At 35.7% G+C, this 72,089-nt stretch overlaps 3 protein-coding genes and 1 long non-coding RNA gene across 12 annotated transcripts; all 4 read right to left on the reverse strand.

The window, feature by feature from the left end:
- Positions 1-11,994: 11,994 nt before the first annotated feature.
- Positions 11,995-18,438, reverse strand: LOC137718744 (uncharacterized). The gene is made up of 3 exons (XR_011065926.1): positions 18,280-18,438; positions 17,759-17,894; positions 11,995-12,476 (listed from the first exon to the last, which is right to left on the reverse strand). It is a non-coding gene; the product is annotated as an uncharacterized lncRNA (long non-coding RNA).
- An 11,223-nt stretch (positions 18,439-29,661) lies between these two features.
- Positions 29,662-34,503, reverse strand: LOC137717751 (low affinity sulfate transporter 3-like). Its single transcript, XM_068457215.1, has 12 exons — positions 34,008-34,503; positions 33,863-33,911; positions 33,560-33,767; positions 33,289-33,466; positions 33,044-33,109; positions 32,724-32,954; positions 32,392-32,518; positions 31,969-32,255; positions 30,914-31,107; positions 30,726-30,814; positions 30,328-30,404; positions 29,662-30,252 (listed from the first exon to the last, which is right to left on the reverse strand). Exons 1-12 carry the CDS (start codon positions 34,470-34,472, stop codon positions 30,100-30,102), a joined length of 2,124 nt encoding a protein of 707 aa, XP_068313316.1. The 5' UTR covers positions 34,473-34,503; the 3' UTR covers positions 29,662-30,099.
- A 7,939-nt stretch (positions 34,504-42,442) lies between these two features.
- LOC137718146 (uncharacterized) lies at positions 42,443-49,376 on the reverse strand. Of its 2 annotated transcripts, XR_011065846.1 has the most exons (10): positions 48,801-49,376; positions 48,558-48,696; positions 48,278-48,399; positions 47,956-48,159; positions 45,704-45,763; positions 44,580-44,718; positions 44,190-44,308; positions 43,862-44,086; positions 43,283-43,690; positions 42,443-42,640 (listed from the first exon to the last, which is right to left on the reverse strand). XR_011065846.1 is itself a non-coding variant. In XM_068457648.1 (9 exons), exons 1-9 carry the CDS (start codon positions 49,263-49,265, stop codon positions 43,496-43,498), a joined length of 1,668 nt encoding a protein of 555 aa, XP_068313749.1. In that variant the 5' UTR covers positions 49,266-49,376; the 3' UTR covers positions 43,073-43,495. The 2 variants fall into 2 exon arrangements, 1 of the variants encoding a protein (XP_068313749.1); XM_068457648.1 differs by lacking the exon at positions 42,443-42,640 and having other exon boundaries at positions 43,073-43,690.
- A 5,717-nt stretch (positions 49,377-55,093) lies between these two features.
- Positions 55,094-61,543, reverse strand: LOC137717954 (sulfate transporter 1.3-like). 8 transcript variants are annotated; one of them, XM_068457474.1, is made up of 16 exons: positions 61,380-61,543; positions 60,935-61,050; positions 59,370-59,512; positions 58,732-59,085; positions 58,592-58,640; positions 58,281-58,488; positions 57,997-58,171; positions 57,833-57,898; positions 57,633-57,746; positions 57,428-57,544; positions 57,208-57,334; positions 56,598-56,884; positions 56,321-56,511; positions 55,898-55,983; positions 55,721-55,797; positions 55,094-55,632 (listed from the first exon to the last, which is right to left on the reverse strand). In XM_068457474.1, the coding sequence occupies exons 4-16, from the start codon at positions 59,068-59,070 to the stop codon at positions 55,489-55,491; spliced, it is 1,980 nt and encodes a 659-aa protein (XP_068313575.1). In that variant the 5' UTR covers positions 59,071-59,085; positions 59,370-59,512; positions 60,935-61,050; positions 61,380-61,543; the 3' UTR covers positions 55,094-55,488. The 8 variants fall into 8 exon arrangements, with proteins under 8 accessions (XP_068313575.1, XP_068313571.1, XP_068313568.1 ...); XM_068457470.1 differs by lacking the exon at positions 59,370-59,512 and adding an exon at positions 61,178-61,211 and having other exon boundaries at positions 60,940-61,050; XM_068457467.1 differs by having other exon boundaries at positions 60,940-61,050; positions 61,178-61,543.
- Positions 61,544-72,089: the final 10,546 nt, after the last annotated feature.

Below are 72,089 nucleotides of genomic sequence, written 5' to 3' on the forward strand. Positions count from 1 at the left end.
CGGCAAATTCAAATTGCAGAGGCTATATGTAAGACTACGTGCACCACTTATAATGTAAACAACATTATGAAAGACTAGATTTCACAAAGTCATAGTCCTTTCTGTCTCCTTCAAGTGCAAAATCTAAATCAAGCACAAAAGAAAACTTATAAATTAAGATGCAGATACGCACTCTGATTCCTTAACTATAACACCACAGATTAATATTTCCGAACCTTTTGCTTTCGATGAGTTCAATATCCTTCCTTTCAATCACAAAAATGTCATTCTTCCGAGTCCTCAAGGATATATTGTCCTAACACAACCTTAGTGGATTAATCAACAGTTTTTCACTTACGACCAAATGAAAGACAACCCGGAAGACAAAAAAAAAAAAAAAAAAAAAAAATGAAGAAGTTGACAAATCCAACCAATATATGAACCAAATAATTAGGAAAATCAATAAATTTAAGTCGGACCAAATCCACATTAATACGAATTAGGATTGACATTTAAAAGCAACTTTAACATTCAACAAACAACAAATCAGTATCCACATAGCATGATTTGAAGATAGAAAATTTAATGAACAAAACCAAGACTGTCTTTGCATTTATAACCAAATCAAATGAACAATCAATCTCAACAACATTTACATACCAACTACTCTGGGGCAATAAGAAGGGAAGCTTGATAATTAAAATTTGCTTCGTCTACCTAGTACCTCCGTGGCTACTGCTCTGCTCCTTTGCGATGAACTACCGGTTCCTAAATTTTGGAACTTAGTTGGTTTCGGTAAAAAATTCATTCATACAAACGCAAAAGGTAATAGCGGATAACATTATTGCCATTTACAAAGCAGCAAAAAACAAGGCTAAATTATTTAGTGAAATATCATAATCACTCATTAACGTGTAGCATATAAGATAGGGAAATGCCATAACAGAAACTAACACAACCTCTGGACTCTGAACTATATACAGCCTTAGAAACAATTAAGAGACCGACTACAATTACGTTTAAGAGTATGTGGACCTCAAATACCTAAAAGACTTAATTCTTTTATAGCTTCATCCATTCTTTGAACCTAAAATTTTGTTCTCTCTCTGTAAGTTTACCTTAGGATCTATGACTTGAGAGTTCATCAATTGTTTCCCCTCGCATCGAGGGGTAATGTACCACACTAAATTTTGTAACATGTATATCTCAATGATAATTTACGACTTTTATGACGGATTACACAAGAATTTACAAGAACTGGGAAAGATATGACCCATTGTACTTCTACTGATTTTAGTGTTGTCGGAAAAACGATTTAGAGAGAAATTAATCAACATTAGTTTTGTTACTGATGATTTTTAATGAAATGAATTTCTTAGCTTTTCGTGTTTTACTCCATCCTTGTTCATGTGCTAATTTTGAACGATATTTCAGTTGGTACGAATAAGGTGCAACCCAAACATGTTTTAATTTACCATATGTTAAGACCGGTTAGAACCTTGGCTCGTGTACACAAAAACAGTTGCTATCACTCAAGTACCACAACACAAATCAATATCTTCAACATCCCTCTGCTCTGCACAAGGGCACAATATATAAACTATTGCATGCAAAGATAAAAAATAAAAGCAGAGCTTATGAGGAGTTTTATCAAACACATGGTGTGCTCAGTGTTCTTAAAATCGGCCTAGGCGGCCGCCTAGGTGCTGGGTGGTGGCCAGCCATGAGGATTAACACAAAATCGGGACAGGGATTAGGCGGCCACCGAGACGGCCTGGGCGGCCCTTGAGCGGCCCAGGCGGTTCAGGAATTTCAACTTTGTTATGTTTTCAAGAATGCAGATCACCTTTCTGGGTTTCTTTTGGTTTTCGATTTGGCAAAGAGGAAAGATGAAGACGATGACTTTCTTTCTCTTCATTTCACACCACGTGACCACTCTACATACTATTCTTATTTAATTTTTTTTTTCTTAGTTTCTCTCCAATCAAATTTGGACACCTAGCATCAAATTACTTGCTCTTTGTAAAAAGCCATAGGCTGTCGGTCCTAGCATTGATTTTTCTCATAAAAACTGATGAGGCTGAATGTCATTACCAATAAGTTTTGGTGTAGAGTCCCATCTTTATGCGTCCTAGTGTGCCCTTTCCACATCCACATATTTGACACCTTTATTTCTCTTTAAATTCAACATAAATTAATATGATCTCTAAAAAAATATTTTGTAAATTATTATGAACCACCCATATTGTCATCAGAATCTTCTCTTTATTATAAACCAGCCAACCCACTACGTGGGATTTTTACTTTTATTTTTAAAAAAATTAGATATAATCATTCAAAATGTCTTAAGTTATATGGCATATATGCTTAATATGTTTTTAAATTTTGGATTTGTTAGATAATATTTTTTTGTATTTTACCATTCTTTTATTATCTTATTCATGAATTTCATACAAGTATAATTTTTTTGTAAGTGTCAATATGCACTTATTTACAAGATATACAAAAAATTTACCTAAATCAATCTAGGCCGCCTAGACCCTGCTTAGCCGCCTAGGTGCTAGGCGCCAGCTAGCCGCTCAACTAACACCTAACATTTTTTAGAACCTTGAGTGTGCTATAAACACTAGCTCTCACAAGAACACAAATCTAAAGATTAGGAAAAAATGATAAAAATAATAGTTAATCTAATTTAGAATTTATATTAAGGGGTTCACAAAGTTAAAAAAAATAAAAATGATCATGGTAGTGATTAATTTGGCAGTGACTAACCAAATCAAATAAAATAATCAATCTCAACTACAATCTGTAACAACTGCTTTTAGAAATGCCAATGCAAACTAAAATCTGTCCAGCCACATATATAGTTTGGATTAATCAATACAACTTCACAAAAGAGATTAATATAGAAATTATTTTCTAGAAAACCCATAACCAATCCAACAAACTTACCTTACACAATTAGGTTTTAAGTGAAATTTGGGGAAAACAATCAATCTGGTTGATGAAGACTGTGGGCATCCCAAAGAGAGAGAGAGAAAGAGAGGGAGAGATAGAAAGAGAGTGAGTGTTCGTGATGAAGAATGTTTTAGGAATTTGCAGCATAAGTCTTCTGCCTTGAGGAGAAAGAGAGCGTTGATCTTTCATTATCTACGTACTGGGTAGTGGAGTGAAGGAGACGTGAGGGTTTAGCAAGTTTTGAGGAATTCGCGGGAACTTCCGCTCTTCTTTTTTTATAAATCATTCCTGTAGTTTTTTTTTTTTTTTTTTTTTTTTAAGCTTTTATTTATTTATTTATTTTATGCAAAGAAATTCATTAAAGTACTAAACCTCTAGTATAACCATTTCCAATACAATCAAAATTAAAGGCAGAAAGAGCAACATCAGGTAAGCAGGAATCCCAATAATGAGGATTTGAGATGGAGAGACCAAGGTGAGCTAAAGCATTCACATCACAGTTTGCCTCCCTGAAAATGTGCTTCCAGTCAACATGACTAAAAGACCGAGCCAGGATACGAATACCATTGATTATAGAGCTAACTCTCCAAGGAATCCCCTAGTGACCTTGCACAGCTTCAATGATAAGTTTAGAGTCCCCCTCCACCATCACTTTGGTGAAACCCTTGATCCTAGCACACTGGAGCCCTTTTCGCAAACCCATCGCTTTTGCTACCAAAATAGTGGCGCCATCAAGGTTAAGAGCACCCGCCCCAATCACTTGTGAATTACTGTTACGGAGCACAAAGGCAGCAGCAACACGGTTGTTCGAAACTAAACCATCAAAATTGAGTTTAATCACATCATGTCGGTCAGGAGGATGGCATTTAATAAAGAAAGAGATAGGTAAAACCTCATTGGAGTCACACTTCCCATTAGCCTCGAAAAAAGCTGAACCAACACTATCGGCGATAGAAACACAACACGCCGGGATCGAGGGCACACTTCTGAACACCAAGTTATTTCTTTATATCCAAATTTGCCAGCAGTTCAGAATTACCTTACTAAGATAAAAAAGGCCGTCTTTGTCATTAGAACTTAAGGATTCCATCCAATCAAAAAAATTATCATTAGTACTTATGATACCATTATTAAAACTACCAAAAGTTAAGCTCCAAACTTTACTAGCAAAAACACAATTACAAAAAAGATGACACTAATCTTCGGCTGTATTACATAACAGACATAACTTGTCAATGTTTTTAACAAAACGACTTAAGCGTTTTTTTGGTTTGCAATCTTTCTTGAATCAGAAGCCAAGCGAACATTTTAACCTTAGGAGGAATAGTTAGCTTCCACAATTTCTTTAACAAAGTAAGGCGATTACTAGAGTGATTTTTCCGATTTTGTAGCCAAGTAGCAGACTTAATGGAAAAGCTCCCATTATTGGTTAAGCCCCCAAATTAATTTGTCCCTCGACTCCTGTAAAGGGAGAGGAATGCAGCAAATTTTTCTAATGATGTCATCATCAACTACAGTAGCTAATTTAATGCTATCCCAACTATTATGAACTATAAATTGCTTACTTTAAGATTCCAATCAATATTATTCCCATCATTCACGGGAATTAAATGAAAAAGGGGGTAAGGAAAAACCCAATGATGGGTGCAGAAGAGTATGACTTCACCATTACCCACAATCCCTCTCACTCCCTCATGAATGATGTTTCTATTAGAAAGAATGCTTTTCCAAGCAAGTGAGTAGTTTTGTTTAATCTTCGAATTTAAAAAATCGGACTTATGTAAGTATTTACTTTTGACCATTTCAGCCCACCAATTTTCTTCGTTGGTTAAAACTTTTCAACCTGATTTGGCTAAGCAAGCATTGTTAAAATGATCAATTTGTTTGATTCCTAAACCACCCTGATTCTTTGGAGCACAAACCTTCTTCTAGGTCATTGGTTTGAGTTTAGTATTTCTCCCCCAAAAGAAATCTCTGCATTCTTTATCAATTTTAGTTGTTACCCTGCTGGGGCACTTAAAACAAGACATTACATGATTCGGCATCCCGGTGAGATTAGAACTAATAAGGGTTAGTCTCCCGGCCTTGGAAAGGTTCACCCGTTTAATTAATTCTATCTCATTAACCGTATCCTTCCAAAAAACTATATTATGGATCCTTTTTTTTTTCTTTTTTTTGTTTTAAAGCTGCGTCTTTGATTTACTATAATAACGTTTTTAATAAGAGTAAATTGTAGCAGTAATCCCTTAACTTTAACTCCTTTAATTAAAAATTCATTATCATTGGTCTATCAACTCATCAAAACGTGTAGCTATAGTCCTTCAACTAAAAATTCATTACCATTGACCCCTCAACTTTAACCCAATTGGAGCAATGATCCCTCAACTTTAACTCAATTGTAGCAATGGTCCCTTAACTTTAACTCAATTGTAGCAATGGTCATTTCAATATAACTCATTTTGACAAAATTTTGACGAAGTTGACGAAAAAGATCATAGCTACACGTTTTGATAAGTTGATGGACCTCAATTGTAGCACTGGTCCTTTCAGGACCAATGATAATGGATTTTTAGTTCAGGGATCATTGCTCCGATTTGATTAAAGTTAAGGGACTATTGCTACAATTTACTCTTTTAATAAAAGTATGTCGTTAAAAAACTTAAAAAAAATGTCATTAAAGCCCTATTTTGTACTAGTAATTCTACGGATATGGTGCTACATTTTATTGCTTCACATATAACAAATATAAAGTGGTACATCTTATAAAGAAAAAAAAAACTTTTATCTATTTTACCTCTTTCTTTTTTTTTTTTTCTTTTCTTTTTTTTTTTTTTGACATTGTAAGAACCAAAATGAAGAGTAGAGAAAAATATAGAAACGCAGGGTTACCATTTGTGACAAACCTCATTTATAACAGATGATGTGTTGCATATAATGGATGGTTGAAAAAGCAAGTTTGCATGGTTACCATTTGTGCCTCGTTCAAAGTATGAACACAGAAATCTTATCAAGTCACCAAATTTAATGGATATCGTATTAGATTTTGTGTACCATCTTTTTTTCTTCGATCCAGTTAATTTTTTTCCTTCTAGGTGCTACATATTATTGCTTCACAGATAACAAATAGCGTAAAGAGAACGAAAAAATAAAAAAATAAAAAAAAAAAAGAAAAAAGAAAAAACCAGTTCAAGCTCTTTACAATCCTTTTTCTTTTCTTTGGAAAATTTATAAAACTCTAGATCCGATATAACTCATTCTTATCTTTTACGAACAACCTTCACGTCTGGGCCAATGAACTGAAGTTGACTGGAGAAGGCATATTTTTATGTACAAGAACTTTGTTACAAATGTAAAAAAAAAGAACAATTAGAAGACAAATTTCACATGCATGCATATTTAAGGAAAAGTTACGGGGGCAATGGCGTGGCAAAAGACTCTGAGTGCTTGCAGTTACAAAATCTGGCCATTTTAATTGATTTCAAATTTAAAATAAAAGGAGGGTGTGAAGAAACTCGTGTGGTTCACTTTCGTCCTTTGGCCTTGAGCGGCACTTTTATTAAGTCCACTGAAACCAAGGTTACACTTGTACATGCATGCAAACACCCGGATTGGCCAATGTTTTTTACTCAATGTCTTGCTTTGTACCACCACACAAAGTTTCAAAGTTAACTTTGTGCTTTTTACTCATTTAGCTAGGGGAATTATGATAGAACTAAGTATACTTACTCATTTAGACTAAGTATGCATCGTGATAGAACAATGGCAAAAGTTTCAAGCTCCTCCAGGACCATTACACTAATAAACCCCCCAAACCACACCCATACACATAATGTGATGTAAAAGAGAATTTCCCTTATATGGTTATTAAATAACATTGTGGAAAATATGTGCTTATGCATCAATTAATTAATCCCATTGGAATTTATGTTATGTGAATTAACAAATGAGACTTTCCATACAAACCTCAAGTATAGTAATGAATTGTGGATGAGGTTGCAGAAATAAAATGTTAATCGACACGCGTAAGTATCGAAAGTACATGATCAATGTGACATACTGATGGGCCAAAGAAATATACGTTTATGGACATGCATAAGTATTGGAAGTGAATCAATCATTTGAACTGATAGTTACGTACACGTTTCAAAAAGAGCAGCACTGTTTCCACTCTATTTATATAGTACTCCATATTCCCGACAAATTTTACATGTAGTGTATATATAAGCAGTATAAAGCGCGCGAAATGCACCATTTTGAAAATAAAATTTTTTGCACAAATAGTCATATATCAAAACACTTTTATCTTATTTAATCCAAAAAAAAAGTGTTTTCTTTGTAACATTTTTAGTGTCATAAAGATAAGTCTCCCACTAATTACCAGATTAGAAAATGAAAATATGTCACACTTCATTTTATTTTCTGAGTTCGGAAAATGTTAAAAAAAAAAAATGACCAGCAAAAACCTCCTTTATTTTTGTGACACATATTGGTTTGTTTGGCTATAAATAAGCTACAGCTCTCACCCATCTGAGGATACAAACAACTAATGAATTTTATCTTGTGATTGTCTTCCCGTTTAACAACTAGCTAGAGCTATTCACTTTCCCTTTCACTCAATCAGTCACCATCCGCATCCTTCTCCCCTTTCTCCTATAGCTAGAAGGTTACTGCATGCCCTAGGCCAGAGAACGTACCACCAGTACATCTATTTTATTTTTGTGTAATTTCGTTTGAAATTTTCATGTCTAATTTCACATTTTTATATATACATCACAAAGTTGAAATGACCATATATTGATACAGATTGTTCATTTTATCATGCAGAAATCTTTGGAGTGTGAAGCTATATTCCGAGGTAATTCACAAAAATCTCATACAAAATTAAACAAAATAAGAACTACCAGTTGAAATTTGTATTACTATTTGGGTTGGTTTGATTTGGTTTCTTTGCACGATGGATTCAATCTATTTGATTTTTTGGATTCTCTTTTATGTAAAGTTTTTGTTATCCATTTCAAGGATTTCAGATAGCAGGTAGCTACACGTACGATGATGTTGTCCAAAAGTAAAGTTTATGAAAACGAGAGAGAGAGAGAGAGAGAGAGAGAGAGAGAGAGAGAGAGAGAGAGAGAGAGAGAGAGAGAGAGAGAGAGAGAGAGAGAGAGAGTTGTTTCTCTGCCCCCAAACAGTCACATAGCCGCTGATTTTTTTTTTTTTTTTTTCAAAATCTTGTCACTTTTTGCATTCTGAAAATCGGGAAAATCAAACATAATTTTTGGTCACTCTTTGAATTGACTATTTAATTTCTAGGTTTTTTACTCTTTGATGTGTATTTTGCATGAGTTGTGATTCAAATAGAAAATGATTTTTGAAAGATGTTATTAAATTATGAGACATATCGCGGATAATCGTTCTTATTTGATTTGGTTTCTTTTCTTGTCCAAAGTATTTTCTTTGGTAATATCGATTTAAATGGCTGGCCTTTGCCTCCATCTGAGCAATGTCAAAGTATCCCTTCTGTCAAAAAGTGTACCAGATCTATTTCATGGGCCCCTGTCTACAGTTTAAATACATTTTTCACTAAAAGAAAAGAATTTAAAAAAAAAATAAAACTTCTCCGCCAACCTATAATCTTTCTTTTCTTTTGTTCTATCCTTTTGTTTCGTTAGAAGGACTTGCTGGGTACTAATGCACCGTCATATGACATCACATGTTAATAATATACAAATATGTATTAACTTTTTTTTACATGATTTTGTGTTATGAGCATTGATTAGTATTTCTCCATATGTTCTTGTATTATTGATCTAGAAAGTTACTGTTACAGTGATGAATGCGTACCATACAAATTGTTCTATCATGAGTGGGATGAGCTCGGTCAAACAATATCCTTCTTCAAAAATACTCACCTCTTTGACAAGAAAAAAAATACTCACCTTTCATTAATTATTTTTGTATTTAGAGGAGTTATATTTTTATCATCTTATACATAGGGTGTATTTTTCTCACCACCTTCAAGTGGTAATAATGCTTACCATTCTACTTATTGTGAGATTATATTTTGAGATTTGTGTCTATCTACTACACAGATCTCGAAATTTAAACTCATTCAACGATAATAAATATAGTAGTGAGCATCACCATCACTTGAAGGTGGTGAGCAAAATATCCCTATATATTATAAATTGAGACGAATTGGTTTGGTTTTAAAAATTTTGTAATTTTAGTTGTTCGATGGGTTTTTTCTTTTTAATTTTTTCCTATAAAAAACAATATTTTTTTTAGTGAACATAATTAATGGCATAAATGCCATGTAATTTTGAACTGATTACTTGTCTTTACTATTAAATCCCATATATATTATACAAAAATGTATTTATTTCTCAAAGTATTCGGTTTTCGTTCTGTCGATTAATTTTATCAATACTTTTGTGTTGGTTTTTATATGGTAATATAGGAATAATATGGTTATTTATACATGTAGTATGGCTAAACACCACTTACTTCATATAACAAGAAATATATGCTTCTTTTTTACCCCAGAAAGAAAAAAGTTAATTTATGCTTTTCTAATGAAAGAAAATTTATGCTTGCTCATGTCAATTTACACCAGATTAATCAAATAACTTGCATGGAATAATCATCTTTTTAAGGCATAAAGATGATCAGTTAGGCTATGTTTGGGTAAAGGATTTATAATATTTTCTATCCAATTTTTGGAGACCATTCTTTATTAACTTAGTCTTAAACTCCAGGACTTGAAAATCCCCATCCAAACATAGCTTTAATCTATATAACATCACTTATGAAAGTTTTGCTTTGTCCAAGTGAGATTTGGATTCACGTACGGGAGTGTCTCACTTAGAAAAACAAAAATACAATGTTGAAAATCATTTTAATGAATAATTCTCTTTAGTGTAATTAACCAGATTTTGGCCTCTACGTACACACACATGCAATATTTGTAGTATCAATTCAACCAAAATTAAAAAAAAAAAAAAAAACAAAAAAAAAAATATAGTTTGTAGTATGATCTTATACTATAAAGCTGACTTCTTGTTTCAAACTGTGATCAGATGGAAGGTGGTCAGTCGTCTGGCATTGGAAGTGATCCATTCGAGCATGAATTCAGCTTGGAGAACAATACTGCGGTGAAACACTTATTTTCTTTTCATTTTTTGTTAAATTTCTAACACTTTCTGTTTCACTAGTTTAGTTAACCAGTTTACGAGATATGATATTTGGCACGAGTAAATAATCAATGTTACATAAACAAACAGTAAATATGATACAAATAGGTTCATATTTCTAATTATTTTACGACGTCATGTTTTGATGTAGCAGGAAGATGTTGTTGACTTGGGATCATCAACCGATAGCCCTCTGCCTGTGGATCCGACAAGGTCGACAGAGAGCCTTACAGAGGCAGAATTCAACTTTTTTAGCAACCCTTCCCACGAGCAACCTGCAAACTTGGCACCAAATGGGATTTCATTTTCTAATCTATTTGCTGAGGCAATGGGGAGTGACCCTCAAATAATGGTATATTTTGTTACTCATTTGAATTATGTCTTCAATTAAGTACGAACGAACCAAAATACTGTGTTTGGAATTCATTTTTACGTGGTGGATCTCACGTGATAGTGTAGATCTCACGTGAGTAGTGTTAAAGTTCAACGCATTGCGTTTAACAAATCTAAAAATTGTTCTAACGAAATAAAGTTTTACAACCTAAGTGGAGATAGCTCTAGTCTAGTAAAGGAACAAAATTATGATGATTGCATAATTATATAGACTTTGGTTATTAGAAAATGGTTTTGGATTTAATTGTCTTTTACAAACAGAAGGCATAGATATGACATACTCCAATCCCTAATTAACCAATTTGGGACATTGGGAATATAATGTTGTACTAACCATCGAGAATATTACAAGCTTAATTATGTGCATTAGTAGTATAAGCATTGTTAATCAAATTTGAATGGAAGCAATAACATTTATTTTCTTTCTTTTTCATTGATGTTTATTAGGCTCAACTTAATCTAGAAGACTCGCTCCCTCCGATTTCTGATGCTCCGAACTTGTTGTTGCCGCCATTGCCGGAAGTAACCTTCAGTCATCTACTTCCAAGAGCATGCCAACCCTATCCTCCATGCATGGTAAGACAGTAATTTGCCAGATAATATGATACGTTTCGTCAAACTAATCAATTTTAACCCATATTTGTGTGGATTCGCGTTTGAATGCGTGACTTGGACTAATAATCTAGCAACATAACATGTCGAACTCTGATAATTATAAAGCATCTCTCAACCTCATTTTCGAGTTTGTGTGACTGCAAATTGTAATAGTATAAATCTTCAGAAGAAGATATATTTTAGCATCACCCTAACTATGAAGAAGGTTGTGATGTTTTTAGGGTTATGCTAATTTGATGTTTGATGATGATTTTTTATTTTACTTTTTGATTTATTATTTTTTTGCATTTTTCACATAGGAGGAGCAAGAGTTCGGATCATCAGCTGGAAATAACTGGTACGGTCTGAATCCAGCAAATTTAACTCAAAACCTCGTGCCTGGAGCTGCTGGACTTTCAAGCTATCAGTCCTCTAACCCTCATTTTCCATATCCTCAAAACGAGAACGAAGGAACACCTTTCTTCTTCAACCCTCTCATATCAAGCAGTACACCACCGTATCGTCCGGTGCAGGTACGTGTATCCTACCTCAAACTTATTATTGCTTTTCCATTTAAAATGTTACTATCATGCTAATTCATCAAGTACCAACGGCATGGTGTGCGATTCATACGCATCAACGATTATCAGTCCGGATACAGGACGGAAATTGGGTTATTTCACATCCAAATTTCTGTCCTACATCAAGTCGTCTACAAACTATGATATGCCTTTGATAATTAGACCACTACTGACTATCTTTGGACATTTTGACGAACAGATGCCCGTCGGTGATGTTATTGTGGACCCATTTCACCAACAGGAGCAACTGCCTCTGTATGTCAATCACATTCTTTTGAAAAAAAATTCATTGCAATAAATTTCTAAGCATAATTTCTGATTGAATGAAAAATTGCTTGATTCTTAGGTCTCTTACTTTGGGGCCCAATCAATATGCCACAAGCACAGTGAGTTTTCTGTTTTGACCCTTCAAAGACTACCGTTAATAAGAAGTGATTTCCACTCGTTTTCTCTCCCGCACACCCCTCGTTTATTTCTGGTCATTGAAACGAACAAATCAAAGGAGAATCAATGAACATAAATAAACAGGGGTGTGCAGAAAGAGAAAATGGGTGTGCGGAAATCAATTCCCAAACTGTTTCAGTTTCATTTTACTTCACCAAGATTGATGACATTGATACTACTGCCGTATACTTGTTTTCCATGACCAGATGATGGCAGGCCACAGTGGTGGGAATCAGAGGACGTCCTACCTCAACCAGCAGCCAGCTGCTTTCTTCTATCCCCAGAGTGTCAATCCTGCAGCACAGCTCTCGATTCCACCCGGGTTTTGGTACATGACCTGACATAATCACAATCTTTGTTTAGTTGTCTTATAACATTGACGTATGTTTATTTTTGATGTGATGATTCAACTTAGGCCCCAACATAATCAAGTTATACAAGGTTATGGAGCTTTTAACCCACAAGGGAACAACTCCGTACCCTATGGAGCTGCACAAATAAGGTACACATAAATCAAATATTGCAAAGTGAACATGGAAACATGTTTGTTTATGGGAATTTTATTAACTTTTACACGTATGCATCTGATTTAGAGCCCAACCCCAAGACACCCTACAGTTGCTGAATCAGCCACAACAAATGAACCAAGTCCCTGAAAATCCTTTTCAAGTAGGGGAGGATTCCGGGTATCTGATCTTTCTTCTTTCCAAATTTATTTTTCAAATGCATCTTATCAGAAAAATAACAATCGATCATAGACACAAACCTTAATTGTATAATATTATGCATTTAGGATCTGGGTACTGGAATCATCTCTGGCAAGGTAATGCAACATTACCAATTTTTCTCCTATGAAAAGCATATCGTAATATAGTTCAATCTTAATTTTGAAATGCAGGGCCCCGCCTGGACAACAGGAACAAATTAACAAAGGGAAGGCGGCCCTTGCACGGAAGGCACAAAATTCTAATTCTAATCCTCTCATGCAGTCTAGGTTAGCAATCAAAAGTTTAATTCTTCTATGAATCTATATATGAAAGTGTAATAATGCAGTAAAATTTTGGGGGAAATTGGTAAACAGATTACTTGATGGGAGGGGTGTGCTTACGATTATCTATGTCTTTTTCAGGCCTCGTGGAGTGGCTAAGTCACGACCTTCTATCCCTATCCCTATAAGGCCGAGGCCGTCTGTGCTACCTAACATAGCTGATCCTCCGCATCACAGCTCTGCGCCTTCCAAAACTCAGATATCTTTTAGGTACCTGCATGATCCTTATTTGCTTATATTATTCATTCCTTCAGGGTAAGTACAAGGAATTTAGAAAAGAATGGAACATATTACTAATCTTAATATTTCATTTAAAGAACATAAAATTGTTTACGTAGCCCATTAGAAACAAACTTTTCACTGAAACTAAAAGGGTGATGCGATGTTCGATACACACGATAGCCACCCCACACCCACCCACCGCCCCTCCCCTCCCCCCCCCCCCCCCCCCCCCCCTTTCTCAACCTTCTCTTGGTGCTTTTACGTCCAAAACATTTTACCCTATGTTAATCACTTAAATTTATGAAGATACAGAATTGTTTCTTTTTAATCACAAGTATCTTCTAGGAAAAGTACTTTTAATGGTTCAGGTTCATGCTTTTATTGAATTTTTTTTTTTTTTTTTTTTTGGCAGGTTTCCTCCCATCCAACTTGAAGAGATAATGAATCAATCTAATGTTACAAGTGATAGCAGTTTTAAGAGGAGCAGTCAACTGCAAAACTCCCCAACTGAGCAAGTAAGAGGCTTCCTTACTCAACAATTCAAATAAGTTTCTGAATCTATCGTCAAATATCCTACATTATTTTCATTGGGAAACTTTATAAGGATCACACTGATTTTTGACTTCCCAACCAACATGAGTCTTCACCAAGCAATAAGATAGCAGTATATAATATAGGGTATATTATCAATTTCCCCCTTGAACTTGTGACCATTGGCCAATTTCCCCCCTGAACTTTAATTTTGGCCAATTTCCCCCCTCAACTCTCATAATTAGTCAATTCCCCCCCTGAACTTTAATTTGGCCAATTTCCCCCCTCAACTCTCAAAATTAGTCAATTTGCACCCTACTGTTAATTTTTTTTTTTTTTTTTTAATTTTCCATCTATTCTTTTCTTAATTTTCAATCTTTCTAATAGCTTCCAACAAAGTACTAAAATTAACATAAACTCACATGCATAATATAGGGTAAAATGTACAAAAACATAATACAGTTAGTATGTGACATGGGTTGATTATAAAGAAAAGTTATGAATCGGGTTTAAAGCATGTAGAAGAAGAAATAATAACAAAAAGAAATAATAATCCTAAACTCATGGATCAAACCTATTTCAATAAAATGGGTTATTCTTAATAAGGAGTCGAAAATTATGAATAGACTAGCCATTTTTTTACTAAAGCTCGATTCTCCGCAATTTACTTGAACTTAGCTTTCACTTTTACAAAGAAAATTGTATTCACATACAAAAATTTACACATCAATCCTTTTTGTTATCAATTTTGTATAGTCAAAAATCAAATAAAATTACTCCATATTGATTTATTATGACTAATAATACTATCTATGATAAATTGTAAAATTCTAAATTTTAATCTATTTGTAATAGGATAAAGATATAAGAACATGATTAACATACATCTTATTTAGTTTCTTACACACACTTGTTTAATTATGATCAAATTAAAAATTTAACAGTAGGGTGCAAATTGACTAATTATAAGAGTTGAGGGGGGAAATTGGCTAAATTAAAGTTGAGGGGGGAAATTGACTAATCTTGAGAGTTCAGGGGGGAAATTGGCCAAAATTAAAGTTGAGGGGGGAAATTGGCTAATGGTCACAAGTTCAGGGGGGAAATTGATAATATACCCTATAATATATTGTAAGAACTCTACCATTGTGTGTAAAGGGGTTCCCCAATCGACATAAACATTCTTCGATGCACTTAGAGAAAAATCCTATTAATATGTGGTTTCTTTTCTTGAGTATGTTTTCATAAATAAGGGTTCTGAAGAATAGAAAATGTTTTAGGGAGAGATACCAGAACAGGGGTTTTCTGAAAAACGACATGGCAAACGACCAGTAAAAGTGTCATCCTCGGCCAAACGCTCAAAGGTAGCAACTTTTCAGTACTGCATTGCATTAGGTTTTGCAACGGTTTAACCATGTGAAAGGGTTTCAGAATCAACATTGTATTATGATCACTGATGAAATCATCTTTCACTGAAATGCAGAGGACTTCAGCAGCTTCTAGTCGTAGGGAAGTCAACAGGAGTACTTTTGAACCGCAAGAAAAAGAATTAACTCTAGTCACCAGTTATTCAGTTCCTCCTAATCCAAGGTATTTGAAGTTTTATTGAATGGTCATCTTTCTGTTCTTGGTAAACTTTAAACTGATTATAGTTTTTATGATTTCAGGCAAATTAAAAATAGTCTTTATGATCCAGCATTTGAGGCAATGGGATTGCCTATTGACCCGCATCTTCGAATGTTGCTAGCACCCCAGCCGAATCCTCATGCAAAGAAATAGTTGGCTTGGTCACCTTTAAATTGTCCGGCAAGAGTTGGTCCTGCCGTGATTTATTGTTCAATAATAAAATGCCAGTTTTATTCTGACATTATAGTCCTTGACAATTGTTTAAGGTATTTCCTTGATGGATTTCTTAAAGGTTCCTAAGAATTTTATTTAAAATTTTTACCAAAAAATATTTCTATCTAGTTGTAGTTTTCATGCGTGCAGATGCTTTAAATCTATAAACAATCATAATTTATTTTTTTATGGCTGAGGAAAAAATTGCATAAGAACACATCATCCCCTTAGTTTCAAGGAAAAGGATGTGCAATAGGTCAAATGCCAATAAGTACTGAAAATTCGTAGAACATACGAAATACGAACACCAAAATGCTATTGTCTCTTAGCTTAATATTTGATTGATTGGATGGGTAGTGGCCAGGAAGAACATAATTGGTGGAGATAGAATGGACATGAAACCACAGATCTTTTTGAAAGGAAAGAATACTAGGTGTAAATCTGTTATACAAACAATCGTCCATATAAGCTTAAAGCATCAAGCTTGTCTAGGGAGGTTTGAATTACCATTTGTGGAAACAAAGAAAAAATAGATGGCCTGTAAGTGATGCAAAAATAGAAGAGCGGATATTTTCTTCTATACAGGAGGCAGTTAGGGATCTGTAGTCTGGTAGATTGTCAGGGACACTCATACTAGAGCTTCATACTTGCGTATTCCTGATTCTATATTCAGTTCAAACAGAGTTTGTTTCCGGTTTTCCCGGGTGCTTTGCTGCAGAGATGTAAAAATTTGGTTTGTGTACCATGTTTTGACTGGCTTTGAACCCCTTAGCCTACCGCTGTACTTCTGTACTAAGAGTCCTCGAACAAGATTTTAATTTCTGGTATGTCCAGTCCTTTTGAGAGTTAAAATCTAGGTGATGCAGGACAGTAGCGTTAAGCTGCTGTGCAACACGAAATTGGTACCAGGGCAGGTTCACCGCATCGCTCTGCACCATGGCTGGCCGGGGACGAGGTTGTGGCCATGGAAACCAAACCTATCAAGCAGAGATGGATGAGATGAGGCGTATGATTGAAGATCTGTCAAGAGTACTGCAAGCTCTTCAACGACAGGAACATGCAGAGGCCCGTATGGAGATTCCGGTATGCGGACTCAGACCCTTCAACATACTGGAAGGTAGCCAGAAGGATGAAGAAGAGAACGTGGAAGACGAAAACCCCTTTCATGATGCTGGACCCCATAATGGGTGTGATAGAGGCAGATTGGAAGATTGATTGGTTCGTGTTTTGGAAAACGGTCCAGGAATTAAGTTGGTGTTGTTTTTGGCAAGATGCATGCAGAAGATAGAAAAGTGTTGGATGTAGAGCTCAAATAGCAGAGTACCACACGTCAATGGTGGAAGAGAGTTGAAGAACTGCGTGCTCAACTAGGGAACCCCAAAATCAACATATGGGGGAAGACAGCCTGGTACACCAAGTGTCATAATACAAGTGGTTGAAATTTTTTTTTTCAAATATCCAAACAGTTGTATTATGACACTTGGTTTACCGAGTCATGTCCCCGGCACACTGAAAAATATCTAAGAAAAGAGGGTACTGCGCCATGGCAACAAGAGAGCTGTTTCTAAGCCCCTAGACACAGGTTGGCAAGGTGAGCCAGCTGCTGCTTGAGGTGTTAAAAGTGATCAAGGAGACATTCCAAGTACTCGAACAGATGGTAGGAACTCTGTGGGTGCTGAATTCAAATGCAAAAGGGAAAGGATTGGTCTACAAAGCTAAGTCAAGAATTCCAAGGCTGGAAACATGTCAAAAGATCAGTGTTATGCGATGGGGCCATAGATCTTACGCTTCTCCACAAAGAAGAGTGAACTTGGCATCCGTGATATTATTTCAACTAGGTTCTGATTACTCACTATACTTTCATTTCCAAAAGCCCGATAACAAAAATCCAAATGAGATAATAATACATTCTAAAATTTATCCACCAATTTAACACATTCAACAAAAAAGAAAACGGAATCTCTCTCTTGAAAAAAACTAACCTCAATAAATAGTGTTATCAAAAACCCAAGGTTCGTGCACAAAAAGCTCTCGGCCATTCATTTGCACTGTCCCTGCAGCAATGTCCTCTGCGCGTTTCCTCTCTGCTTCAGCTCTTTTAGCAGATGCATCATCAGCCTACCAAAAAAAAATTTAACATATTAGCCTACACAACAATCTCATTAGTTCCACCAAACAGAAACAATTCCGAACAACAAAAACAAGAAGTCGACTCATATTCGACATTGCAATTCCGAACAAAAATCATACACACAGAAAAACACAACTACCCAATTAAAAAAGAAATCAAATTTTCACAAACATTTGTATATCTAACCAACCTTTATTAAAGCTAAATTAACAATCCAATCTAATCTATATTATGTAATGTATACTATTGCAATATGATACCAGAAATAGAAAGAAAAAAAAAGGAAGAAAATAAAACCCTACCCAGTACTTCCTACAAATCTAAAGCGAGAAAGTCAAAAATTGAGAGAAAAAAAGAAGAGAGGAGAGGGACCTTCTGGCGCTTCCAGGAGAGGAACTGGGCCTTCGTCATCGACCGCGGAATCTCGACTTCCTTAATTTCTTCTTCTCCCATTGTTCTTGTTTTTATGTTTGATTCTCGTTTTCTCGGGGATTGCACTTTCTGTTCCAAACAGAGGTCCGAGTGACTCTCTCATCGGTTAATGTAGTTTATTATTGTTAGGGTGGTGCCGCATGATTACACTAACACACTTCGGATTTATTCTTTTTTACAAAATTTTCTCACGTTTGAAACATTATAGTAACTCTTTGAGGTTCTGATTCACTTTTATACAATACTTGTAGAGCTGACATCACCTTAGAGGTAAACGTGTCCTTGAGTGGTTACGTAAGTAAATTAGAACATCAGAAGGTGTTAGTGTAATGTTTTAAATAAACCTTAAGAGGTGTTATTATAATTATATTGATTTTTTTTTACCTTTCACACACTCTTTCATTTTCAGCCATCAAATTGAATGAATTAAAGTATTGGAAAAATAAAAATTAGCAAAGTTTGTGTGGAAGGATAAAAAGGGTATGTGAATAGCATCATGACGCCGGGAATTGTGTTGAGACATTGTCATTGGGAACAACATACTACCAATGATATGTCGTTTGGCTAACTGGCTAAGACACATTTAGGAATGCTTCTGCTTGAAGTACTTTTTTTTTTTTGTCAACATGAACTTCATTAATAAAAGAAATGTTATAAAGATGGAAGTTTAAGGTCATCTTCATTGTAAAAAGAGATAAGGTTAATGGGCCAAAATATGGCCTGATTTGAACAAAATCTATCCCCAACTAAAGGCTAGGCTAAAAATCAATGTAGCTCACTAGGCCAAAGTATGCTCAAAGAGTTATTGGACTGGCCAAGCTTCACCTGATACCCATCCGTTTGATGGGTTGGTGCTGCATGCTATTTGGATATTCTAACCCTAACCTATATACTCCTGGTCATCCTCCTCATACTTGACTCCAACAACATCATCATTTGAAATCTTGTCCCGCCTCCTCATCCTCATCGTCGATCCAACACAAGACCAACACAACACTCTCTTTGTCTCTTTGTCTGCAGCAAAGGCCAATATTTCTTGGTCAACTCTTATCATCCCTTTTCTTTGCATTTGCCATTGCGGTGTTGCCCAACTCTTAGTGCTCCTGACTATGACATCCTTCACTCTCTTCACCAAGTGCTACTACTTGTGCTATCTTCTCGTTCTCTCTCTTCATCTCCTCATATGTAATTTTAAGTCATGCAATGCATACATTCTAATAACAATTTACCTGTTGTATGTGAAACTCCTTGATTCTATCTCTGACATGACATGACTTGAAACTCGAATAGTTATTATTTATTATTATTAGTCATTTATTTGGTCTTAATGGATAAATATCATATATTGTGTGACTATGAGCCCTTTGATTTTTGTCAAACTCAGACATTAATATACATACTTATATTTTGATTGCTCAAATTTGAAATTGTTTTCTTCATTCTCCGGAAAAATGATCAGTGAAATCCACGAGTGGCAAAACTAGTTTCGAGCAATGGAATTCGCGGACAGCAAATTTCTCTAACGCATCAAATATCCTAATTATGTTACTGCACTACCTCAAATCTACCTCAATGCCCAAAATCTTATGGCAGGAAATAAAGTTGCCCTTTTGGCAGTCCCATGGATGGTAAGTCACTAACACACTATTGCCAATTTGCCACCACCTTAATGAAGATTTGGGAGGCTGCTCATTAGAAAAATAATACATTATTGAGAGAGCTATGTTTAGCCATTTTGGTTCGAGATGTTATATGAGAATGGTCTGATACTTTTAATTAAAAATTAATTTCCTGCAAAGATATAATTATGGAAAGAGTTGTCTTTGGTCTTTTTGGTTGGAAATGGCCGAAAAGCCCAACAAATTGGCATCATAAGAAATTGATGTATAATTTTTCAACAAAAGAATGTATACAATACAGTTTCTACATATCCAATTAAAGAGGCAATATAAAGATACTAAAAAAAAAAATTACAACATGCCCAAAGAGGACAAAAGCCTAATTAAAAATAAAATATGGCCAAGCAGACAACGATCAACAACATCACATAACACCACCATTAGCTACTCCAGGACCAAACGCCACCACCACAATGAAGCAAATCAGGAGCTGTAAGGACTCTATCATGATAAGAATAACTGACGTGGAATTAATTAGTTAAAGTCAAAACCACTAAGGATGCTAATCTTCTTGTTTGTAGGACACTAAGTATACATGCATTAGTTATGGTTTTACAACTAAAAAAACGTGGAGGGTTTTTAGGCTTCAACCATCCCATGATAGTTGGGATGCAGTTGGGTAATATGCCTATTTAAGAGGTGTCTCAGCTCACAGGAAGACTACGTCCAAAGAAGATCTAGAACTATCGTTAAGGTTTTGATATCAGGTTCCTCAGTCAGTAGAAGACTCTCTTGGTGTTGCTATCTTTGCTGCTTGATTGATGACATCCTCACGTATGATCGATCTCCTTCTTCATCCCACTCTTTAAATGTTATATTTAAGATATGTGGTTTGTGATCCTTGTTGAAGACTAACCATTTATAGGTCTAACATTTGGTATCAAAGCAAGGTTAGTCTACTTGGATTCAAACTTGGTCATCTTAACATTTATACCTATATCACTCTATCCTCAGTGTTTGCAAAATATCTTGAAGAGATTTAAGGAAGCATTGGAATTGCACCGATGGGCAATTGCTTGTCAAAACCACATCAAAATAGGTTTCTGATAAACATTGTTACATGAATTAGGTTGCATGAAATTGTAACTCATTGGTCATAACATTCATATATTTCCTTTCAAAGAAGGGAATATTTTAAGTTGTTTGTTTTGTGAATTAGAACATAGTTTTTGGTGGAATGTTTGATAAATTCGATTATTTTAATTATTATTGTCCTTGATCATATTTTGATCCTGGGCACTAGAATTCTTCAACTGATGTTTGAGGTTTTCTCTTTTGTTTTTCTGGGATGGATTGTTGTGTTCGTGTGGTTGATGGAGTTGGGTTTTGGATCTTTTGAATTCGAGTTTCAAATTCCATCGTGCATGCGGTTCAAGCATGTTGCCCAATTTGAAATTCTCATTCCCAAAGTCTTTCTCAATGGTGTCTTGGTTTTGTTGGAGCTTGGCTGAAGGAACAAACCATCACGTAATTTTAATAATTGGACAAATATTTATTAAATCTTCACCAAAGTGGGATTTTATGGAAATTTTGGTCTGAGAAAGGATACATGGAATTGTGATTCAATTTCTAAGCCTTTTGCTCCTATTGACGATGAAATGAAGCTAAAATAGCGGTGCCTACAAGAATATCTTATTGCAGTTGGTCTCGGCCATGGTGGCAGAGGTGACGATGTTTTCGATTATACGTGATGAAGACACGGCAAGTCGGTGTCGTTTGGCCAATGAGCTCGTATAGGCCATTGGAATTGGAAAACTTGCATCTTCAAGCTCAGGCTCATGAAGCCTTATCAAACTTAGAGATTGTCATTGTTGAATCTCCATTGGGGTTAAATCCTAAAGTGGATGGGGACCGACTAATTGCAACTATTCCTCCATTGACAAAAGAGCATGTTTAGGTGACTTACAACTATTTTTCCCGTCATTTTTTGTTGTTGTGCCTATGTGTTATTTTCTTTATTGGATGTTCTATATACTTTATTTGGTTGACCATGTGTGCTTGTTTAGATTGTTCATTGCATCTGGACCTACATGTTTTGGAAAGCGTTTAGGTGGTGTTGATTATAGCACAACATGTTATGAAAGTTTGGTACCATGTGAAAGTGAAGAACAAGAAGGTAGAAGTAGTATTTGCCGAAGTTGTGAGTATTGTGATTAATCTTGCCGTGTAAATATACATGAGTACAAAAAGTTCTAGTCTAAATAATATATGGATTATATTGTTCTCTCTTCACGGATACTAACTAACAGTTTATATTCAAATTTATAAAGAAGGATAAACACAAAAGTTGGCGTTCACTAGGATTGTGATTTAACACATGTATTTCCTCATTTGTTTTTCAAGGGAATGTTTATCTGGCGTTCCTTGCTCCTCCTTATCTACCTTGAACGGATGGGAATTTTCTTAAGTTTGGCCATTGGCCACAGGATGGATTGTCACTTTCCACATCCATATAAACATGCATAATTAAATGAGCTTGTTTTCATAGCCGCTTGAATTTTGAGGTAATTTTGAGCTAAAAATTGCTTAATTAGTTTTGACCAAAAAATATTTTATGATTGATAAGTTTTTGGGATTTACTTTACTGATGTTTCTAACTTCTTTGCCTAATGTTTCTTGCCTTTTTCAGATGGTTGCAATCATAACAATAAAGTCTTTTACGATAGTATTTTCTACACTAACCTTTACTTCTTCAGGAAAAACTTCTAAGCGAGATTTTGTAGTTCATTCTTTTGTACATATGTTTTTCAGTAAAGTGAAAAGACTTCAAGAACTGAATTATATAAATTATGATTTTAAAACATATAACATGTCAATATTCTTTTCCAAAGAGATGAATGTATGAATGGTTTAAGATTTTTAAGATATAACATTTTAACGACAATTAAGTTGACTGTTTTCTTGCCCAAAGGCTTGAAATCTTGGTTGTTTTCTGAATCTTTTACATTACTATTATACAAGAAGGCTAGATAATCTATTTTCAAATGATGGCTAAACATGTTTCTTGCCAAAAGGTGTAACATAAACATGCATGAATGATTTATGAAGATTGTTGTAAAATGCAGAAAAATAGATAGAAAGAGGAAGAGAGAGAGAGAGAGAGAGAGAGAGAGAGAGAGAGAGAGAGAGAGAGAGATTTGTAGCTGAAATGTTTTCTTGATTGATTACTCAATGGATTACAATGATCACCTATATAGATGTTGCTACTACAAGACCTGCAGAGCAAGTTACTCTAACCTCCTCCTTATACCAGCTAATTATATCTCTAACAAATCTTATAAAAATAAATAAAAAATAGATTCTAACTAACTACATATAACAACTTATTTAATTTCTTGACAAGTGGCATTGATTTGACCATTTATTACCTTCTCGCTTGGATCACAGTTTTGTATTTCATCATTTTTACATCCCTCCTCAATCTAATGCTCGAGGGAACTGAGCATGAGATTGCTACAATGGTGGAGATAAGCCCTTTGTAAGAATGTTCATTGATTGGTTTGTGGAGAGTGCAATGGCTGAAACATTATCACAATATATCATTGGTGATGAATATAAAGGAATATGAACATCATAGAAAAGTTGTCGAAATATATCACAATATATCAGCTTCTGTGAAAGATCGAGAAACTGTGTGTTGTTTCTTAGATGCCCAAGAAATAGGATTTGAACCAAGAAACACTACAAAGCCTAAAGTTGATCTCTTATCATTTGGATCACCTGCACAATCTGCATCACTATAAGATTGTCTTGGTTTGAAATGAATACCATAGGTAGATGTACCTTTGAGATATCGAATGATTCTTTTAACTGCAATCACATGATAAGCCATAGGATTGTGCATGAATTGAAAAGCTTAATTTATAGAAAAAGCTATGTCAGGTCTTGTAAAAGTGACTGAAGTGCCCCAACAACACTCTTATATTGTTCAGGACTATGATAAGGCTTTTCATCATCTTTGAGTTGCCTATGCTAAGGTAGACATGGTGTAGCACATGGTTTAGAATCTTACAAATCCACTTTATCAATCAACTCATTGATATATTTTGTCTGTGACACAAACAATCTTTCTGAGGTATAGCTAATATGCAATCCTAGAAAATAGTGCAATATACCCAAATCTTTCATTTCAAACTCTGTAGTGAGAGCTATGATAACTTGGTTGATCAATTGAGAACTACTACGTGTGAGAATTACATCATCAACATATAGAAGTTGTAGGACAGTTCATTTTGAAGACTGTTGCATAAACAAAGAAAGATCAGCTTGTGAAACTTGGAATGTTTTCTTGATTGATTACTCAATGGATTACAATGATCACCTAAATAGGTGTTGCTGTTACAAGACTTGCAGAGCAAGTTACTCTAACCTTCTCCTTATACCAACTCACTATATCTCTAACAAATCTTATAAAAAAAACAGATTCCAACTAACTACATATAACAGCCTATTTAATCTCTTGACAAGTGGCATTGATCTGACCATTGATTACCTTCTCACTTGGATCACAATTTTGTATTTCATCCTTCTTACATGATGGACGTGAAATATTTGTCTATAAAGGAAGAAGTGAAGGCAAGAGTAGTATTAAGCACACAAACACTGCATCAATGATTGCAGATCCTCTTACAAAGCTCTTGGCTGTTGGAGTGTTCAAGGATCATGTCATGAATATGGGAATCATTTACTCATTTGATTCCGATGCTATATGGGAGTAAGGGTTGTTCTTTCATTTCATTTTTGCTTTTATGTTTTGAATAAGCATGGACTAATATATTCACATATTTGTCATCATGGCAGTAATTGAAGTTTTATTTTCAGTTGTTGTACGTATATAAATATATGTATGCAATATATGTTGAAGATGTATTGGACTGATATTAGATTTGAATGTAAGGAGCTTGGTATCACAAGTGTTCCGTTGAAGCCAAACAAAAGCTTGCCAATAATGTATTGGTCTGATCAATAGGAGCTTTGAAAGTAAAGCTTTTGAATGTGTTTTAGCATTTTAGTACCATGCATAAATTGTTTTGGGAAATGTGATCTTAGGGTGTTATGACTTGATGTACAAATTTCCTACGGTTCAATTCTTTGAAATTATTTACAGGAGATATGTAAGGGATTAGTGTGATTGAATTGGCTAAGGTGATCATTAAGGAACTAATTTGATTATGAACATTGAAGGAGCATGATCAGTGATAATTCAAAGTGGGAGAATGTAAGTACTTTATTTGAATCATCCCTAAGCATGATAAGGATAATTGACGTGTAATTAATTAGTTAAAGTCACAACCACTAAGGATGCTAATCTCCTTGTTTGTAGGACACTAATATACGTGCATTAGTTGTGATTTTTCAACTAAATAAACGTGGAGGAGTTTTAGGCATCAACCATCCCTTGATAGCTGGGATGCAGTTGGGTAATTTGCCTATATAGGAGGTGTCCCTGCTCACAGGAAGACTACGTCAAAACAAGATTTAGAACTATCGCTAGGGTTTTGATATCATGTTCCTCAGTGAATAGAAGACTATTTTGGTGTTGCTATCTTTGCTGCTTGATTGATGGCTTCCACATGTATGATCGATCTCTTTCTTCATCCCAACTCTTTAAATGTTATATTTAAGATATATGGTTTGTGATCCTTGTTGAAGACTAACCATTTATAGGTCTACCAGGAGCACTGCTAATGCCATTACACCACAAAGGTCATTGTATAAGATTACATGACTACACCAATCCCAAATCATATTCAAATCTTAAACTTAACTGTATATAAATGATAAAGGAGATACCAACATGTAGACAAGCTCCAAATAACCCATTGACCAACTGAGTAAATTAAATCTTTTGTCATCTTCACCACCCAGAGACCAACAAAAACGAGATCTCGATGCCAGAGAAAACAAAACCATGTAAACAGTACCAAAGAAGGAAATGGTATATAGACCCAAACTCAAACCAAAGGAATAGTTTTGCACACCTTCCGTTGAATGGGCGATAAATTATTCTCATGATGGGTGGTGAAGATAAGTTTCAAATTATACTTTTCAACCGAAAGAAAAAAACATAAGAGCCAACCTGATGTTATGGTTGAGTGGGGATGGGAGGAGGTGGAGAATAAATGTGGCGGTGACAGGAAGAGGGGAAAGAATTAAAGTTAAGGTTAGGGATTTGAGATTCATTTGGGTAGATCCAAAAATTGTGGCTAGGAGAACAAGTCTAAGATAGCAATTGGGAAATAGATATAGTGGGAAGAGTCCCGTTGTTGAGACGTTTTCAGCTAAAAAACCATCGTCTATCATGGTTTTGCGTAGCCATAGTCAACTATCACTGATGCAGAGGGAGAACGAGGCAGACCATAAATGTTTGTAGGGATGTAATAATGGATAAACGGGAGAAAAAGAAGAAGGAAGAAGATGAGGACAAGAGACCAAGGGGATGCAAATGCCATTAAGGAAGGGAGTAGGGTAGACGAGGCAGTAGAGGTGAAAGAGGGGCGGGGAGAAAGGTAAAAAGATAAAAAAAAGAAAAAGAAGAGGGAGTCGGAGGGAAAATAGGGAAGCAATCACAAGGTGAGATAGGGGAGAGGAATGATGGAGAGGGTGGGAATGAAAGGGGAAAAAGGCTGGGAAAAAGGGATGAGGGTTGGAAAAGGGTGGAAGGAAGGCTGCCGTTGACCCCAAACCAAAGCAAGGGGTCGTCAGCCAGGAAGCTTTTAGGCCATCTCCAACCAAAAGAGGGCCAGATAGCTCTCTTTAGCCTTATAGCCCTCCAAGAAATTATATTTTAATGAGCATTGCCATGCCATATTTCATACCATCTCCAACCGAGGGGGCTAAAAGGTCATTGGCCAAACATAGCCCTGTGATAAAAAACCTTCTCCAACCTAGGTAGCCAAAGGGCCATAGGCCAAACATAATTTATTATTTCAATTTAAAGACTACAACAACTTAAATTTAAAAACTACAACTTAAATATTAAAGACTACAACAACTTAAATTTAAAAAACTACAACTTAAATTTAAGGACTATAATCATCATCATCATCTGCCATTGTAGGAGTATAATCGGATGTACACAACTCCCGTTGGGCCATAATTTCCCTTTTTTCCCTATCAAAATATGACTTACAAATTGGAGTGTAATCCGAAGTGTTCCTTTGCATGTTCCTATCATCCATCTCTTCTTGTATTTGTTTTGCCCATTCTTCGTGCCTACGGTTCTTTTCTTCTATGGCAAAGGCATTTTGCTCCACCATTAATTGCAATGAGGACGCCATTTCCTGTTGACAGGCGTAATCATCCTTTGCCTTGCTCTTTTCCATTAATTTTCAGGCCTTGTTTCGTCCCGTAGCCCTAGGTATGTAACCTTCACCCAAATACGGATTTTCTACCCTTGTTTCTTGAATGGTATGAGATCCATGTTCATCCCCAACTACATTTGAGGATGCATTTTCGAACACCGTAGTAGGACCATCTATTTCTTAAGGTGGATCTTCAAATAACACCTACCCTTTACAAATTTCCCAGCAACCGTGATGACTAAAGGTTTTCAAGTTGTCCTCCATATACAATTCTTCCGCTTGGTGTAACAAGAAAATATAATTACAAAAATTAAAGGAAATTAATTTATGAAATTAAATGTAATATAATTAAATATTTAAAATAACTTGTGAAAACATTTACTTCGTTGTAGAAATTGGCTCCGCTTTCATGTCAGCTTCTGACCTTTAACACTGCTTGATGCTATTTATTCAAACTTGGATGAGGATTTTTTTTTTTCCATCTTGAAGAACAACTCTCGTGGTTTTGGGAATTTGCTGAAATGGTGCATTCGAAGAACTCATAGTACTTTTTGGACGTACGAGTCCAAACACCTTCACTTATTTGAGAACTCCCCCTCACACTATCTTCTGAGACCCATCTATAAGCCTTGCAAAGAGTTTCTTCTTTTTGGGTCCAAGCCCTACCTTTCATTGTAGATGTGGCCACTTGAAAATTATTGAAAATTTTGAAGGAAAGATTATTGGAAGAGGTAAGAGAATAGAATGTGAAGAATTGAAATAAAATGAAATAAGATAGTATGGAATGGTGAAAATTATGTGAGAAATGATGTAGAAATGGCTTAGGTATTTATAGGAAAAAAAAAATTAGAATTTATTATTATTATTATTTTTTATTTTGTACCAAAAAAAAAAAAAATTCAAATCCAACGATAACCTGGTGCCAGTTAGCCGTTGCTAGCTGGCATCATGCTGATGCCAAGTAATCGTTAGAGTTCAAAATTTGGGCCAGCTTAGGGCTGGTTAACCGGCTTCTTTAGGCTAGCCGGTTGGCTTAATTTGGTGGTTTGGCCCAGTGGGGCCCACAAGCCCTTTGGCTTAGCCCTCGGTTGGAGGCGGTTTTCATGTCATTTCGAGCTATTTTTAGCCCTATAGCCTTTTGGCCAGATCGGTTGGAGATGACCTTAGATATAGAGTTTTTGAAAAAGAGGGAAAAGGCACGGGGCCCTAGGTTCAATTCGAGGATGCAAGGCTAGATGTCTTTCGTTCGCATGCTTGAAGCACTTGTGCTCAAGCAGAAGTGTTGTTGTGGATAAACAAATTTAATAAAAACGCTCAAAGATCATCTCCAACCCTTTGGTTAAAACCTAAAATTTTTAACCCAGAAAATTTAGGTTTTAATCCAAAAATAGTTTTTCTCCTCCAACCTTTCTGGGTTAAACTTTTAGCCCGAGATTATTAAACAATGAATTTAGGATAATTTTTTTTTTCTTAAAATGATTTAAAAATAAATAAATTATGTAGACTATCCTAATTTAATTCTATGAAGATTTTAACATAAAAATATTTAGATTCTGATAGATATTGAAAAATCACTAAACTGACACCATGAAACTCGTGGAACACCATGAAAGAATATGAAACACATAAAAGAAAGTTTTTTTATTACTTTAGCCATTAGATTTAAATTTGGACCATTAGATTTTTTTTTTTTTTTTTTTTTTTTTTACGGTTGGATTATATCATATTAGATCTTAGCCGTTGGATTATATCATATTTATAAACAAAAAAAAAAAAAAAACAAAATACACATATATGGTGAGCTAACCTACTAATCTAGGAGTGAATCCTGACCTAAATTTGCTCTAGAAATGAATTTTTGGGTTAAAAAATATATTTACACTAAGGGTTGGAGCAAGTTGGAATAAGTTAATAACCTAAAATTTGAGTTTTACTTCAAAGATTAAAGTAGGTCTAAGTGTCTTTTTTTTTTTTCATTCTGGGAATGGCTTCTTGAAGAAGCGTTTTGCACATGCTTCTTCATAAAGCTTAAAAGATATTTTTGAAATATATAAATACTTTTATTTTTTTTAAATGTTCTAAAAAACGTTTTAGTTATTAAATGCTCTTTTAATTATTTTAAAAGCACTCTCAAATTATGTTAAGCTAGCTAGATTTATAAGTTCATCTCTAACACAAGGTCTCAAAAGTCAATTGGTCCAGAAGTATAGATCATCCAAAAATTCCATAAGTCGATGCTACAATAGTCGGTTAACTTTGAGAATACTGAACGTCTTATACTGGCCAACATGGTTTACAAAACGGACCACGTGTGACAACACACAAAAATTAGGACCCTCTTTTATTTTTGCTTCGCTCAGCACGTTTTATGTCATCATTCATTTAAATATTAACACACACAACCGATTGTATAAAAGAATCTCTCCGGTAACAGGGCTGAAAGTTAGCAACGTGCATTGATTCCCGCCTTTGTTTCAGTAGAAGAATGTAAAGGTGAACATTGACATATGACTAAAGCCACCTCTATGCGTATGGCCAAGAAAGAAAAATCTCAAACATCTCTGTACATATTTCTCAAAGCATCTGCACTTTATTAGGGTGACATAGCTTAATACCTTAATATCATAGATCTCGAGAACGAATCAAATCAAATGATTCTTTTTCTCTGTTTTTTTTACTTGCTCCTATGGGCCAATGTAGAAAAGATTGAGAAAAATCAGTCGTTCACAACAACTAAAGAACGATTCCTCGAGAAGTTATGAGACGCACTCGAACCATCAACAGCTGCTCCCACCAGTCACTTTGCAAGTAAGGCAGGCCTCTACTGCTTCACCAACAGTGAGGAAAACACTCTCTCCTCCAATCTTGTCTACCAATTTGGACACCTTTAGCCTGTGAATCACTTGCCACCTTGGGTTGGCCATGGCTAACTGCAATCCAAACAAATAGAATTAACTATCTTTTAAATTAGACAAGTAGTTTTGACATGCAGATGAAACACACACTTGTATGCCATATGAACACAACTTCTTGTGTATTTCTTCTAGGGCAAGAATTCCGGAAGTGTCCACATTCATCACATCTAGCATAAGAGGAAATTTACATTAATTAGTAAGTGAATATATCAAGACATATACATAATTCTTCGTAAAAAAAAAAAAAAAAAAAAAGAAGTCAATCTTAAATGGGTCGAGTCAAACCGGGCTAACTTATTTTACATTTTTAATCAAGTATTGCTTAGATTTAATTTTGTGTCGTTTTCAAAAACAGTATAATAATAATAATTATTATTATTATGTGTCAGCTCTACAAATAGTAAAATTCATTTGTATGATTAGTTCTAGCAAGTGATACATCAAACTAGCCTTAATGTTTCAAATAACTTCAAACTGACAGTACTTACTGGACATATCAAGGATTACATGTTGAATTCTTCTTTTTTCTTTCGGATCTCCAGTCTCATCCTCTTCTTTTGTCACCCACTTCAATACCCTAGAATAAATATAGCCTTCATGCATTAGTTATTTCTATGTCCAAATTAATTATGTCAACTGAAGGAGAAGGACATAAACTTAAATAATACTCGTATACCTTTCTTTCACAGAATTAGCATTGGCAAAGCAAAGCAAAGAGGAGTTGATGCCAATTATCAAGATGCTTGGAGTTTCAATGGCCATGGGATACTGATTGATGTTACAAAAGATGTCTGTTGTTGGAAGTCTCCCCAGAACATCTATTCCAGGTCTAAGTGAATTTATCAATATCTTTGCAAAAGAGATGCTTACCTGCATAAATGCACTCCAAAACTCATCAGAATCAAACACATGATTTCTGACCATATACTCTTACTGCTTAGTTTTAGCTTGATACTTGCAATATATTCAAAATTTGACATTAACTTTGATAGATTCTAGCAGAATCAATCCATGAAAGTAAAACTCCATTGTATAGTGGCTTCAGTGTGTGTGTGTGTGTGTAACGCTTTCATGCATTATTGTTAATCTATGTAGAAACATACTTGTTTTTGTTATTGGCTTACAATCATTCAAATCTCAGTGGGTTTATGTATGGGCATTTGCAAGATGCTTGTGAGATATCATATTAAATTAAGCATGGGAACCTACGTACCTAGCCATCAACAGCAAGCTCCATTGTGCTATTTGATATAACAAAATGTTCGGTATAACAAAAAGTGGACAATCCAAAAGGATTGACCTGACTCTTCCACTTTGTGGCCTGCTTGTAGGACCAAATCACACTAAAGATAAGCATCCAGTCCCACTAGGCTGGTCGTATCTCACCACTAAAATATCCAATCTCTATCACGAGACGGAGCCTACCCCTTGATCAAATTTGACTCTCCATATGTAAAATTTAGTACATTCTATTCTTTTGTTTCATCGAGCGATATTCTAAGTAATTTAATCTAATTATATGGAAAAAAAAGTTTTAATCAGAGTGCAGAAGACGAAACATATTGCTTTAATTAACTTGACTACGTTCATGTTTGCTGTACATTCTATCCTAAAGGGTAAGAGATCTTCACTCTAATTTAAAACTTAGGTATGGAAATTAGTGCCATGTACGCACAACGGGTAAAATGCATATTTGAAGGATTCAAAGTGAAAAGAGTGAAAATTAGTTACCGCAGCAAGAAGACCAATTTCTACTGATTCAAACAAGACCCCCAAGAATGCACCAACGCAAGCAAGGAAGTCCAATTTGTCAACCTTCCAAATGTGGTAAGCTCCATTGATATCAATGAGCCCAGGAAGAGCTGATAGGATGATTGAAGCAAGGATTGCCATGGGAGTGAAATACAATAGCCTAGTAAGTAATTCCAGTGACAAAATTACAGTTAGGGCCATCACTATATTTGATACCACAGTTTGACACCCTGCACTAAAATTTACTGCAGTTCTTGAAAATGAACCTGCAGAGACCAAAATCCATCAATTACTTATTATTCGAGTGATATTATAATTAATTTAATCTAAACTTCGGAAAGAGGGATGCAAACTTGGTTTCAGAGGGGAAAGTACACTGTGCTAATTATAAACATAACTCACCAGTTGCAACATAGCATGAAGTTAATGATCCAGCAATGTTCATGCATCCTATGGCTAGCATTTCCTTGTTACCATCAAGATGGTACCCTTTGATGGCAGCAAAAGATCGACCGACGGCAATGGCCTCCTGGTAAGTCAATAAAACATTTAGTTATCATGAAAAATCTACAACCTTTTTATCGGACACAAAATAAAAAAGAGCGGGATGCAACACGAGGAGCTCGATCATCCTAGTACTACTTTCAGCCAAACGCGCTTAATTTCGGAATTTTTATGGGGTCTACAACTTGATCAAGATTAAATATGTAGTGAAAGCAATGCAGAGAACTCACAGCAAGAGCAATGATAGCAGAAATGAGTCCCGCTTTGGCTGCTTGTCCAACATGTGGGCCTCTGAGTTGTAGCTGATGAGCTGAGCTTGGATTTAGTCCCCCTTTGATATGTTTTACAACATTTACTCCATGCTTGTCAGCTTTTGTTAAATACACTATCAAAGTAGATAATATAACTGATATAAGTGGGGCAATAGCTGGTAGCCAAAAGAGCTTTTTGTTTCTTTTTCCCTGCAAATAAAAAAAATTAATGTCTATGAAGGCTAAATCTAAAATTGCCAAATAAAATCTGAGACTGCTAGAATTTAATAAGTACTTACAATAAACCTAGCAATTAGGAGGAATATCAAGAATGCACAACCAAGGACGATGTTCAGAGGGTGCCACTGCCATTGAAACACTATCTGTTAACTTTCGTGAATCGAAAAATGAACATAAAAAAAAAGTACCATAATTTTTTTAAGAAAACACAAAATTTACATAATTTTTTTTAAGAAACAAAATATACTGAATTATATACACTTAATTAGTATTTATCATTGCTGTAAGTGTCTAATTAACTTACTGGTTCATGAACAATTGAATCGAAAACAGACTCCAAGACGGAGATTATATCGGTGTTGGTGGTGAAGTGGCTGATCCCAAGAAGGCCCTTGAGTTGTTGGAGGCCAATGATGATGGCTGCACCAGCCATAAACCCTACAATTGCAGCATGCGAAAGAAAGTCCACAAGAAATCCCAACCTACAAGTAGTACAAGAAAGGACTGTGTTAGGATGAAAATCGAAATTACGTTTCGGAAGGTTGCAGTAAAAACAAGTTTGCTGATCAACTTGCCTGAAAATTCCAAATGCAGCTTGGAAGATTCCGGCAAAAAATGTCACGGTGAACACAAGATTTCGGTAAGCAATAGGATTGGCCACAGGATCTTCTATCTTCTGAATCAAGGAGGGTAGGAGCATGGAAACCACAGCTACTGGCCCAATTGCTAGCTCTCTTGAGCTCCCCATTAGAGAATAAATCAGAGGTGGAACAATGCTTGTATCTAAATGCAATAACCCAAATGAAAAAAACCGATAAGATAAAACCAAAAGAATGAACAAAAATTTGCTGACAAATAAAACAAAATGAACAACTTACACAGGCCATATTGCGGATCAAGTTTTGCAAGATTAGCATATCCAATACTCTGCCAAGTTCATAAAAAGTACAAAAATGTATAACAAAAAAAATTAGAAGGACATTTTAATGGGATTTTCTAAGTAAATTAAACCGAAAAACTTACCTGAGGAACACTAAGGCTGGCCAGTGTCAAACCTGCCATCACATCATTTTTAAACTTTGATGCCTTGTAATTCCTCCCCCAGCTAAGGATTGGAAACAGACCCCGAAATAACGAAAAGGCTCGGTTTGCTGGTGTTTTCTGCTTGGAGTATCTGTTTCCTTGAGGAAGAAGATTGGATTTTATGCCATGAATGAGCTGCTGCCATAAGCCTGGTGGGTCAGGAGAAGAGAGAAGCCACTGAGCTCTCTCGGCTCGACCGGAAGTGTCCTCGGCTTGGCGGTGCTGCTGCTGAAGCTCCACGGTACTGAAGATCTCAGTTGGCAGTGAAGCCATGGTGGTTAAAAATTTGAAGTGTTTGGGTGAACTCTCTTGAGTCGCATATATTTTAGGTACCTGCAATGGTGTTCTAGTTTTTGTACCAAACCATGACAGAGATGTTTGAATGAATGCACTCATTAAATACATTGATGATGTCAAAATAACTGCAGCTGCTTATTGCATGTTGAAACATTAACTCATCGCAATTGATGAGCTCATTCATAATGAATAATATGAGTGTTATAAGCACGACACATTAATTTAATTTTCATGTAACGTTTTAAGTTTTACGGGAATTCTCACTTTACTATCCTAAAGTATCGTAAAATTCGCATTTTGTTATCCTTAATTTTTTCGTCGTAGTTTGCCTAAATTTTGATTTTTCTAACACTTTAATACTTCGGTTAGGCTTTTCGTCAAGTTCTTCGTTAAGTGATGATATGGCATAAATTTGGCATACCATATTTGCCACGTGGACGAGAGATTCTCTTCTAAATCCAAGCCACCATGTCTAGTGCGAATTCTTGGCAAATATGGTGGCAAATAGGGTGGGTCAAAGTTATGCAACATCATTAGGGCTGGAAAAAAATCCCAAAAATCCCAAACCAAACCGAAAAAATCCCGATCCCAAACCAAAAAAATCCCAAACCAAAATTCCCGAAAATTTCGGTATGTCATCCCGAACCAAACCGAAATTTTCGGTATGGGATTCGGGATTACATCTCCATTTTTTCGGTATTCCCATACCGAATAGAAATAAATATTATATATATATATATATATTATTTTTTAATTATAAGAGAATTATTTTTTAATTAATGGTATTGGTAGCCACTAGTGTGATTAATCTTTGTCTCAACTAAATAACTAATGTTTGTTTGTTCAATTTGTTTGTTTCTATATTCCAGTTGTCTCAACTAATGTGATTAATCTTTGGATATTAGTTTCCTGCATACCTAGCCACTAGTGTGATTAATCTTTGGATATTAGTTTCCTGCATACCTAGGCAAATCAAGGAAACAAAGGAGCAAAGACCATTATGCATGCATGAACATATCAGTATACATATATTGTATATATATACACGGACAAGGTGGGTACAGGGCATGCAATTAGTTGAGCTCAAATTTTTTTCTTTTGTTTTCGAGTACACAATATAGTTGTTCTTTCAGACATAGGCGCCGCCAAAATTTTCATTTAATTACAACTATGTGGAGGAGGAATCAAAGTTGGAATGTGGGGTGAGATGGCATTAGCCCAAAAACTTTGTGCACAAATGGGTAGTGGGTAGATTGAAACTTACTTTTAGCCCAAAAACATAATATGTCAAATTTTAGCCCAAAAACATAATATGTCAAATTTTAGTCCAAAAGCCCAAAAACATTTCGGGATTCCCGATTTGTCCCGAAATCCCGAAATTATTTCGGGATTCCCGAAAATTGGGATTCCCGAAAATTTGGTTTGGGATTGGTATTGAATTTGGGATTCCCAAAAATTTCGGTTTGGGAATCGGGACAAGGGTTTCGGTATGGGATCCCATACCGAACCACCCCTAAACATCATCATTAAATGGAGAACTTGACGGAAAGCCTAAGAAAGTATTGAAGTGCCAGAAAAGTCAAAATTTAGGTATGAAACTGAAACGAAAAAAACTAAGGGTTGCAAGATGTAAATTTCATATTACCCTAATTTTTAATAGATGTCAATTGCGTTGGTTTATAGGTTCATGTTCAACTAACTGTGTCTTGAATTCATACTAATTCCGTCCTTTTAATCTAATTCAAAGTTGTAAAATTGCTTATAATAAAAATATAAAACAATAGATGCCCCGAAGGGACCACTTTCCCAACACATAATTTTTTATTCTTTTTGGATTTGATACTAAAAACCTTTTAGATTATCTCTAAAGGAGATGTCAAATTTTAAATATAAAATTTACTTTTTGACAGCTTATGTGGCATTTGACATCTTATAAAGTTTTTCTTTCCATTTGATATATCAAACTAAACTATTATTTTATTATATTAAATTATTATAATAAATGTTTTGAAACAAAAAAACAACAATAAAATTAATAAAATCCATTTAATAATCAATTAAATAAAGATTTGAAGTTGTTGTCAATTTTGACAGCAAGAATGACAGCTGTCAATTCATATCATGCCACATCAGATTTAGTTTTTCAGTTGGAAACTATTAATTCTGCCATCTTAGTTTCTTGGGTGATGATGGAATCATGGTAAAGTATGCCACCAGCTGGTAGGGTAGATAAGGCGACGAGAGAAATAGTTACCTTCCTCATTTGTTTTTCCTCACTTGCCTTCCCCACTCATTACATGCTGTGGAATCAACTTACGCTTACATTTTCCACTTTGAATTCTCATTTGTCTTTTTTTATTCTTATACCAATTGTCGGTTAACTTTGGCCTCCTATATGTTTTTATTAAGAAAAAATTTCTAGGAACAGACGTTATCATTTGAAAAAAGAACGGCAAAGACGATTTAAAAAAAATAAAATTGGAAGACAACTCCATCAAAAGCTTCAACACGTAATTTATTTATAAAAACAAAATCCATAACAAATTAGAAAGGCTTAAAAAGCAATGTTAGAGAAGAATAAAATTCCTTAAACATTAAATAAATAGATGTAAGTAGTAATTTGATACCACATGGCATGAATTGAGTGGAAGGGCAAGTAGAGAAAGACAAATAGAGAAGGTAGCTAGTGTTCCTCATGCAACGGTTCACCTCATATCTCAGTAAAATCGACTAAATTTTCCATTAAAATCATTGTACTTGCATTCATATTGGTTGTGATAAGGGTGGTTAGGATGACTAGAGTAAACGCTTTAGCAACTGCACATGGAAAGTTAACTAGAGGGAAAAGTAATACAGATCTGGAATTGGTTAAATGCTTCACTCACTTCACACTCAATACTTAAGTTTTAATCTCTCTTTCAGTACCTTAAATGAATTTAATGTGGTTTATCTTGTCGAAACTCCATCAAGATCACTGACTTAAGCATCAGATAATATATTTGTTCATGGCACAAAAAAGTGAACCATTGATGTGGCTTGATTGATCTAGTTTAGCTACACTAATAATATATATAAACTGCTAATTTCTTAGATGAGAACAACCAGTGTGGCTTTTTATTTAAGCAATTTAACAAATTCAATTGATACATATAACAAAAGCTGGGTGGATTTAAAAATTAAGACCAAAATGATGTAGCCCGTGAACTTATGTTTTCCTCAACCAAGCCAAACAAGACTTTGTCTGTTTATGTTCACATAGCAGGGCTATTACTACAGGTTTTGTCTACAAAAAGCTAGCAGCAAGCTTAAAAGCATGCACTATTTGTCTACCCGAAATATTCACTATCTTTTGGTGTTGTTGACTAATTAATTACAATAATGCAAGTACAATTTTCATCATATGTATGACGTTGATTTACTCAAGAAATCACATTTATTGATCACACATCTTTTGTGTGAGAGATTTGCCACGCAAGTTAGATTTCACCTTTGTGACATATATGATATGTTGCGAGGGCGAATCCCACATTACGTGTGTTTATAAGGGATGAGGTTACTCTTTATATTATCAATTAATTTTATAATGAACATCAACTTTTTATGTCGATAAATACAACATGAAACCAAAATAGTTTCTCGTTTTACTAATATTAAAAAAATTCACAAACAAGCTTTTCCCCATAAGACATGCCATCGATAATATGGTCTGTGGAGCACCTAGTAAGACTTGCCTGCTTGGACAGGGACTTGTTTGGACTTTAACAAGAATGAATGAAAGATGATAACCGATGAAATTGGGAATTGTCATGTGAATAAAGCAAGAGCACCATCATGGAATTGGGATATATATGAACTTAGCTTCTGCCCACTTTTGTGAGAAGAATAGGGAGATGTATGGAGGAGATTGGCCTGACTTTGTGCTATGGTCCCCTTTTGTGTCAATCATAGGTCAATAGAGTCCCCACAAGATAAAATTGTGGCGACGCACCACCGACTTTCCACCTTTGATTCTTGTTATTGTGCAGCTTTTTTGACCCCTCCTGCCCACATTCCTTTGAAGCCCTTCTCCTTGTCATTTGAAAGCTGCAAGCGTCTTTTTATCTTGCAATCAACTAAAGGGTTATGTATATAAGCTTTATGTAGAATGTGCTAGAATCCACTGGCCCTATGAAACCCACTTCTGTCTTCCCTGCGTATGTTGTTAGACAATGAATGTGAATCATACATATAAAACATAACTTTATTTAACTCATAGTTTTACAACATAACATGTCACGTTATCATCCATGCATGAAAATTTTCTTAAGAGTTATGCAATGATTGCATAATTTTGCTTATGCCATTTTTGAAAGTGGGGGTCTATGAAGTCCAAAGTTTTCAAGGATGCCTTGTGTTGCAATTGATTGTTGGTAACTAGTGGGAGTCAATTTTCTGAAGCAGTGTTTCGCTTGATTACTTCTGATAACTTTAAGCTCATGATCTTGGACGGCATTGAGGGAAGATTCACAAAAGTGATGTTGGTCCCATTTTCGGGTGCCTTACATGAAAAAGAAAACCACTATAGCTCCATTTTCTTTTTAAAGTTCAAATAGGAGATTGTATTTTGAGCAGTAAGGCCAGCCCAAGCCCAATGCGAGCAAGGCCTAATACCTGTGCCACACTTTGTTAAAGGGGAGTTTTAACGAAAAGACTACAGTACTGTTCATTTTAACGAAAAACCACATTTTTACACTAAAAAGTCAATCCTGGTACTATTCACTTTACCCTTTATTTTGTCTTTATCATTAAAACTCAAAGTTTTCAAGTCATTTTCATCAGTTTTCCTTTGTTAAAAAGGCTGATGTAGTAAACATTTTTATCACAAATAGTAGTCCTGAATCGTATGCTGTTTCAGATTTCAATGAGTGATCCAAAATCTCTTGTACTTCGCGCTTCCGTTGAATGATCTGGAACCGTATTCTATTTGGATTCTGTTGAGTGATCCGAAACCCAATCTTTGTTGGATTTGTTGAGTCGTCTGAAACCGCATCCCATCTTCGTTGATTCTTTGGTTCCTTGGATTCAATTTAAATTTAGAAAGCTTTGGAGATGATGGCTTCGGCCAACCTAGGTCGCTCTAGCCCTACTTTTTAGTGTATTTTATGAATCATAGATTGTGACCTCTATTGTTTAATTAGATAGGCCGATGGATGTCTATGTGATTCCTTTGGGATTCTTAGTGGTTTGTTTATGATTTCATAAAGTATGATTTTATGTTTGATGTTATAAATTGTGATCAATGGATATGTTTTTATGATTATCACATACATTGGACTATTGTCACTCACACGAGCTTTGCAGTTTATTTGGGTTGTTTATTTGCCTGGTGCACCATTCTCACGATGTACGGGCAATTGTGCAGGTTATAGGGCTTAGTTGACACGTGGAGCCCTTAAGGTAATAGATAGAGGTCAAAGAGCTTGGAGTGTTAGGTTACCCCTATATCTTTCATTGTAATTTTTTCAACTTTCTTTTAGGAGTCTACTAGCAGGTCTTGGCCCTAGTGAAGGTTTAGTTATTTCCTTGTACATATGTTATTAATATTTTTAATTTTAGTTTGTATTTCCTGGCATTCCCCTACATTCGATTGTCGCGAGTTGATCCTAGATGTATGTCAAGATCGAGGCGTGACAAGTTTCTTCCGGAAAATTAAAGGGGATATGTCAAGCTTTAAAAAGAGCCATTTTGGAACTGAATTCTTACTGATTTGGTCGGTCAAAAAAATGTTTTACTCTGCAAAACCTGAAACTTTGATTTAATTTTTTAATTTTTTAATTTTTCCAGATTTGTTGGAGAACCTAGTTTAGGTAGGATTTTAATATAGCTTAGTCTCCTAGTTAGGATTCAATTTTTTTTTTTTTTTTTTTTTGTTACGACATTGTGTTGTAGAACTTGGCTGGATCTTTTAGGCATCTTTCATCTTTCTACAAGGGTGCTTTCCTTAACTTTCATCGTAATAATATTTGTTTTTCGTTCATGAATATGCATAGCTAATTCTCTTTTGCTAGGACGAGGCCACAAGTCTTAACATGAATATGTTATTTCTTTTCAATTGCTTGTGATGTTATTCATGCATTGAGATGCGGAAAAAGCTATGGCAACAAGGAGGACAAATTTGAACAAGCCACTAAAGGTGACTCACAACAGCAAGAGAGCAGAAAAACAGCCACTTGCCGTGACATACCCCGACCTGGAATGTTCACCTGGACTCCAAATCGAGTTGTGGTAGCCAACACCATAAAGGTGACAAAACCATAAAGTGTAGTGTTGTGGAAGATGTGAACGAATTTAAACCTAAAAGTGCCTAAATCTAATAGTGCTCTTGTGAGCGAGAATGAACCCATTTCACACGTGATGTCAGAGTATAAGTAAAATACAGTAGAGGTAGGATGAGAATTATATCATCAAAGGTAAACACCTATATCAAAGCTTGCCAAGAATCCTCGTTGACACGAAAGCTTAGCTACTAAAACTGGAAGGGTGAAAAACAGGGGTGAGTGGGCCTAAAAATAAAATTTTGTAAAAACCTTTTCGAAAATATAATAACCCATCGCCGTAAAACAAGTATAGTTTCCAAAATATACATACTACTTATAGTATGAAAGTACTTACCATAGCATGCAATATCATAAGAATTCAGTACGTCACAATATAATTCATAAATAACCATCTAACGTTTGGCAATCACATAAACAAACATATTATATCGAGTGCTCATCGACATATGTTGACACATGAGTTCATGCAGAGGTATTCTGGCATGAACAGAACTGGGTGTAATAATGATTTACGCTATAGTACTACAATTACATGAAGACTAGCTCTAAGCGCATTACATACGAGTCTTAATTGCCTATAGCAATCTAGGACAGGACTGGCACCTACAATTGATCCAAAGTGAGCGTATAGTTCAATGTGAACATATGCTCTAGCCCGGGCAAGTACTAACACCGATGCAGCAATGATGAGCAGATAACGCAAATAAAATCATACAACGGTAAATCAATACTTTATGTCGTCATAATACTATTCACTATCGTAAATATAAATAAGGTATTCTCCATAGTCTGCTTACTTGTGTATCCCATACAATTAATCATAAGTTCCCAACAATACAACATTTCCTCACAACCATTAATTAATTATGGCAATCACGTAGAAAATTCATTAATAATGATATATATGGAAACTCAATAAGTATAAATACTATATAAAATAAAAGACCGCTCACAAATACTTGCAAAGTCATAGTCATTCGAATGAGGGAAGTCGGAGTCTTTGATAGTAATCACACCTAAACATAATATTGGGACTCATTAGTAAAACTCAATTAAAATGATTGAATTTGGAGAAACATACCATGGATTTAGAATCAGTGCGTCGAAATACGCTAAGAAAGGTCCCGAGCATATTTTTGTAAAAAGTCAACAGTCAAACCTAAAAAATCAACTAAGACACTACAGCGGTCAACTGCGTTAAAGCTTTGGAATTTTACTAAATGGATGTCAAAAACGGACTCGGGGCGTCAAAATTAGTTTAGGAGAGTTTTCGAGAAAATTTTAAAAAAGTCAACAAAGTCAAGTAACGATCGATAGTTAACTTTAACGGAATATTCCATTCTCAGACAAAATATTCTGTTATAGTTAACTAGAAGGTTCACGGAATATTCTCTTGAAATATTCCCTCCAATTCTTAAATGGATCTGGGTAGGGTTAATGGGTCATGGGTTTGGGCCAGTTCTCGATCTTGCTTGGGTTTTTTTTTTTTTTTTTTCTCAATTGCCGCTGCAACCGCGGATCGGAAACTGGGGATTTGGCCATGAAACTTCCACAGCTTCGATTAGCTTCAAAACTCAACCAAAATCAACGTATAATAGATCCAAAGTGCTAACACCGGTACAACAACGATGAGCAGATAACGCAAATAAAATCGTACAACGGTAAATCAATACTTTATGTCGTCATAATACTATTCACTATCGTAAATATAAATAAGGTATTCTCCATAGTCCGCTTACCTGTGTATCCCATACGATTAATCATAATTTCCCAACAATACGACATTTCCTCACAATCATTAATTAATTATGGCAATCACGTAGAAAATTCATTAATAATTATATATATGGAAACTCAATAAGTATAAATACTATATAAAAAAAAAGACCTGCTCACAGATACTTGCAAAGTCGTAGCCATTCGAACGAAGGAAGCCGGAGTGTCCGATAGTAATCGCATCTAAACATAATATTGGGACCCATTAGTAAAACTCAATTAAAACGATTAAAGTTGGAGAAATAGACCGTGGATTCGTAATCAGCACGTCGAAATACGCTAAGAAAGGTCCCAAGCATATTGTTGTAAACAGTCAACGGTCAAACTCAAAAATCAACTAAGACGCTCCGATGGTCAACTACGTTAAAGCTTTGGAATTTTACTAAATGGATGTCAAAAACGGACTCAGGGCGTCGAAATTAGCCTAGGAGGGTTTTTGAGAAAATTTTGAAAAAGTCAACAAAGTCAAGTAACGATCGACAGTTAACTTTAACGGAATATTCCATTCTCAGACAGAATATTCTGATAAAGTTAACTGAAAGGTTCACGGAATATTCTCTTGGAATATTCCTTCCAATTCTTAAATGGATCCGGGTAGGGTTAACGGGTCATGGGTTCTCAATTGCCGCTACAACCGCCGGCCAGAAACTGAGGATTTGGCCAGGAAACTTCCATGGCTCCGATTAGCTTCAAAACTCAACCAAAATCAACGTATAATATATGGTTTTAAAGCTGGAAGTACAAGGGAAAAAAAATATATCTACATGAGGTCCTGCCGTGACCGGAATTGACCGGAAAATGGCTCGAAAGGGGAAATGAACTGACCATCCGAGTAGGCGGTATTGGCTCTATGCGTGCACGACATGGGACGTGGATGGCGAATAAACTGGCCATCTGCACGGGCCAGATGGGTCGTAAGGACTAGGCGTGCAGACTGCTGCGTCGTAAGGACCTAGATAATAAGCTGTCTTTCTCATCTTGTGTAATCCAACATGCTACAGAACTTTGTATGGATCAAATAATAGCTCTAGGCATCTTCTATTTACCAATACAGAACTTGCCAAAAATGTTGGACAGAACCTCCTCGGAAATGTCTTCTCCGCTTATTTGCCCTAGGGCCATTGCCGCGTCCCTCAAATCAATTGTCCAGAAGTCGAAAGGCATTTCCTCTTCTATTGAAGATTTCAACCTCACAAACGCCTCCTTGGTCCGAACTAGCTGCTCACATTGTCTCTGACAAGTCGTCAAAATTTAATACAACAATGAGAATCAACCTTGAATCATAAGATCAATCTAAATTAGTCACTGCATTTTTTCCTTCAAATCTGAGTAAATGGAAAGATAGAACGTTGCAATTATGGTAATTAAAAACAGAACAGACGCGCAGATATACACGTAGCTGACCTGGTTTACAGTCCATCTGCGGTTCCCCACAGAAATTTTGTCAAGACCAACAATCTCTAATATTGCCGTCTCTAAACCCTGGATTCCTTGACCAGTGACAGCAGATGTCAAAACATGCTTACTGAACGAAGAGATATCCTTTCCAATCCCCTCCATGCAATCAGATGGAACACGGTCGATTTTGTTAATTACAAGGATCATGGGGGTAGAGGATCCAGTAGATTTCTGTAGGAGACAACGATTTCTTATATACTTTTGAGTAAAAAAACAGATTGATTGATAAACAGAGAAATGTACGTTTTATATGATTCAGCGCATGAGAGAAAACCTTATTAGATTGTATTCTATTTAGAAGTTCAGTGTCTTCTATAGTCCAGCCATCAACAGCACTTACTGCCATTATAATAACATCAGCACCCATAGCAACTGCTTCAGATCTCTCCACACCTGTGATAAGATAGTCGAGAAATGGATAAGCATTTCCAGCAGGAGTGCCATGATACGGCCACCATACATCACGCAATATGCACAACATTCCTCGCCAATAAATTAAACATAGGAGAGAATTATTTAACTAATGCTCAATGGACCATTGAAACTAAACGAAATCTTATGCTATTGAAAAGGAAACTTAGGCACTTGGTGAGGTTGGCTTGTAATTCTGGTTTGAAATCAGCGGATCTTTAAACATCAAGAGTGCAAAGACGGATAGCCTTACCAATTTTCTCCACAATGTCATTGGTTTCCCTAATGCCCGCTGTATCAAGAAGGGTTACAGGAATGCCATGAACTGTGATACTGGCTTCAACCACATCTCGAGTGGTCCCAGCAATTTCTGTAACTATTGCTCTCTCAGACTGCACGCTAAAATTAAAATGTGCTGCTCAATAACATCTCATACTTCCATTAATGGCTAAACAGAACAGAAGGAACGACACCAAAAGTGGAAGGACCACATTTATGAAAACAATGGTTTTTTTTTTTAAATGTCTATTGTTCCTCTTACAAATACAATTGTTTCTACTAAACTACTACGAATGAAGCCCACTTTATAAGTACACATGATTAGATTGGAATGGATAACTCCTTATTTTAAAGGTATATTCAAGGTGGAAATGAATGGTTTCTCATTTGGAGGTATTAGAAGAGGATTAACTATGAAGGAATTCCTACCGTTTTACGGAGGATTGAGTGAATAAATTTTCTTCATGAGCAATTCATCTTCTATCCTCTAGGTGGTCATAATTTTATAATTTCTCCCTTCAACCTACCTTTAATTTAGTAGGTTATCCATTCCAATCCAATCATGTGTACCAAATGAGCCCTTAAATGTAGTACTCATCTCAAAACTCACTGAAAGAAGTACAAAAAGAACGTAATAGTAATTAGCTTCCAGTCAGATTTATTCAATAAGAGACAATTTCATGGTTATGAAAGCTATTTTCATATAACCCCCCAACTTTGCTTATAGAAACAAAAGGTTTTCATGGTTATGAGATTCATTTTCATATAGGCATATGCCTATACAACTTATTTAAAATACCTTCCTTTATGAGTAAATGCAATTTTTCTGGGGATTATTACAGAAGATACAGTTCTACAAAGAGCTTCATATGTAATATTATACTAGTTGGTATGTCAAAGGCCATCTCAATCAAGACAGAGGGAAAATTCACTCCAAAATCACTTAAGCACAGTGGTTTTGCAAAAAACAACCGTTGACAAGCAAAAGGGGAAAAAATGTTATGAGGCGATCATTACTATTTTAGTGTAGGCCACGCCAGCAATTCATTAAGAAAACAAGCAATCATGCCCGAAAAAACTAAAATAGTCACCACATACTTTGCTCCAAGCATTGAGGAGACTTGACTTCCCAACATTTGGACGGCCCAGAATTGCTATCTGCAAGATTTAATATGAGCTCGAAAAATCAGACCGCAGGGAATGAGAACACAAAAGACAAATGTATATAATCTTTTGAAGATACAAAGGATATCACGGAAGCAAACCCATATCACAATAATAAACAGAAAAAGCAGTCCCATTTAGTGCAGTTGATTTCAAGTTTAAACGAGGAAAATAAACCTATATCTAACAGTGTAACCGCCCCCAAGTTTTGATCATTACTAGCCAAAATTTAGCCCCAAATTTCATAAATGTCACTTTTTATAAAAACTTTCAGGTATAGCAGAAACCAACTTAAATAGACCTAAATACCCTCAAAATTAAAACCAAATAAACCTCAGGGGTAAAACCCAACTAGATTGTACAATGAAGAATGTGATCGGTTCATCGTATCCATTCTTCTCCTTAGGCATAGGAATTGGGAAGATTCTTGTGCAGCATTTTTGCACACCCTGTTGTTTCATTTTGATTTGTTTGTGAGGTTATTCTGGTATAATTCAGAACTTGTTAAGAGGTGTTATAGATAAATTAGATTAATTAGACAGGGTTCGCGGATCTTTTTTTTCATTTTTCTTTTATCAAAAGTGGCAGAATTTCATTCGAAAGCCAAAGGCTAATTCAGTAAATTAGAGAGGAGACTCTCCTAAAAAACCACATCACCAATGACATCAGGAGACAGACGCCAATGTTGAGGACAGCTACTCTTGCCAGGCAATGAGCAACTTTGTTTGCTTGGAGGCGAACATGGGAAGAAGAAGCTCCAATGATCGAAAGCATGAGGGCCTTCGCATCTTCCACTATCGGTCCATTGGAGAGAGGTCAGGAGGAGTCTTGAACCGCCACGGTGATCTAGAGAGAATCTCTATCAATAATGATATTTTGATTGCCCCTCTCAACTGCCAAAATCAAACGTTGCCTGACAGCCAAAGCTTCCGCATGCACAGGGAGAAAACACAATTGAACAATTTACTAAGATCCCCAATGAAAGCACCTTCAGAATTTCTGATTATAACTCCAACACCACCCTAATAGATAGACTTATTTCAAGCTCCATTGACATTGATGTTTAGACAACAACTTTGGGGGGGGGGCCAATTTGGGAGAGGAGCATGGGGTGAGGACTCGCTGTGGGGAAAAGCCACCTTCAAGAACTCTTGCCACCAGCCAATTGCCTTAGAAGCGACCACATTCAGGGCTACACACTTGCCCTCCCACAAATTCTTGTTTCTTGCATTCCATATTGCTCAGAGCATTCTCATAAAACAATCAAAGTCATACTTCTTTAGGACACAGCTAACTTCAAGAGCCTGGTTTTGTATTCAGAAAGCAAAATCCCTGATAGGAGGAATTCCCAGATTGGGAGATAACTAGATGCACTTGGAAAAAGGGCACTCCATAACGAGAAGCCAACTGCATTCACCATTAGCTCCACACAGCACACACCTGTTGTCAAAGGGATACGCTTCTTTGCTAGAGACCATTATAGGAATTATATCAAGACATATCCTCCAAGCAGACACCTTAAGTTTTGGAGGGACACAAGCATTCCAAATTTTGTTCCATAAAAAATATGAATGATCCTCTTGAGAAAACTGTTTTTGTTCTAAATATCTGTCCTTTGGTCTACAACAATCAGATTAGAATTTTGATTCCAATGAGTTAGAAACCTCAACCAATATTATGTCTGAACAGACAATTGTACAAAGAATATTCTGCCGCGACAGACATGTATCAACGATAGTGATTGAATTTCAGACATGGGTGGCAAATTTGCAAGTCTGTACTCGGCTAGTTAACTGCAACTTCAACAACACCTGCACTGCTCCACAATGTTCACCACTCCCTTCGTGGAACAACGATGCAGAGAAGAACCATTCAAGTGCTTTGGCTTTTCTGAGTAATTGGGTTATGGCATTTGAGACTAGTCACCTAAGTTTTTGGCCATATTTGAAAGTTCTATAAAATGTGACATTTATGAAATCTGGGGTTAAATTTTGGCTATTAACAATAAAAACTCAGTATACAGTCTGTGTAAATTGAAGAGAAAACATCAACATCAGGGTTCAGTTAGATTAGCATAAGATATACATAAAGTAGCACGACCCGAGTTATCTTAAGCTATACACTAGATTATCATAAAATATCCATCAACAAGGAAGAAATGTAAGAAATCCAATTTTCATTTGTACCTGTAATCCAGATTGCAGAAGTTGGTCATAATTGGCTGTCTCCAGAGCACTCTCAACATCTTGCGACATGGAATTTATTCTATTCACAATTTCATTTGTATCAAGTGGTGGCATCTCATCATCGAAATCCAAACGAGCTTCAATTTCCGTAAGCAGCTCGATGCACTGAGCTCTTATAGATTTAACCATGGAAGCAAAGCCCCCCTGCCAATGTTAAATTGTTTTTTCCAGGTTGATTATCATTTCCCCCAACTAGGGCTTACATAATTACGGAATTTGTTTATGAAGCACATATATTACGCAGGCATACAAAGACACATGCCTGAATAGCAGCCAGTGCCGCATCCGCTGCAGCCACAGACTTGGCTGAAATGAGTTTGTCAACATTTTCAGCTTGCGTAAGGTCCAACCGGCCATTGAGAAAGGCGCGAAGAGTAAACTCGCCTGAATTGAGAAAACAAACACACACACAGAGACACATTTAGTGTTAGGAAAATGTGGTGCCTACCCTTTACTCCTTGCATAAGTTCAATTCGAAAAGCTCAAACATTTGAAACCGAAAATTCAAAAGGTTGGAACAGTTTTGAGCTAAGAATGTGGACCTGGTTCGGCGAGCCTTGCTCCAGCTTCAACACAAGCTCTGAGAACACGATTGAGGCACACTTGGGTTCCATGGCATTGGAGCTCCACCACATCTTCCCGCGTGTAAGACCTTGGCGCCAACATGGGTACAACCAAAACCTAAGCCCAAGCAAAACGACGCCGTACTCGTGTTATCATCATTCACATACTTCAAATTTCTATTGCATTTCACTGAATGCGGAAACTTCAAATTAGTAGAGTACCTCGTCGACGACATTGCCGTTGGGGTCCGAAACGACGCCGTACTCCACCACATGGCTGGTGGGTCGCCACGTGCTCTTCCTCTTCGTCTTCTTCTTGCTCGGACTGAAGACGCGGCCGACAATGGCCACGGCGGACGGCCCCGACAACCGTATGATCCCAACCGCAGCGGGTGGACCTCCAAGTGACGTCACGATTGCCGCAATTGTGCTCGTGCTCTCCTGATGCTGGGACCCACTCAGTGCTCGCTCGTCTCGGCTGAGAAGTAGCGTCTGGGTCTGCGACTGGGTCTTGTCCGGGGAAGAGTTGGTGAAAGTGGAGGAGTGGCAAGGGGGTAAATAGAGCGGGGAGCGAGGGTGGAGTTTGAGACTATTGGGAGTGAGGTGGGAGAGAAGGGGAAGTGAAGTGGAAGCTACGGCCAACAGTGGCGGTAAGTAGCGGAAGCGGAAAGCTGAGAGCAGAGCCATTGATGTGTTTGTTTTGGGTCACCCGGCGCTGACGGTGGGTCTTTGTCTTATCAATCTGATCTTTCTATGGAGGGTAGGGATGACAACGGTTAAGGCGGATGGTCATGATCATTCTCTGCGTAATTGTTTGCTCTTCAGTAATTGTCTAAACGATTATATCTATATTTATAATCGTTTATAAACTTATTTATTTGTAACCGTTTGTCTGTTTACTCGTTTTTAAACCCGTTTACTTGCTTACTTGATTCGAGCGAGCTCTACAATTGGATTAAGTTGGCCTACTAAAAAGAGTCCAGATGAGCCCATGGGTTTTCTTAATTTTATACTTTAACACAATTAGCATATGTGATTTACGTAGCTTATACCCAATGACGGTGGAACAAAAGGGTTTCTTTAATTTAATGCATCGTATGATCAGAAATCATTTTAAATTTTTTACTTAAAATTAAATATAAACAATACCTAACGAAAGCTGATTGTACGATATACGATGAACGAATGGTATGTGAGGATCCGGAGAGGATTCTCATCTGAACTAAAATTAAACATAAACAATATCTAACAAAAGTTGATTGTACGATATACGATGAACGAATGGTATGTGAGGATCCGGAGAGGATCCTCATCTGAACCAAAATTAAACATAAACAGTACCTAACGAAAGCTGATTGTACGATATACGATGAACGAATGGTATGTGAGGATCCGGAGCTCATTTGAACAAAAGGACCAACTAGAGGGCAACCCATATAGAGAGTCAAGTTCCAATAGGACTATCTTAGGAGAACGAGGTTTGAAATTCCCCTTTCTGCGTCAATATCTAATCGACATTACAAAAGTCGGTAATAGTTTGTTACAAAGAGACCTGCATCAGGGTAATTTAAAAAAAAGGAAGGCCACCCTACAAAGGCAAATGAGGATGTAAAAATAGCTCTGTCGGTCCTGAAGGATGGTAAGGCTCTAGCTAGCTTAATGGTTAAATCCCAAGATTAGAGGCACCGAAGGTGATAGTGATTCGAACTCACTCCCAAATGGCAAGGAACCATCTCAATGTGTTGCATACATTGCACGCTTGCCCTTTTGTTCTCTCTTCATTGTTTGAATGCCACCATCGGATAGCATTAAAGGAACGGTCTCAATGTCCTGCTGCAGCACCCTGACGCTGTTCATGCAAGAAGAAATAAGCCTGCAACAATTTTCAAATCTTCATTACGATCAAGTGCACTATATGTTAAGTGTTGCGACAATAACCACATGTTGCACCTTGAAGAGTATGGGTCCAAGTGTCCAAGTGTGATTCATTTACATTAATAGCTGACAGTTATTCGAGTGACTATTTTCCCAAGCATTTCTCATCTTACCTAAGTTAACTCGAGACATAAGAAAATCCTATGAATTGGTGGCATTTGCTTGCTGAACTAAGACAGATATCTTAGCCGAGAAATTTTTGAAAAAACATTCAACAATCGATTATGACATGTCTAAGAAAAGATAGATTCATTGTGACTTGTCTAAGAAAAGATAAATCGATTATGACTTGCATTTTTACTAAGAATTGATTTCAAAAATATTTTATCTAAAAGCGTTTTCAGTTGTTTAAAAGCATGCACTTGTCAAATGAGCTCAAATGCACGCGATGATCCTTGTTACCTGTCAAAGCTATTTATAGTGCTAATAAAAGTAATTTTTTTTAACATATAGTATTATTACATATAAATATTTAAAGACAGGCGTACATGTCTACCTTATCCTTTTTCAATTGATTTTATTAAAAAATAAAATTTGGATTTTTTTAGTCACAAAAGCAAAACAAATTGGAACCGTTAACTATTAATTAATGAATGATTATAGAATTTGAATCAAAATTGCTTTTCCTTAATGATATAAGAAAATACAAATTGATACCAAATCAGTATAGCTATCTTTCTCTTTTGACATAGCAACAAAATTTCAATCCCTATAAAAGAAGAAGTGATACAAAATTTCTTTCTTCCTTAGCATTTCACACTACGCTCTTCGATCCTCATAAGGGTAAACTTTTTTCTTTATAACTATAAAAATTTAAAGTACACAATGAGATATTTAGAGTGCTAATAACAAAACCTAAAAATCGATTTTTTTTTCAATTTTTGTAAATAATAATTTATATATTCAAGTGAAAATTTAAAGTTAGAGCTTTTGAAGCTTTTTTCTTGTTTGGTTGTTTAAGATTGAAGCTTTTGATTATTTAGTGAAGGTTATGTTTGTAGTTCCTTTTACTTGATATTTAATAACATTTGTAAACTTACAATAAGTGATCCTAAAGTTGTTTTTATTTAAGTTATTACTTTCTAGGATCAATACATTGTCCTACATTTTTGGAAAAAACCATCTTAATTAAGGAGGGGCCATTTTATAAATTTTGCACATGACTTCCGAAACTTAGAAATGGCTATGCGTATGTTAGAGTGCGTAGTGGAATTGGCACCTTATATGGGAGAAATTTTTTCATTGTGACGGACGGAAGATACATTACGTGTTTTTATACAAGTGGTGGGAAATTTTACTTTTTAAGTTATTAACTTTTTGCGTAAATTACATTTTCATACATCAGGTTTGAGGCCTATTTCAATTCCTTACAACATCTTCAAAATATTTCACTTTCATACCTTAAGTACTATTTTATTTCAAAATAATACCTCCGTTACATTTTCCATCCATTGATCCATTAAGTGCTAACGTAGCTGCCACATATATGCCACGTGGCAAAAAAATAAAAAATAAATTTAAAGATTTTTCTCAACACAAAAAAAAAAAAAAAAAAAAAAAATATTGAGACCATCCCATCTCCCCGCAACCACCCCCACATCCCTAAACCTACAACAACAAGAAGAAGTAGGAGGAGGAGAAGGAAAAAAAAAAAATGCCCAAACCGAGTTCGTCCCTCCACACCCAAAAACCCGCAACCTAGAAGAAGAAGAAGAAGAGTGCAACTGCAGCTCCCATTCTCCCACCTTAACCACCAACTAGTCCTTGTCATTTGAGCCAAAACCTAGGTCCTCTTTCGTCCACCCAAGAAACCCCCACCTTTCATCTCTATCTGAACACCACCCAAAACCACCAAAGACAAAGAAGGGGGAGTGAGATAGAGAGAAGAGAGTGAGAAATAGATTTCAATTTCAACTCTAACAGAGCGAAGGCGGCTGGTTCGCGGTTGCAGGTGCCCGGGGGGGGGATGCAGCTAGGTCGCGCGCCGGCGCCTTCTTCTTCTTCTTCTTCTTAAAAAAGAATTGCCATGTGGCACACATTTGGCAGCCACGTGGTATATATGTGGCAACCATGTCAGCACTTAATGGATCAATGGATGGAAAATGTAACAGATGTATTATTTTGAAATAAAATAGTACTTAAGGTATGAAAGTGAAATGTTTTGAAGATGTTGTAAGGAATTGAAATAGGCCCCAAACCTGAGGTATGAAAATGTAATTTACCCTAACTTTTTAATACACATATCTCATCATTTGTATAATAACACGTAATGTATCATCCCTTGTTCCAGTCCTGTTGAAAAATCTCTCCTTATACGCAAGGTTTATTTGTGCCTATATTATTAGAATCGTATTTTGTAAAGAAAGAGAGAAAAAAGATTAGTATCCTGTGCTGCCAGGACCCTATCACTTTATATCCCAGGCCCCTTTCACTTTATATCCCAAAGACTTTTGTCATAACCTGAGTATGCATACCCTTAATGCATGTAGCTTCCTTTGCATCTATGTTCATCACATACCAACGAAGTAAAACCAAATCCTCTTGTTTCCTTCTGCCTAAACATCTCTAAAAAGTAGTTGCTTTCCCTTCCTGCCAACCTGCATGTGCCATCATTCTGCATATCAAATGGTGTATGATACTGACAATGTAGCATATCACTTGTTTAATTTCAATGCTATATATGCAAGACATTTATAGCTCATGTGATCAAGACCACCTACCCCTATATTAGAGATCTTACGTTAAAACCTCGTCTCTCCGAGTAACCTAATTATATCTTAAATAAGGCTTGGTTAATGGAGTCAATGGCACAGTTAGGAACTTGAGAGGGATGTGAGAAATTTCCATGTGAGCATAGAGATCCTAAGGATCCAGATTCTTATAAAACCCAAATCTTATCCCTTATGTAAAATGACCAACTTTTTTTTTTTTAGTTGTGCATACTTTATTAGAATTATCACTACTTTTTGGTGCTGGGTTTCTGATGAGGATCCCACTCTCCGCTTAATTACCAGCTTACTCTTATCCCACCACTTAAAACTGGACCTATTCTTCCTCTCTCATTCCTCTCTCTCTCTCTCTCTCTCTCTCTCTCCCCAATCATATATAATAAGACCACACTAGTACTCTCTCTCTTATTCCATATCTTCTTGTTTTCTCTCATCAGAAAACTTATTCCTGCGATTTGGTTAATTGAGATGAGAGAACTGGTAACTAGTTAGCCAGCTTTCTACAGACATGAGAAGAAGACTTTATCCTTGCCCTGCAAGCAGATTTTGGACCAAAAAAGGCTCTGCAGGTATGCCAATTAATTTGTTTAGTTTAATAAATTTGCAATCATTTTATAGACTTCAAATTTAGTGTGAATTTGATATGTAGGGTGCGATCAACCCACTTCAACTAGATTATGTACAATACACAGAGGGACTTTAGGATTCAGTAAAAGGATGAAGCAATTAAGCACAGAATAATCAGAAATTAGATTTTTTTTTTCTTTTTTTTTCAAGCTTTTCAAGACATTCTTTTTGGCTTGTTTTATTAACACTGTGAATACACGCAAATACTTAATCCACTCCACATTTACTTTTCTATTAAAATTATTTTAAGACACCCACATACTTTCTCATAATACTTTCACACTCCACGCTCTCAACATACAGCCCAAATTTTCTACATATGCTCCATACTTTTCACATCTTACGTGCAAATACAAATTATATATAGACTTTTTAGAGAAAATAGTCTCTGAGATTTGCATAACTCCTCACTTTGGTCCCTAAGACTTGAAATTAACAGAAGTGATCCCTAAGATCAACAATCATTTTAGTCATTCCATGAAAAATCTCCATTAAATAAGAATAAATGAAAAAAATATCCTCCATTTTTTGTCAAATTATTTTGGTATATTGTTTGTTAAATTGAGGGTATTTTTATCATTTTGATCCTTATTTAACATGTTTTTTTTTGTAAAAGAACGAAAATGATAGATAGTGGACAAACTCAGGGACCACTTCTATTGATCTCAAATCTTAGGGACTAAAATGAAGAGTTATGCAAATTTCAGAGATCATTTTGACAAAAAAGCGATATATATATATATATATATATATATTTATGTCCACATTAATTTGGGCCTATTCCTTTTTTTTATGTCCACATTCTTAGACTATCTTTACAAAAGTCACTAAAATTAGAGATCGTTTATCCCTTTAATCATTATTGTGAATATTTCATGATTTATCGAAAACACTGTGTTCATCTATTTTGCAAAACTATATTATGATATTTATATTGCTCTATTTCATATAGGGTGCGCCTTCCTCTAGCTTGGTTAGAAAAGCTCCTTAAAAGGTTAGTTTTTTAGACTTCTTCCTGTAAAACTAAAACAAGAGAGAGAATTTTCCAATTAGAAGCCCACCTAAACAACTACACCATGATCCAATGGTCCACACGGTACATTTTGGGTTCGACTTCTTGATAGGTAAGTAGAAACCCAAACATATAGATCCAAAAGCATACAAATCTATATCTAGAACGAAAACCAGGCGTAGAGGCACCAGATAGTAAGAGAACAAAATGCATTTATCAACTGGAAAGAATTAAAACTCTTCAAATCGTAACAGGAATACAAGGCAAGTAATTTGTAATCCAAAACTACAGAGAGCAAGATGGCCGAGTTTACAATCTGAGAGAGAGAGAGAGAGAGAGAGAGAGAGAGAGAGAGAGAGAATTTAGATTACCTTCTATAAACTTTTTTCCTGTAATTTTAACACCTTTTTACCATTTGCACCTGTTTTTACGTATCTTTTTAACTTTTTACTTGCATTGGACCCAGGCACTTCATCTTTCACCACTTTCACATTCACTTCCCCACCATACGCTTTTCAACTGAATAACCTGTTAAGCCTCTCTCTCCATTTCAATACTTTCTTTGTGCACCCGTTTCTCTCTCAAACAATAAACACTCCATTTACACTTAAGGTTCTTCAACCAATTTCGGGGAACAGGATGAAACGGCCTCAGCCACTGTGAGGAAGATTCTGTCTTCGCCGATCAAAGTTGAAACGTGGGATGCGTGAATCTTATCAATCACTAGCGGTCCGGGGTTTGCGAGAACAAGCTGCACATTAAGGTTGGAGGTAAGACAAGTTCATGTCACATATAATGTCAGTTCATGTCACATACAATGTCAGTTGTGTGTAATTTACCTGAATGTCTCTCTTTTGGAGACTCCTGTGCAACTCTTCCAAGGCATGAATTCCACTGGTGTCGATGTCAGTCACAGCTGCAACAAACACAAGACACCATGAGAAATGAATTTAGATAACCGAGAGTAATGAATCAGCCTATCGGCATTTGGTTTAAAAGATCAGAAAACTGCTTACGTGACATTTCAACGATCAAAAACTGAATGCTTGGTAGGTAGGCTTCTTTCAACTGTTCTTCTTCATCCACCAACCATCTCAATATCCTGCAAGGAAGTTGAACTTGAGTACCGCGAAAGACACAAATAGTATGCCTAAGCAGATTGTAAAACATCAATGTCAGCCCATTTCTAGGTTCCTTTCATGATGAGGCCATATAGAGTACTAGAACTAACATATGACTTATATACCCTATGCTGCACATTTCAAGTAACGAAACCTTTAATAAGTCGAAAGAAACAGCTTAGTTTGGCAATGTAAGGCAAGCAGAAGTTTTCTGTTTATAGATTTTTCAGTCCTCAGTCACCCATTTTTTTTATTGCATCTTTAAGAATTACCACGAAAATCTAAGCGAACCAAGCATAAACTAGAGAGCATATGTACCTCTCCTTAATGTAATTGGAGTTGGAGAAGTAAATTGCAGAGTCAACTCTCACAATCATAACCCCTGGAACCTTAGTTGCTTCTGGATATTGTTGGAAGTTTCTGTATACATTTGTCCCAGGAATCTTCCCGAGTATGGCAGTCCGCGGTCTGGTAACTTGTAAGAGGATTTTAGCAAAGGATATTGAGACCTGGACAGAAACAATTGTTAACTTAGATAGCTGATCTCTATATTATAGTTTTCGAATACAAGGCAGTTAACAATAGATTTATTTACCGCGATTAAGAGGCCGATCTCAACAGATACAAAGATAACACCAAAGAAGGCTCCCAAGCAAGCAACAAAGTCAAATTTGTCAATCTTCCATATAAGGATTGCTGCTTGGAAGTCGATTAGGTTGATCACAGCAGATATAATGATGGCAGCAAGAATGGCATTCGGGGTGTACTTAAAAAGAGGTGTGATGAATTGCAAGGTTAGGAAAACAACGATGGACATCACAATATTAGAGACTGCAGTTTGGCATCCGGCAAAGTAATTCACTGCTGAGCGAGAGAAGGAACCTGCAAGTATAAGAGCATTCAATCAGTTCCATGTCCTTAGTCACATGTCCTCTAGATGCAAGGTTCAAGGTTTTTAAGCATGCTCATTGCTTAACCTTAGGAGTATCAACAAACTACGTTCGCTAGATTTGTATTATTTTGACAAATTTCTATGCACTTTATCTACAATCCATCTTCAACGGTTTTACTTGTCAAACTTTTGCGGTGAAAACATGGTCCATGCCTGCTAGAAGCCTAGAACACTCGGCCCTTATCATGCACAAATAAACATTCGTAACTATTAGTGTGTATGTAATTCATAATTTATTTGGTATCCTTCTCACCTGTCGCAACATAGCAGGAAGTCATTGAGCCGACAATATTCATGGTTCCTAGAGCCACCATTTCTTTGTTTCCGTCTATCTGGTAGTCCTTCATGGAAGCAAAAGTTCTTCCAATTGCTATAGCTTCCTGATAATTCACACGAATAAGAAACAGGGTTTAAGATACAAGAAATGATATCAAATTTTTTTCTTGGCAGGAAATGGGCTCGGAGATGCTCACCGTCAATGCTACCATTCCAGCTACAACGCCAATCTTGAAACCCTTTGCAAGATAGTGACCAGTGAAAAATATTTCATCTACAGATGGAGGATTGATTCCTTTTTCAATATGTCTCACCTACATGCATAGAGAAACCGTAAGTACTCTTTCTTGTAACTGAAATCAACGTTCTTCTGAAGTACCATTTATAATACAGGGGTCTTACAATTGCAACCCCATCCTTTTCTGCATGAGTTATGTACACGAAAAAAGTGGACAGGATAACAGATATCAGTGGGGCGATTGCTGGAACCCAGAAGAGATTCTTCTTCTTCTTTCCCTGCTCCCCAGAACATGTGAAAATCAGACAAGAACTAACAGGCAGATTGTATTAGGCGAATTGAAGTAAAGTTTGGGGATTCTTACAATATATTTGGCAAGCAAGAGAAACGATAAGAATGATACTCCGATGACTATTGTCTGCCAGTTCCACTGCAAAATTTTGTAATACAGGGATCAGTAACTTGATGTTGCAGTCAGTGAAAGAAAAATTTTTGATGTTTCCGATTTTAACCCTAAATGGAGCCTACCCCATGATGAGCTGAGCGAAATACTGATTGCATTACAGAGACAATGTCAGACTTCTTGGTGAAATTGTTTATTCCAAGAAAACCTTTAAGCTGTTGGAGAGCAATTGTGATGGCAGCTCCACCCATAAAGCCAACAATGGCAGCATGAGATAGGAAATCAATCAAGAATCCCAGCCTGGTAACAAAAATAGAACAAGTACAGTATTACGACTGAGAGGCCTTTAGAGACAGATAGAATGAGAGTTTAAGGTAAAAAAATGTAAGATGTAATCAAGCTAAAGTACCTCAAAATCCCAAGGGTGGCTTGGGTGATGCCTGCAAAGAAGGTAGCTGTGAAGGCGAGGCGCCGGTAATCATCTGGGTTTTTAACATGGTCAATCTCATCCTGAAGAAGTGTACCCAGCAGGAGCGACACCACAGCCACAGGTCCGATGGCTATATCTCTTGAGCTGCCCATGATCGCATAGATCAATGGTGGAACAAAGCTCGAATCTGTAAAGGTTTTGAAAAGCAAAAGAGAAGTCTCACAACAACATCCAAGGAAAGCAGGTACAATAAAGGAAGGTCTGTTCTTGAGTAGCATAGAAATACTTACACAATCCATACTGGGGAGCCAAGTTTGCAAGTTTTGCATATCCAATGTCCTGATTTTCCAGTTGAGAAAATCATCAGATCTATGGAACCGGAAAATGACATAAATTAGCTAAGTTGCAAAAGATTAAGTTGCCAATTTACCTGAGGAATGCAAAGACTAGCAATAGTCAGTCCGGCAATTAGATCCCCCCGAAACTTCAATAGATTATAGTCTCTCCCCCATTCAAATACGGGGAAAATGGCCTGCACGCCGAGGATGAACTTTCGCGACTTAGGTTGATGCTTGAAGGGCCGTAGAGGATCATCTGAAAAGAATGTTTCTTTCAAAGTGTTTGAGAATTCCTTGAAAAAGTTCTGCTTTGGGGGAACTCCGACTTTGTGAATGTATGGCGCGCCCTGTGAATGATTGTGCGAAGATGACAAGCTTCGGGAGTCCATGTCTTTGGCTTCGAGGTCCTCATTTGAATGAACTGAAGCCATGGATAATCAGTTCACCTGTAATGCAAGAAACAGAAAAAGAAATGATGAACGGGCAGAACAGAGTAGTGACTCTTATATTACGAACAAAGTGATAGCGAAAGGGTGCAAAGGGCTGCAATATACAAGTAGAATCAGTTTCTAGTGGCATGCAGAAGTGTTTTTTTGCCAACTAGTCCAATGGAATATTGTTTTGATGTCAGTTCATGCAAATATCTTAAAGAATCGAAGACTCAAAAGAAGTCACAAGAGATGTAACTTTTCAGGCAAAAGTGATAGTTACAGAAGAGACTGAATCTAACCTAATGATAGAAGGATGCCGGAGAAGGCTCTTCGCAGACAGTTGTTTTTTAATGTAGACAGGGCTTACGAGACTGCTGAAGGAAGCTGAAATGCTCTTCCTTATATAAGCACTTAAAAAGTAATCGTGGGCAGACTTTTCAAGCTGCCCAGAAAAAGAATTAAGGAGTGAATGCGGATCACTTTCACATCAAATACATAATTAGTAATAAGTAAACAAAGTTTAACAAAAAACTCAACCCCAACCCGCCACAAATTGATTATTAAATTGTTGGAGATTGATGTAAGCAAACAGATCATCATCCCTTCCATAATTGTACAGCGTAGAATTATAAAATGTATTAGAAAATGATGTTAGACTTTTTTTTTTCTCTAACAAACGATATTATCTACACTAAGGGGAGGGGGTGGGCTTAGCCTCACAATGAGCTAGCAATAATGTGCTTCAAATTTGCCTTTGGCGAGAATTGAACCTAAGACCTCTCACTTAGAAGTGAAGAGGAATATCACTAGACCATAGTACTCGACCGTAGTACAAATGATGTTTAACTTGAGCACAGATGGGCAGCAACTAGAAAAACCAGAAGCATAAATCCACTTTAATTATTTAATTTAGGCCTTATTTTTCAACCCTAAGTCCCTCACAAACAGCAAATGCAAGTCCTGAAGTAGATCTTCAAGTTTTAACCAGTGACTTCTGTGAAAACAAGAAAAAATGGAATCAAATTCTTTATGGTCCATTTGAAGCAAACCCTAGTTCTCTAACTTACTTTTCAACTACTATTTGAGAATTCTCTGACCACAATGGATTTGATTTGAGTCATTGACTGACCTAAAACAAATGAACAAGACCGAAAGAAGGGATAGAGGGAGGGCAAAAAAGGGTCTACTTCATTGAAACTAGAGGCAAACTTGTCGATCAATGTAAGCGAGATAAGAAGTGTTAGAGACGCCTAAATAGGTAATGCTTTTTGTGCTGTATTCTTCTTCTTCACAGTGTTGATCGATTGGTGCTGATATGAAACGAACAACAGAAGCAGAAGCATCGAAGAGGCTTTTAACTTTTAAAAACTAGTGTCACAAGAGAAAATGTGCTTTTGTTCCAAACAAAAAAAGGGGATTAAAAGTTGTAACCCTACTTTATTTCTAATTCTGCAGAAAAGTTCAAGAATCAATTATGCCACTTTAGAATTCCATAAAATTCCACTTGACCGATTCGATTGAACTGCAATTATCCTTAAACTATTTGGTTTTAATAATAACATCACCCCAATCAAACAATCCCACTCCTTAATCAAAATCTTACGGGAAATACAAGCGGATGGAACTGGTTACAAACTTTTAACAAAAAATGAACCCGAGTGATACTAACATGTCAACAAAAGGGCATTAAACCAGGGTTATAAACGGATCACCGTCAAATTTACATATAACCAGTTCTATTTGTGAGTATTTCCCAATCAGATACATGGTTCCACCTCCATTGGTCTAAGAAAAAGCATGCATAACAAATCGGTGAAGAATAAAAATCACAACCAATGGATGATATGTATGAAAGAAAGACTACCTCACCTCCTACATATGCTTCTCATGCAAGCCACTGAAAGTGGGAGGAAGAATTTACACCAAAACCAAAAGTTCTTCCCTTCTGGAAATAATAAAATCCACTCAAGCGCCAAACTCCTGTTGCAAAAGGGCAAAAAGAACCAAAAGAATAATAAAATAATGCAGAAAAAAAGGGGGAAAAAGGAATAAAAAAAACCAGATTAAATATGCACGAATAGGCAAGACCCAGCAAAAGAGTTTGCACCTTATCTTTCCCACACTCAATGGTCGTCATGTTTCTGGGAAAAAGAAAATATCCAATTTATAAAATAAAAAAAAATAAAAAAGAGGGGCAACCCTTGAAGAAGCAGAGATGAAAAGGGCTAAATTTTTGTCTAGGTTCAATGAATCCCAAAAAACCAATGAGTCCCCCAAATATGAAACTAAAAACCCAATAAAATAGAGACCTGTTTGGTTGCTGAGAAAATTAAGTAACCATCACCCCGTGTCAGTAAAGTACCAAACTTGAACAGGCAGGCTGAAGGTCAGCGAGAATCTTCGACAATTTATAGAAAAATTTAGAAATCACATTCACAAAAATATCGACGCCCAACTCACATTCACTTAATTCTTTGATAGCATTATTATTAAAATTTTAGAAAGATTTTAGAAAAATTTAGTCATTCATCTTTTCGGATTCTTCTTCTTTTTTTTTCTTGTGATGTGATGGTTTTGTTGAATTTTCGATATCACGTAAATTGTCAAAGATTCAATGTTACGGTAGGTCACATATAAATAATGTACGGTTGGCAAAAGAGTTTACAACTTTTCACTTGGTATTACGTTTTAGTAATATTTTTTTCACTTGTAAGTAAGAGCAAGATTTTAAAAAAACGCTAGTTGGACGACATGTTGGAAATAGAAGTTCAAATAATCACAAGTATGTATTAATTTATAAAATATCTTTTAAAGATCATATAAATTTATTTTGAATTTAAAGAGAAATGAAATTATCAAATATGTGGGTATGAAAAGAAAAATGGAATATTGAGACGCATAAAGATGGGCAACATCAGCTTGACAATTTATGTTTTTTTAATGAGAAAAAAATCAATAGCACTCGATGTTATTGACTGACAGCCTTTGTTTTTTTAGAAAAGTCAAGCAACTTATGCTAGCTGTCCAAACTTGAGTGGACAGAAATTAAAAAAAAAAAAAAAAAGTTTAATTAAATAGTTTGAGAGTGATCAGGTGGATGTGGAAGGAAGAGAGATAAACGAATTTTCTCTCATCTTCTTCCTCTTTGCAAGAACACAGACCAGAAGCTCAAGAAGTTCAGAAAAACCAGAACACAACTGATTTGCATTCATCCTTTCTCAAATTCGAAAAAAAAAAATTGAAATTCTCAGACCACCTAGGCCACCCAGTTGCCTGCCTAAGCCACCAAAGGGCCACTCAGACCGCCTCGACGCCCATCTAATCCATGTCCTAATTTTGCTCCCAATTTGTCATTGTAATCTCAAAAATAAAAAATAAAAAAAATTATGTTGAAGGATTTTGAATCTTATACCCGACCGATTTTTGCCATAATTCTATACATCCTCACTCGTGGAAGAAAAATTTAAATATAACTTAAACTTGCACTAAAACATGTGGCTACAATCTAAATCGACAATGACTCGTATTCTAAAAATAATAAAATACACGTTGTCTTGTGTACGCAGTTGATATACTGTTTAAATTGGATGGTTGGTTTTTGTTCACACCGCCGTAACGCCGTTTACATATGGTCTTGTTACAGAAATGCCCCGCTTCCCCAACGACTCCACGTGCAAAAAAGCGGGAGAAAGAAGGAACATGCTTGGCTATCTATGGACGTTGGCTTTTTCTATTCAAATTCAATTCCCTGCATTTGTTTCTCTTGTTAAAGAGAGGGGGTGGGGGCCCACGGAAAATGAACAGGGACGTGTATTGGGTCAGGTTCGAGATGTCGCATATTGAACGTGGATTTTGCCAGTAGTTGACGATGAACAGTCTGGATTTGGGTTAATCATGATTAAACGACTAAACTAGTGCACGAAACAGCCGCTTATGTCTCAAAGGTTGATGGTAACTATAAATGAGATTGTATAAGTTATGTACTTTTTTTCAATATTCTTACAAAAGATGTAATCTTATCACTGTAGTCACACAATATTAGAAAGAAGAATAATTGTATTTAACATTTGAGATTAATTGATTTTGTGTTAGAATAGATCGCTGAAGGTTGTGTAACTCATGTTCGATGTCAAGTAAAAGGGGTTCCCATATATATATATATATATATATATATATATATATATATATATGTGTGTGTGTATGTATGTATGTATGTATATGTATGTATGTATGTATATGTATGTATATATATGTATATATGTATCTTGTTTTGGAATAGCTATCGCTTGAAGAGTTTGCAGTTGCATGTATAATTATATCGATTACAATGAGAGTGTGATACTACATGCTGAAGATTGTGTTATTTATGATCGTTGTCAAGTTAATGGTGTGACTCATAGTCTTTACTTATAAATTTGGTGGCGAAGCAACTTTCGTTGGAAGAGCTTGCATGTATGATTTCTAATGTACTATATCGATCCATATAAGGACGTGATATTACATTTGTTTTGTTTTTATCTAATTACACTACATTAGTACCTATAGCATTTTCAGATGGCAACATCCTTCTTTCCCTTTTTGGTACGATTTCAGTTGTTAATTCTGATTAATTTGAGTTTTCTTATTAGACGACATCTTTATGGACTTTATCGGAGGTTCATTATCTGCCAAAGTGCATTGATATTTGAAGTATTTTGACTGAAGTAATCGTCTAAAATAATTCCGTGGTTAGAGAAAATGAAAGACAAACATAAAGAAATCATCTAAAATAATTTATGAAGAATATAAATTCAATTTTGTGAATTATTAGTAAAAATAGACCAATTGTGTGAGCTATTATTTAATATACCTAGATTGTAATTGTCTTACTTATAACTTATACCACATTTTTTTTTTGTTGTTATTATAGATAAATTGTTTTCATTTTTCCATATTATGGATTTTTTTGCTTGTAATTTAACTTTTTCAGGATTAGTTGTATTCGATTTATTTTTTAAATATGTTTCTTTTGTAGTTTTTATAGGCATTTTACAAGCAACTGGACTAAATCTGAAAATAGCATTTGTTTTCGGACCTGAATCTATTTGCACCTATATTTTTTCATTCCACCACCAACAGAAAAAAAAGACTAATTACATTTCATGCGGTTCAGGCTGGAGTAATTATTAAAATGGACCATGAAATTTCAATTTTCTCTTTTTACATCATAAGATAATGAAATTATAATAATTTATGCATTTAGTTAGATTGATTGTGTGCCATTTCATTGAATTGAAGACACAGTAAGTGTATAACCTTTAAATAGACTAACATATAAACCACATTTACGCTAATTAAATTGACCAAAAAAAAAACATCAATTTAATATTTTCCAAATAGGCGGTTAATATACTATCTCCTTGGTCCATGCCTCATGAAAGTTCAAATGGGAGAGTTCAGAAAATTCAACGTCTACAAAGGGGTCGCATATGAAATATGTGGTACCTATTTAAGTACAAAGTGGTCGCTATAACAATTACTTAGTCAGATATGGATAAGTTAGAATTTCCAGATTATGAATGTATCTCATCAAAAGATAATATAAACAAATTTCTCTTAGAGTTCATTTGAATGTGTTTTTAAAATAACTGAAAGCATTTTTGGTTAAATTATTTTTTGAACCAATCCTTAGTTAAAATGCAAGTAAATTATGGAAACACACTTAAAGTGCTTTATAGAGGAAGCGCATAACTGATGCTTCTTACAGAAAACACTTCAAGTGCTTTTAGAACCGAAAAACATTTTCTATAAAAACCCTTCAATCATTCTAAAAACACATTCAAACGAGGCCGTAATTATCACAGCCGCTTGACATTATCATGAATGCAACTTAATTTTCATTTTTATTAGACAAAAACGCATTTTTTTTTAAACTGTATTTCGAAATCAAACTTTTATCTCTTCGCTTTGTATTTCAAAGTAGTACTTTAAAATTGATAAAGAACCAGATTAGACGTCTCCTTAACTTGTTAGGCCAACTTATTTGTCAATGTTCTTTACTATACGAAGACGCATCAATCTGCCAAATACTCGGTCCAGAGAGGGTTCAATTTCATGAAGCATGACTTTGTGCGAGTAAAGTCCACTACTTACGCATCACTTCACCACTTGTATGCGTATTTCAGCTTGCTCTTACCGATTTGTCCTCTATCAATATTTCTATGATTCTTTCCAATTCGTCCGTTCAGAATGTTTGATTGCGAAGTACTTGTATATATGTACTTCTTCCAAATCGAAGAACAAGATATCAGGTCAGTAATTATATTCCACAAATGAATTATCTATCAATTAGACGTACTTTTCACAAAATTTTAGAAAATATGTATGGATAGTTTTAGACTGGTTAACTTCCACGCAGATTGAGGATATAAACTATGTTAATATGACGATATTAACACTTAATCTAGCTTCAATTATCCTCTCTTCCACTATTGCATGTAAAGAAGAAAAGAACGATATTGAGACTTAATCTAGGTCCGATTTCAATTATTGCTATATGTTTATGCATCGAGTCTCATAGTGGGAAAAGAGCAAAGGCAAGCAACCTGTGGAGTCTTGTTTAGGGTACATAGATTTCAATGTTTGACTCTCACACTGAGAACCTAGGCTAGCTATGTGTGACATTTTACATTTTTTTTTTCTTAGGCTAGCTCTGTCGTCTATTGTTTAGAGTACTTCAAACATCTCAAAATATCTTAATATATAGGGACTCATCGGATACTTAAAAGAAATTTTCTAATATAAGAACTATAGATAGGGACACGAAGAGTGGTCCTCCTATTGATTATGAGTGGGAAAGAAACCCACCAACGTGGCAAAGGAATGCTGCACAGCATTTGGATTTTTCCTGTAGTTTTCCCTTTTTTCTTTTTTTTTTTTTTTTTTTTTTTTTTTTGTGTGGAGAAACGTTGGCCAACAGTAGAGGTAACCTTTTGGTTTGTATTAATGGCAATACTCTAACAAAATGAATAATGTTTTCTAATATTTTAGTCCTTGCATTTATAGAATATCCCATTACAGACAATATTATTTTAGGAGCTAGAATTCTTTTAAAGTCTCTAATTGAGTCTTTAAAGTTGGTGATAGGAGTCCCTAAATGGAGGTGCTCTTAGTCATAGCTCAAGTTTCATTTCGTATCAAGACGGAGACAAATCGTTACGAGGAAATGTGACTAAATTAGGTTAGAAACCATTTTGATCTTTTAATTATTTTGCTCTACAAGTACTAAACTCCATATTGGTTTTGTACTTTGTAGCTAATTAATTTGATAAGAGTAATTTGTATCAAAATAATTTAATAAAAGTAATGAATACATACTAGGTTAAATAAATTGCTGGGTGAGGCTTCCAACTTTCAAAAGCTTGTCCAGAATAACAAGTACCTTAGGACTTGTTTAGTATTCATCTTGGATCCAATTCTTTTGTTTTTAAACTGATTACTCAGTAATTTTAGTTACATATTCATCATTTTAAAAAAGAAAAACTAACAAAAAAGGATATAAAAAATTTGAATGTTAACAAAAAAAACCATGTAATAACTTTATTTAATAGTTGAGACAAAACCCAACATTAAATCAGTCCAATTAAAATGGCCCAAACAATGAATTTTCAATTTTGCCCCTGACATCAATTCTTTGTCCGGATAATATCTATCTTCATCTCTCTGCTATCCTCTGTCACCCCCATCTGTGTCTCCCCCATTTCTTCATGACATGAAAACAACGATCTCCTCGCGAAGAAGAGGAGAGATAGTTGCCTTGTCGACGAACATTTGAGTACTGCCGCCACTGCTGCCTCAGACCCACTCTGGCCCAAAATCTCGACCGAGACGAAAAGGTTGGGTCCACTGACTACAATTCAATCTTCCAATCTTTGGTGTCTTGCCGTTCAAATTGAGTGGGATATTACGGTTAGGGTTTGCTATTGGAAGCATTGTTGCTTGGCCGCAAAAGCATTCAGAAAAAGAAAAAACAATTAAACAAGAAGAAGAAGCAGATAACAGTAGAAAAATCACGAAACCATGAATTTCAACTCCATGGAATGCAGGTTGGCTCTATAAATATGGAGGGATTAATGGGATAAGGAAGTGGGATAGAAATGTACAGTGACAAGTGTCCGATTTAATTATGTGCCCATTGTTGGGTCAATCCAGAGCTCCAATGAAAGCTATTTGCTTTTTTATTTAATTAGAGATTTTTATTTACTTTTTATTCATGACCAATTCCATTCCTTCATATAATTTCCAAACCTCCACCAAGATTTTTCGCCATATGCATATTCGTCTAACCCCCATATTTGTAACACTAATTCACGATAAATGTTTTGGAAGTGAATTTCTAGGAAAACATATAAGAGTATCTCCAATGTAAATATCAAAATATAAATGTCAAATATTAATTTGATGGCTGACGTGGTAATGTCAGATTTCCTCTTTTTCCAACCGATATATTTTTTTGTTATAAATGATTTTTGTAGGACCAATTTTAAAAGAAATCAATTAAATAAACCTTTTAAGATCTAATTAATGGGGCCCACACAATAAAATAATTAAAAAATATTTGACATCACATTTTCTCATATGTCAAATTTGACATATGAAAACTCTTATGTCAATCTATATATGATTGACATATCGGTTAGAGCTTGTTTCTACCTTCAAATTTGATTACATAACATTCCAATTAGGATTTGACATCTCCTTTGGAGATGACCAAAGAGAGGCGAATGCTTATGCCATAACTGATTTTGGAAGTCCGGAGTCACTTCTAAGTATACCTTTAATACGACTACTCTTGAGAGAATTAATATGTAAATGGATATATTTTTGTTCAATTTGGGTATTGCCCTATAACCAACACTGTTTCTGAAACTATAGCAAAATAATCAACACTATTTATGAATTTGAACCAAAATAACCCACACTATTTCTGAAACTATAGCATAATAACCTAAACTCTTTCTGAAACTAAACCAAAATACCCCACACTATTTCTGGAACTACAGCAAAATAACCAACACTATTTCTAAAAGTTAACTAAAATAACTCACACTAAATATGGAACTACAGCAAAATAATCCACACTATTTCTGAAACTGAACCAAAATAACAACACTATTTCTGAAACTACAGTAAAATAACCCACTATTACTAGAACTACAACAAAATAACCCACATTATCTATGAAAACTGAACCAAAATAACATTATTTATGGAATTACAACAAAATAACTTACACTATTTCTGAAAACTGAACCAAAATAATCTACATTATTTCTCGAATAGAACAAAATAAACATTATTCCTGGAATTATAGCACAATAACTCACACTATTTTTGAAACTACAGTAAAATAATCCACATTATTTCTGAAATTGAACCAAAATGACTCATGCTATTTCAGAAACTACAGCAAAATTACGCCTATTTTTTAAATTGAACAAAACTAACGAGTTTTAAAACTAGGAGAATTCCAGTCTTATGAGCCAAGGTTTTCACTACCTTGTGTTTGGATACGGATTTTGAAAAGCACTAATGAGTTTTAAAATATTTCCTTACTCTCCAAAACCGCTATAACTTATTTCCTTCGTAATATCATCTTGTTGGCAGATAATTGGCATTATTGTGATAGGTTGAGCATGCATCGACTTCACAAGTCAAGTCATACATCTGGTTGAAATGTCCCTTTGGAATAATATATTCTGGGGGTTTATGAATTAGTCTCGGTCCTATTCGCTGGACATTTTTCTTTTTTGGGTCAGGAATAACAATAACATTGATAGAGTTTGAGAGGGGAAAATAAAAATGGGGCAAAAATGTGAGGGCACAGATGCCCAAACCCAGATAAAAGATAGAAAACAAAGGTGACATGCAGGTTTTTACGAGAATCATATGTTTGAAGGAGAATCAAAGGTGACATTTTTCTTTTCATACTCTTTGTTGATTCTTTTGTTGCATTTTTTTCCGAATTTTTTTGCTTAGTTTTAATTTTGACGAGTTTTGGGTTATTTGTAAATAATTTTTGTTTGGTTACAAGTTGAAGAAATCTAGATTTGAGAAGGTAGGTTATGAAAACGGAATTGGACGTTGAAAAAAATTTGGGTTTGAGAAGGTTGGTTTGTGAATTGCACTTTTTTAAACGGAATCCTAAGTTTGATGCGAGTTATGGACAATGTTTGACAATTATGGGTTTGAGAGGAGAGTAGAAGTTAATGATTGTGGTGCTTGAATTAATTGTCATGATATAGGTTTTAATTCGGGGGTATGGTCGCAAACATTTGTTGGAAAAAAAAATTGAAAATTAAATTAGTTTTGGTTTTATTTGACCTTTTAGGCTCGATGGTAATTCCGTAAATAATGTGAAGTTGTGTTACCATCTCTGTCAGGGGCAAAGTTGAAAGAAAGATTTGATGTTGCTTGTTGGGCTTTGCTTCAGCCCATGAGATTTATTTATTTATTTAGGCCTGTTTTATGTCACTTTTGTCATTTTCATTAAATCTCAAGCTTTTTTTATTAAATAAAAATTAAGGGTGATTTTGGTTAAATTAAAGTTAGCCAAAACTCTTTTCGTTAAAACTTCCTTTTTAAAAACTAAAAATTGAATTAAAAAAGGAGACCAAACATGCTCTAGGTCACCCGAGCTAGGTGAAAGGTACTTTGTTGGTTGATCTGAGGAGAAAATGAAAATGCATTGAGATAGGTGGGAGTTCTAAATTCACAAAAAGAAGGAAATTCGACCATAGTTTAGCTTTTCGTGAAAAAAGGGCAAGGTATAGAAGCTATAGTAATTCAACCAAACAAGGTTCACGTTGACAGGTTCATTGCGCAAGGACTTGGTAATCATTTTATGCAAACAAATCGATGTTCTAATTGGTAGACGCGGAGCTCTACGTCGGAGTTTCGACCCCCATTAATAGTTATAGTAACATTTGTTGTCTGATGTTATTTCTTCAAGTGTTACCCAATGTGCTTGTTTTTTCTTTGAAGTCTGAAGGATATTTTCAACTCTTCTAAGATGGGCAGATGGAATAGGGATGTTCAAGCCTCGTTTGGCACACCAGATAGTACTAATAATATGGAGTATGATGTTTGGTGTCTGTTTGTATTAAATAGCTACTCCATATTCCATAGTACTAATAATATGGAATATGAAGTATGGAGTATGGTGTTTGGTGTCATTTGTTAAGACCCGCTTGGTTATACCTTCCAAAACTGCGGTACAATTTAGTTGGGCGCTCTCTTATTCCTCTCTAGACACACTTTCGGTCCTCTCCAGCCATTCTCTCTACTCTCGCGCTCTTACTCTCTCGTGTGAATCCCAGGTTAGTCTTCTCATGCCTTCTTCTTCTTCGTTTGAATCCCAGTTCATCTTCTCATTTGTCTTCTTTTTCCCAGGTTCCCCTCCCTTTGTTCTTCCCCTCCATCTGTTCTTCTTCTTCGAATTTTAGATTTGTTATTGGTGTTGAACTTTCATCCATATCATCCATTTTCGATTTGTTGTTGTTGTAGGTGAGTGGCTCAAATCTCGATCAGTGTTAATCCGTTGCAAATTCCTTCTCCTTGTTTACAAAAACCAACCACACGACTTCCATTTTTCCAATCAAAACTCTCCAAAATTCCAAGCTACTTCCAAGAAACCCAAAAATTCCCACAAATCCTAAAACCTAATTACTCTGTCGGCCACCATGAACCACCACTAGGCTCCATCCAACCACCCAGAACAAGACTCTTCTACCCCTGCATCTTTTTCTGGCTACTGCAAGATCTTACTCCCTCTTCTCTGCCGCTGCATCTTCGACCCCTACAACCTTCCATTTGCGACCACCCCTAAGGACACATTTAAGCATTTTCTCTTTGCTTCTCGATGTGGTAGTTCTTTGTGCAACATGACTCTGTCCTACTTTCTTGACAGACTCCACTTCCCTAAGACTCCGTCCCATTTCCCGGCAGCGGTCTTGCCTCCTCTTTCTCCATCACAGACTCTCCGGCACTCCATTTTGAATCTCAACCCCTCTTCGGCCAAGACCTCATCCCCCTCCTCCACCTCCTCCCAAGACTTCCACTTTTCCACCGACATTGCATATAGTCAGCTACTAGAATTTGGCCTTTTCAGAATTTGATGTATGGAATTTACTATTTTTCTTTGATATTTGAAAATTTGTGTGGTTTTCAATAGGTATAAATATGAGAAAAGTTCAACAAACAAACAAAGATTTGTCAATTTTTTTCCTTCCTTTTTCTTATCCGGTTCAGTACCAAACATAGTATAAATAATACGGTTATTAGTCTAATACTGCATCAATCGCCCGACTAATTTAGTCAATACTATCATGTGACTATTTATCCTATCCGACATAAATAGTCAGTATAGTTCGAGCTGCCAAACGAGGCCTCAAGGTGTTAAGGTGCGTCCCATTGCTCCTATTATTTAGGATTAATTTTTCGCCGATGACAACCTTTTATTTGCACAAGCAAGAGCATCAAGAGAGGAAAGCCTTATCTTGAAGAGAAATTTTTTGCTAAACGCATCTATAGATGTAAACAATGGTTTCAAATATTCCTCTCTCTGTTTTGCTCTTATGGTATACAAGTTTGGGAACTCACTTGCCCAGAGGCAAAACATAACAGCCAAAACCATGCAAATGAGAGTAACTAGGTGTGACTTGAAATAAAAGCTCATAAGGTGTTTTGCCCTTTAAAAGAAGTGTTGGTGTGATATTGATAAGGTAGGTTGTTGTGATAATAACATACCCTCAAAACTGTTTAGGAAGTTTGGCCTGAAAAATGAGTGTACGTGCAACTTTAAGCACATGACAATGCTTTCTTTGAGCCTCACCATTTTGTTGTGGTGCATTCATACAACTAGTTTAATGAACAATGCCCTTGGAAGAGTAAATAAAATTCGATTAAACTCAGGGCCATTATCGCTACACATAATTTTAACCTTGGATGAGAATTGAGTTTCAATCATGTTAGTAAATTTA

This window comes from Pyrus communis, chromosome 15 (assembly GCF_963583255.1).
Source record: "Pyrus communis chromosome 15, drPyrComm1.1, whole genome shotgun sequence".
In the NCBI taxonomy this organism is placed as follows: Eukaryota; Viridiplantae; Streptophyta; class Magnoliopsida; order Rosales; family Rosaceae; genus Pyrus; species Pyrus communis.

Excerpts from the sequence above, each read along its gene's own strand:
- LOC137717751 (XM_068457215.1), bottom strand. The coding sequence starts at position 34,472 with ATGTATTTAATGAGTGCATTCATTCAAACATCTCTGTCATGGTTTGGT. Across the intron at positions 33,768-33,862 it reads TGATCCGCAATATGGCCTGT|ATACAAGCATTGTTCCACCT; the intron begins GTAAGTTGTTCA and ends TATTGCATTTAG. Across the intron at positions 33,110-33,288 it reads ATTCAATTGTTCATGAACCA|TGGCACCCTCTGAACATCGT; the intron begins GTAAGTTAATTA and ends TTTCAATGGCAG.
- LOC137718146 (XM_068457648.1), bottom strand. The coding sequence starts at position 49,265 with ATGGCTCTGCTCTCAGCTTTCCGCTTCCGCTACTTACCGCCACTGTTG. Across the intron at positions 48,400-48,557 it reads AGCAAGGCTCGCCGAACCAG|GCGAGTTTACTCTTCGCGCC; the intron begins GTCCACATTCTT and ends TTCTCAATTCAG. Across the intron at positions 48,160-48,277 it reads CGGCACTGGCTGCTATTCAG|GGGGGCTTTGCTTCCATGGT; the intron begins GCATGTGTCTTT and ends TAACATTGGCAG.
- LOC137717954 (XM_068457471.1), bottom strand. The coding sequence starts at position 59,070 with ATGGCTTCAGTTCATTCAAATGAGGACCTCGAAGCCAAAGACATGGAC. Across the intron at positions 57,335-57,427 it reads CTGGAATGGTAGCATTGACG|GAAGCTATAGCAATTGGAAG; the intron begins GTGAGCATCTCC and ends GTGAATTATCAG. Across the intron at positions 55,633-55,720 it reads TCCAAAAGAGAGACATTCAG|CTTGTTCTCGCAAACCCCGG; the intron begins GTAAATTACACA and ends CTTAATGTGCAG.